A 71,626-nucleotide genomic window follows, 5' to 3' on the forward strand; every position below is an offset into this window, starting at 1 on the left:
ACTGCCCTCAGTCCCTGATGAACTTGCAGCGGTGAATATCTACAATGGGAACATAACCAGCAATTGGAGGGCTTTCCAAACATTCATTTTAGGGAATCCTAGAACAGTTTGGGTTGGAAGGGACCTTAAAAGACCATGTCGTTCCAATCCTCCTGCCATGGGCAGGCACATCCTCCACGAGATCGCGTTGCTCCAAGCCCCATCCAACCTGGCCTTGAAGGCATCCAGGGACGGGCATCCACAGCTTCTCTCGGGGCGACCTGTGCCAAGGCCTCACCACCCTCACAGTGAAGAATTTCATCCTAATCTCAAATCTAAACCTACCCTCTGCTCGCTGTGGTTGGTTTCTGTTTAGGATGGAAACTACCTAGAGTAGACAAACTCGCTAAGTACCCACTTCACCTTTCCCAGTACCCCTCAGCATCTCTCCCTCTGCATTCAATTCCTTCTTTACAGCCCCAGAGCTCCTGTGCATTCCTAATCCTCCCCTCGAAGCGCTCCCTCCTCCTGGCACCCACTCCAGCTCGGAAATCCCCAGCCACATGGTTTAACCATGGCTTGCCGGAATTAGCAGTTCACCCCCTAGAACCACCCCTCTCCCACCGCAGCCTCCTGGAGCGTCCCCCCTCCCTTGAGACCAAACAGTGGTGTGTCTAGAAGCTTTTCCCCTCGGTTTTTTCCCTGCAGGCTGTCGGGGGGAGTCGCTGCCCCGAGCGCGCCGCCATCCCTTTTGTCCACAGGCCAGCCTGGATCAAAGGGTGGCTGAAACCCGTGGGATTATTAAACCCATTATGCGTTCATTACTGGTAATCCGCTGCTGGTTTTGCCAGCGGTCGTGCTTCCAGCGGGAAAACCTGCGGGGCTCCGGCTCGGGCGGGTAAGAGGATACCCGTCAGGACCAGGGGACATAGTGTTAAGCTGCGCCAGAGGAGGTTTGGGTTGGACATCAGGAGGGATTTCCTAGCAGAAAGGGCGATTCCACGTTGGAATGGGCTGCCCAGGGAGGTGACGGAGCCACCGTTCCTGGAGGTGTTGAAGGAAAGGCTGTGACCGTGGCACTCGGTGCCATGGTCTGTCTGACATGCTGGTGTTGGATCACAGGTTGGACTCGATGATCTCAGGGATCTCTTCCAACCTAATGCATTTCGCGATTCAGGGAGACGAGGCTGATGCCGCCGGCGGCTCAGGACCCACCGCCCGCCCGTCTGCCTGCTCACTCCATCGCGCTCGGGTAGGCTGAGCCAGTACCGCCCCGGGACCGGGATTCGGACCGGGATTTAGACCGGGACAAGGATCCCAAGCGCCTCTCGCGCCGCTCTCATCCCTCAGGGCGAGGGGTGGGGCCGATGACGTCACCGCCCCTCGCGCCGGTCCCGCGCAGGCGCGGCGCGGCGCGGGACCCGGGGCGGAGGGTGATGTAATACCCGTAACGGCCCCGCTCCCACATCCGGGTACCCGCCGGGGTGCGCTGTTTCCCCCCTCCTCCTCTCCCTCCCTTTTTTTTTTTTCTTCCCATCCCGAAAAACCTCCGTTTGTCCCTTTTTTTTTCTTTTGGGGAGGGGGGAGGAGGGAGAGCAAGCGTTTCTTTTTTTTTTTTTTTTTTTTGAAGGGTGCGACAACGAGGAGGGAAAGGCGCGCGGCGCGCGCTCCCGCCTCCTCCTCCTCCCCCATTCCCCTCCCTCCTGCGGCGCGCGCGCCTGCGCAGAGGGGCGGAGGCGGCGGCGGCAGCGGCGCAGCGCGAGAGCGTCCGTGTGTCCGTCCGTCCGTGTGTCCGTGTGTCCGTCCGTCCGTCCGCGGCCGGCGCTCCGCGGGGGCGCTGCGCGGGTGGGCGCGGGGGCAGCTCGGGCCGGGGAGGGACGGGGACCCGGGGACGGAGGGGGCCGGCGGCGGCGGCGGCGGGGCGAGATGAGCGTTGGGCTCCCCCTGGGCACAGAGCCGCCCTGTGAATGAGCTGAGGCGAGGCCGCCAGCCGGGTGCCCCCCTCCTCCTCCTCCTCCTCCTTCTCCTCCTCCTCCTCCTTGTCCCCGTCCTTCACCGCCGGGAGCGGGAGCGCGGCCCTGCCCGCGGAGCCGGCGCAGACCCCGCGGCCGGGGCGGTGAGTGTTCGCTGCGCCGTGAGGGGGCGGCGGGGCCCGTAAACAACCGGGGGTGGCTGCGCGGGGAGAGGGAGGGGGGTGCGTGAGGAGCCCGGCGGCACAGCCGGGATGGAACGGGAATGGGAATGGCAGCGGGAACGGGCGTGCGGGTGCGATCCCGCTGGGATAACGCCGCTGCCGGGACCCCCCCGCGCAGCCCCTGCATTGCAGCGCCCGCTGAGGGCGGGGGTGTCCCCGCAGCCCCCCCCGCCCCGGGCACCGGGAGAGGAGGGCGAGCAGCGCGGGCTGGGCCTGGCTCAGGTAGAAAACCAGCAGCTTTCCCTTTCTCCCTGCCCCCCTCCCTCCTCCTTCCTTCGCCCAGAGTTCATTAAATAAAAGGCTATAAACAGCCTGCTCTCCCATCGCCACCCAAACGCTCGGGGCACGGCACTGGGGAAGGAGAAAAAAAAAAAACCACACCACCACGCATCTATTTATAAAGCACCCCACCCTGGCGAGGGTCGGAGCATCAAGCGCTCCCCGAATAGTGACACTGTGATGCAGCGGGGCGGCTTCCCCTCGCCAACGCCTTTCGGGCGTTTTAAAGTTCGGGAGAGATTTCGGTGCCTTTGAAAACAGATGTCGTTGAGCAAAGGTTGCGCTGTGACGGTCTGCGATCTGTCACGGCCTGCGTGGTAAAAGTCCGTGGAACCAAGCGCTTTCCCCCCCCCACCTTCCCGCATGAGAAAGTTGTGCTGGTTTAATTGGGCTTGCGTGTGAAATGCCAGAGGTTCTGAGCATACGTCTAAAGCTTTTTGTTGCATTAGGTTGTGTGCTAGTAGCTGTGATACAGCTTTAAGACTGGCTGGAGGTTAATAGTTTTTCACGGGAATTGATTTTGCAGGCGTCTGTTCGATACGTATTTGTATTTATTTAGCGCGATTGAAATATTTTAGCGTTGCCCACGCGGGTGGGAAAATTTTCGTCGTTGCAAAACTAATGTTTAAGTTTACAGTAATACTTGGGAAGAACCAGATTTTTTTTTTTTTTGAACTGTACCTTCCATTAAATGAGAAAGTGCTGTTCAGTGAGGGCCTGTCTAGAAACCTTAAGGTTTAAGGACCTGTGTGTCACCCAAAGGAATTTTTTGTTTTTATTTACTTTTAAGCAGAAGGTGGTTTTAGACCACGGAGAGCAGTAGCTAGGAGGAAGGTAGGTGGTACGTTTTCCTCAGACTGTGATGTTTAGAATCAGAGTAAACAGAATGAATTTATAAAGTAGGAGTTCTAACTCTTGTGATTCTAGGAAATGACTTTCCAAATATGAGCCCGTGAAGCACTTTCCTGAGCTGTTCCAACAGTTAGGTGGCTGAAGCAGGATTTGTGAAGTGCCGGTGAAATTAAGGCTGGTTGGCTGATGTTACTCAGGACCCTGTGTGAGTTGCCAAATGACCAAGAATTGTGCAATTTCTACCCACATTTCTTCTGTGATACCTTCCCTTGTGTTACTATTCATAGGTTTTTTTCTGTGAATGGCATCAGAGACACAGGATGGGTGTGAGAAACATGGGTCAGGGAAGTTTTACACTTCCCATGCCCAATCACAGTATCAATCACAAGGAAGGTGCTGAAGGACAACAGTTTTGGTAGTTGTTACCAGCGTTTTTGCCTGGGGTAGGGACAGCTGCTTGTAAAGTTATTTTTCCAGGCCTTTCTGGGTCTACCTTTTGTATATGAGACTGGGCTAAGAGTAAAAAGACTTGCTGATGCATCATACCAGTTATTAATATTTTTCTCACAGAGATCTCTGATAAAAACCTCGGGTAAATGTGGAGAGAGCTGGTCTGTCTTCTCTCTGTTTGGCATAGCCATGTTTTTGTCCTGTAAAGGCAAGGCCTAGTTCTGGTTTACAGGTTTATTCCTCTGGTTGGTGGTTGTCTGGCAAATCTCTCCCCTTGAGGTACAGCAGAAAACTATTCCTGTTTTCCAAGTATTTCCTTAATTGTCTGTAGGTAAGCTTGAGTTACTTCTGTTGAACCAGAGGAGGAAAGATGGAAATGCCAAATGACTGGTGAAGTTTGCAGGTCTAAACAAGCACAACTCAGAACAATCTGAATTAAAGCAGATTACTAAATTATTTTTTTTTCCTATAAAATCGAGCTGGTTGCTTCTTATCTGGAGTGCAGCTTATGTGGTGGAGTTGAGTCATTCTTGCTGAGACAGCATTTTGAGTACTGTCGTTAAAATGCTTAGAAATTTAACTCTGTCACAGTATAATTTGCAAACTTATGTAACTGGTATGTTTTTGAATGCAGCTGTCAATAAGAGATCTTATTGCACTTTTCCTTTTTAGTGAAACTGTGGAACATAAAGCAGCTGCTTTCATGAGATGACCTAAATATATAAGTCATTTAACACCAGCGTGTTTCTCACTAGAATATTGACATTGCTATTGACTTAAAAATTAAGTGTTCAGGTCCGTTCTGATGTAAAATATACTTACATAATTGGCTAAGCTGAACTGCATTGCAATCAAGTGATGGAGTGATGCAGGTTGTGTTATTAAATAAGCAAATTTTGGAATGGAAAGTACTGTAAAATAATTGAATTTGTTTTGTCTCTGCAAACCAGGGGCATTTTTAAGACTTGACTAGTACCAGTGTTTGAAGTCAAGACAGTAGTGGCTTATCACAGGTAAACCTGAGCCAAACAGCATTTATTCCTGCTAATGCATGTGGCCCTTGGTGACTTTTGCTCCTCTTTTTTCATAGATTATTCTTGACTTTTACTTTAAAAAACAAAAATTGACTTATCATCCATTTCTTTCTAAATAATGCAACTTGTAGTCTCATTTGGTTTTTTTGAATATTAAGCTTCTTTTGGATACTGCTTTGTTGCTGAATTTTTACTGATCTCTGTAGTTTTAGTCACGTGACCCAAATTTCAGTTTAAAATACTAGAATAAGAAATAAACCTCTGTAAAATTTCACATGCTTAACTCCAGTGCTCTTCATTGAATGAATGGCAAAGTGTCAAGTATGTGTGTACAATTTGTAATCCCTGAAAAAATGCTGGTGTTCTTGGGATTTTAGAAGGTCCATGGAATGTACATAGATTTACATTTTATGGCATTTTATATACCTTCTGTTAGCCAGAGGCTAAAAAGTATTGTTTAAGGAGAATTCATGTGTTTGAGCCATGATGTGATGTGGATCACAGTCGAGGTAACATTATCTACTTGTAGCTTCTTGTATTGCTGTCTGTGAAGGAACAATTTTGCATTTATTAAGATTTAATATTGCCAGACTAAATCATTTGACTCTTAAGACGAGGAAGAATGTTTAGACCAAGAAAACTGTAATCAGGGCAGGAGGAGAAAGCAAGTGTGATACCATGGGAGTGAGCAGGCTGATTTTTGTTCCTGGGTAGAGGTAGTAACCCCTGAGTGTTACTGGTGTTAAACCACTCCTGTAAGGTCAGCTTTCTCGTATTTCTGTCTGCTAAGCTCTGCTCTGTGTTAAACCACAAATTTAAGTTACAGAATTCTATCAAGTCTCTATCTTATTTATATTTGTTTATTTCTGTTTGTGTTTAAACACATATACTGGTAAAATTCACTGATGGATGTTTCAGCTTGCTGCTGGTGTCTACAAAACAGAGTGTGTTTACAAACACGTGCAACAGTTGCTCAGATGTTTTTTTAACAGCTCTTCTCAAAAAGTGTTTAGATGTGACTAAAACAACAGAATAGAAACTTTCTTCATTGACAGATAGTTCCAGGGAACTACACTTCTACTGTTTAGAGTGTAAACTTTGTATCAGGATGTATTTATATATATCAAAAGAGCATCTAAGTGATACAAAGAAAAAGCCTAAACTGGCTAACAATGTTTCAATATTGAAATGTGGAGAAATGCAGGAAAGAGTACATTATTCTCTTCATTGCTAACAGGTTATTTCTCAGCTCAGGTAAGAATATTTTAGTAGGTAGAAAACTCTCTAAAGTCTTCGAAGATAATAGTTTACAAACCCAACAAACTCAAATGTAACATGGCTTGTATTTTGATAGCTGCAGTTTAAATAAAGCAAAGCACTTCAGTGTGCTTATGCTGCTACTCCACGTGCAACTGAATTATGTGGGACTGTTCAGATGTTGCTCTCGTGCCTAAATGCCTGGCTGGACTGTGACCTAGAGCATGAAACGTGTTCTCATGGTTGGGACCTCAGCTGTAACTTGAAGGATTTTCTGTCTCTATGTGTGCAATTCATTTTAACTGCCAGCTGTACTTGTGCTCTGGAATTTGGATGGTGGTCTGTATTCTTGACCATATATCATAGCTATTTGTCCATAACACTCTGTGGTATTTCTTACCTAGAAATACTCTAAAATGGCAGTAGAGAACTGTAAACTATGCCCATGCTCTTTGTGCTTGGAGGTGAGCTCAAGCAATTCTCCAGCTCTTAAGAAGTAAATCCCAGTCTTTGAAAGGGGTGCAGGATGTGCAAAAATGTGGGCAGGTAAGCACTTAGCATTAAATTGTAGGAAAACTTAATGAAGAAATAATCAGTTTCTATCAGTCAGTAATCTTCTGGCTCCCCCAGTCAATTCTAGTGAGTATTTCTCCAGTGAGAACCGTTCTGAGGCTGCAGCACGAGGCCCTGGGATCTTGGGCAGTGCTGGAAATTAACATTGCTTATATTTTGAAGAACAAGTGAATTGACAGTGACCTCATTCAGTGATCAGAATGTTTAGAGCAGTGATGAACTCTTGGACTGAGCAGAGCACCTTTACTGCCTTGTTCATAGGGGGCAAATCATCTCTGCACTGATAGAAGTGAACTTGGTAATCACTGTGCCCCTCAGAGGAAAACCTGTCCTAAAAGGTCCTGTCTGCATAAAAGGCTAAAACAATAGGGTTTGGGGTTTTTTTTATTTTGGTATCTCACTTTTATGTTTTTATGCAGTCTTGGGGAGAAAATCTACTTTATTTCAGCAGTCATCCTCTAACTTTGTTCTTTGATGGGATGGGAATGCTGGGGACGTGAGGGCAAAACAGTTTTGTAAATAGAAGCTCTGTGTATGTACAAATGAACAAACTCCAGCATTTCCTAAGCTTTGAGGATTTGACTTCCAGATCTTAATGTGCTCCTGGCATGGTTTTGATGTCATTTCCTTGCAAGCAGAGCCAGGTTACAGCTGTACACTTCGGAACATTTCCTATTTTATTGCCATTTTATCCCGTGTGTAGTCATCAGGTTTTAAGCCTCTCCTATAGCTGCTTTTCCTGTAGCCTCACCAGAATAGTGTTAATATTGCTGAGATTAGAACCCCATTAATATTTTCATGTAAAGTGAAAGCGCCGGGAAATCACATGTGTATTATTTAATAATATTAAGTACTTGACTAAATGGGAGATTTTGTGGCCTTCATACAAACATCATCTTCTAATCATCGGGTACATACATACTGGTTTCATTTTCTCTAAATAGTTTATTTTATTCCCAAGCACTGTATGTATAAACTTTATTTTCACTTGGGTCTCATTCTTCCATATTGATAAAGAAATGGGTCATCAGACAAATCACAAACAGGTGGCTGATACTTCTTGTTGAAGTTAGGAAGATCTGAGGTTTGAAAGCTGTAAATAATTATCTTTTAAAAGGAGTAGTGATCTTGGTAAGAAACTGGAGACACAGAGGGGAAAAATTAAAGAGCAGGTAGTGGGATGAGTCCATGTGTTCAGTTTTCTTGAAGTATGTAGGACTGTGTTAACTTAATTTTCAAGATGTTTGTGGTGAGGTTATCAGTGAAACAGTATGACAGAAGGATGGAGGGGGTTTATAAGAATCTGTGCACATTACTACAGGCAACAACACCAGCTGTAAAAAGCGTGGCAGTTTCCTGAACTGAAAGTGACTGTGAGTAATTTTTGTTTCCATATTTCAGGAATAGTTCACTTGATGTAATTGCTGTGTTGTTGTTTTTTAAATTGTAGTTATTCCAACCTCCCTTTGTTTTTGGAGTCTCAGCAAATAATCCCATTGGGACCTTTTTCCATGGAGCATCTTTTTCCTGGTTTATTTTAACACTTCAGCTAAAACACAAAGACAAATTGGCAGTAGCTTGACTTCACTCCAGTGACATTTGAACATCCTGAGCATTCCTGGCTATTCCAATAAGCCATCTTGGTCTTGAGGCTGTTCAACCAATATTTTCACTTTCCTCTTTTGGGTGCTGGCAGGACAGGCTGCAACTCCGATTCTGTCTCGATTTTTCTGACTAGGTTTAGCTGAACTTGATAAAAAAAAGCAAATGCTTTTTGTTTGGTTGGGTTTGGTTTTTGCTTTCTGACACAGAAATAGTACTGGAGTGATGTGATTCTTCCGCTAACTAAAGCATTCCTCTGTGAGTCTTAAACTTTGGGGTTTTTTAATGGCAGGTATTGTGTGATTGATAGTACAGTGAACAAAGGTGCTGAGACTGTAAATGAGAGATCAAAAAATGAAATTTAAAGAACAGGGGCATTTTAGCTATTATTTGAAGCTTCTGATATGGTCAGGTCTGTTAAATTCTTGGACTTCAAGTGGCTTGTACTCAAGTAAGAATTTTCAATTACGTCTACAGTGTCCAGGAGTGGGGTAATGATCTGTCATGATGAGAGATGACAGTGGCAGAGCATTCGTGGTATTACAAATACTGAAAAAAAATTGTAAATCAACTTTCATAACTTACTACAGCTCCATTCTTCTGGGTTGTCTTTTTCTGTTTCCTTTTCACCCGTGTTTTCCTTGTGGTGAAACCACTGCTGTGCGTGGTTCTGTTGGAATGGCTGCATAGCCCTGACATGAGCAGTTTGCTTGGAATCCTTAAAATCCATTTGTTTGCCTTGCTCTTTCAAAAAATTTGACTCTTACTGCATCTCATTGATATATAAAATGGAGCAAGGCCTTTCTTTCTCCTGACTCCTGTCTACGTAGACTGCGGCTTCCTTGGATCTTCCAGTTCTTTTTTTGCAGTTGCTTCAGTGGGGCTTTGAATTTTGGCTGGAGTCTGCAGGAGTGTCTGTCCTGTTAACAAAGTGGTTGTCTAAGCTCAGTGGCTGAAATGGGATGTCTTTTGTTTATCTTCCAGCACTTTTAAGTAAGAAATCTTTGGAAAATGAAGTATAACCAGAAAGGTGCTGAACTAAGCACCAGCATGGGCATGTTTTTTGCTTATTAATGCTTTCAAGCAAGGACCTTGGTGTTTTCATTCTCATACTGTTCAGACAGCAGCATATGAATTTATGCAGAGCTACCTCATTGATTTTCATAGTACTTGTTTGTGCTATTTTGGTTGTCTACATAGTTTTTCATGGTGATTGGGCTGCTCATGCTCTGGTACTGCTGCCTAGTGTGTTTTCTTTATGCATTCCCACCTGTAATTTATGGCATGAATATTTAGAAAGAAGTAAGAATTCTATTTGGGCCAGGAAATACTCCCTTAATCGTGTTCTGAGGGTGCCAGTCATGTTAGGATCCCGAGGAGTGACTGCTGCTTGTGGATGCACGTTGTAACTCCTCTCAGAATCAATGTAGTGATTTTTTTTTTCTTCTTTTTTTTTTTCATTCCCAGCAGTGGTCCCTGTGATTCTGGAAAGAAATTATTTTCTTTAGTAACTGACCATATTGCAAAATTAACTCCATAAAGAAACCTTGAACTACATCACCGTCTTCCAAATTTCTACAGGAACAATTTGTTAGAGGTGAATTATCTTTTTCAGTGTCCAGGGCTTCCTTTTTCAGAAATCAGATTACACATGTCTCTGCTGGAGAGAGTTTGAACCTCAGCCAAAATACATTCATATTGAGAAACTTCTAGTTTAACCTTGGAACAGGTTTAGTTGTCTGCAGGAAAGGTAGGTAGGAGCAGAAAACGATGTTTTAAGAAGAAGCTGAAACATGTTGTCGGAGGGAGGGTGTTAACTCAGAAATGGTTACCTTCTGTGTTCCAGAAGGCTTTAATAATCCTCTCCTAAATCCTACCTGCCCTGCCACACACACCACGTGGGATAAAATATTTTGCTGCTTAGTACAGGGAGGCATTTGGAAAGGCTGTCAGCTCCTGAGGAAGGAGAAAGGGATTTTGAGCAGAAGAGAAGTTATGTTTAGAAAACAAAAGAACTTGCAAAACAGCCCAGCTCGGTGAAATGGCAGTGCCTTCGACCAGCTATTGAAGGGTCAGAGCTCGGAGGTGTTTGTAGCAGAGGTGCAGGGATTTAGTGTTTTCTGCTGTGCTATGTGGTTCTAATTGCAATCACTGTTGCATTTTAATTACCTGGAGAGAGGGAGGGTAAGTTGAGAAAGTTTGGAACAGTTCATACTTTCCCTCATACACACAGAGCCATTAATTTGCTTACTCTGGGTTAGTTTGGGGTTTTTTTTCCTGCCCTGTCTTTCACTTGCATTCATGTGTAGATGTTCTTGCCTGTCCGAAGGCCTGTTTCTGAGAGCTTTGATATTTCTCTTTACTTTCTTTAAACTAAGGTTTCCAGCTGTCTGCCTTTTCCTGTTCCCTTTGTCTGCCACATGATACAGCTCCTACATCTCTTCCAAACTAAGAAATTGTTAATGTTATTAAAAGTATGGGTAGTTTCTTGTGTTCTTCCCTTTGCAGTTATCTTACTGCAGTGTAACACAGACTACAGTTGCATCCCCAAGAAGTAAGTGTTCTGGTGAGGAAATTGTGTTAGTCCATGTTTATTCAAATAGCCCTACTTCTGTATTTTATTTTTTTTTACATATTTTTCATAGAAAATTCCTGTCTCCTAGTTGGCCATGTATTCCTGTGTCTGAAAGTACACATTCAGAAACATCAACTGTAATTTTTTAGTATTTTACTGATGTTTTCAGCTGCCAGAACCCAGTCATATAGCCTCCAATAGTTTTTAAATAGTTTTATTGGCAAGAAGCTTTTTCATGACTTCATTCAGCCCATGACTGTGGTGTAATTATGTCTCCTCATCTGCGTGTTCTGTTTTATTTTAGTCATTCTTCCGATCCCTGGGATGATCTCTGACATGTTGTTTGTTAAAATTAATTGATTTGGGGCATCCAGGCCGTTCTGACAGTTTTTCATTCAACAGGCTCTAACTCCTGAAAATGTTTCCACGTTTGCACAATTCCATGCTGGCTGGCTACTGCACCCAGCCTGCTGAAGGCAGAGGGGAAAATTCTGTGGATCAGGCTGGAGCTGAAGTTGAACAAATGCCCTTTTTCTATTCAGTAGCAGTTCTGTATAATTTGGTGACTTGTTCTGTGTCCTGCAGTTCAAGGAAAGGTTGTAATCTTCCTTTATGGTGCTCATTACAACACACGGGTTGTAATGTCACTGAGAGAATTGTTCCAGGAAATCAGAGTATGGGGGTATTTCTCAGCTTAGTTAGAACAAGTGCCTGTGCCTTCAGTGTGGTTCATATAAGCAGCTTATCCTGGTGGAAGGAATACAACTTGCACATTGTTTTAAGAGGATTATTAATTTACATATTGTTAAAGTACAGGTTTCAGATGGGGGTGGTTAGTTTTCTTGGACAAAACGATCAAATCCTTGTCCAAATTCCTTGGAAAAATAAGTTGTATTTTTATAGAGGAATGTGGAGCTATGTTAACTGTCCTTTGTGAACAGTGTAGGACTTGAACCTTCAAGCAAATGAATAGGCAAATAGCAAAACAGTAAAATTTCTTTTCCAGTGTATCAGAAGGCATTACAGTTGTGCTGCCTGGATAGCACAATTTGAGGAACAAATGAAGGGGCAAAGAGATTTCATGCATTCCAGTGATGTATCTGTGGTTGTCCCTGGTTGTCCATGGTCTGGTATACTAATTACCCTCCTTTTCTTTGCCACTCTGTTCTCCAGTTGTGTCTATTTTCAAGGAGTTTTAGCTACTGACTCTTTGGCATGCTCCATTCATTATTTCAGTTTTGTTTCTAATGCAACAGTCCTTTGAATTTTGGCACTCTTGTGCTTTACCCAAGGTCTTGTTACTTGTGTTGATTTTTATAGGCCCTGTGCAGTATTCTTGCTTTTCCTGTGGTCTGCAAACTGCAACTTGAGTTCTCCGTGCACTTGTTGTAGATGCTGTCCTTCAGTTTGACCTCCACAAAATCAGGGTTTCAGAACTCGGGGTTTAAATACCCTCACAGGTGTGTCTCCTGCATATTTGTTTCTGTTCACAGGGGTCCGTTTTCACTTCTAGCTTTGTTCAGAAGCCTCTCTGTTCTTTGGAGCCAAAATCTAGAAACTTTGACTGCAGAAAACTCTGCTTTTTTAGGACCTAAAACTAATGGAAGTCCCTGATATGGAGAAGGTGAACAAAGAATCATGTTAGATTAAAATTGAAGTTTGCTTGGCTAATTGTTGTGGCATTCGCTGTGCTAGATGTGTTAGTTGCCATTTCTGAAGAAAATGTTGCACCTCATCTTTTTATGAGACACCACCCTTATAGTATTGTTCAGAATGGTCCTTCTCCAAGAAAATAACAGTGGATGGTGTGTCTTTGCCACTAAACTTCATGATTCAAGTGCATTTTCTCTTACTTTGCCATTAATAGGAGTAGGAAGAATGTCTATCTCTTCTAGCACGTGTGCATCATTCAAGCATCCCAAAGGTTGAGGCTTCCAGAGTACAGGACTGGTTCTGTCTCCTGCTGCAAGACCAGTTTTCTAATATGATGGTACAAATGTGTGTTCTGGGTTAAGAAGGGGAAGGGTAGTAAAATTATTTTGGAGAATGAAGGTCTTAAAATGAGGACTCCTCTTAAGAAAGATGACTAAAGAAATATAAAGAGTGGCTAAGTTAGGCCGTGTTCAGGATCTGTTGCTTTATTTGTTGCACGTGGTGCATGCAGTGTGTTCTGGGTCTGACGTCTCTGTCGTGTTTTTACATAACAAAGTCGTGCTGTAACTTGGGCACTTGCACTGCTATAGGTTAATCAGATTTGCATACAGAGTTAAACTCTTAACCAAAGGTGTCATTCCAACTTAATCACTTTAGTGCACAAAGCACCTCATCAAAGAATGAAAAACTGTACCGGTAATTTAGGTAGACACTGGTGTGTGAAAGATATTTCCATAGATAAGGACTCAAAAACAAATCTAAAAAGTATTTTTAGTAGGAAGGAGGAAGGGCTTTCTTACATCAGTCTTTGTGTGTGTTTGTGTGTCTGTCCCTTCTTTTAAAACTAAGATTATTTTTTTAACCACAAATAAGGGTTGGGGGGGAAAAGTAGCAGGTAGCCTCCAGCTCCTAAGAATTCAGAGATTGGTTATACTTGACTCAAATTTTTCTGAATGAGAATTAAAATTCTAGGAAAAACCTAAAAGCCTGGCATGTTCATTCTTTCCACAGCTAAGTGATGCTTTCCATTTGGATACAGTGAGGATTTTGAAAGCTCGGCCTCCCCCTTTCCTGCAGGTTTAGACTGTAGTTCTGGTGGAAGTATGATTGGCTGGAGTGTGGCAGGGAAGAGAAGTGCACTCTGTTATTGTAGTTTCAGCAGGGGATCACTTCATGCCCTGGGCTGGGGATAATTTCTAAAGGGGTTGTTGCATGACCACACTGTGGTTTTCCTTCTGCCTGGTTGTATTCACATCCATGGTGGGAACTCACACCCTTGAAGGGTCCTGGGTGAACATCTCACCTGCAAGGCTGAATTTAGAAGAGCCCCAGCTTTCAGGTTACCTTCTGGGGGAGGGATAAGACAACGTGGTTTTTAGATGGAGAGTGGACTGGTTAACTTTGGAAGTGTGCTGGCAGTTCTGTAGGAGTTGTTAAAACTTCATGTGGCCTGTGTGTGTGTATTTTTATTGGGGTTTACATGATAAACTACTGAGCAGGACAAACTGCTTACAAAGCACAACCCTGGATGTTGTGTACATAGTAAGGTGAGAGATCAGAAGGAGCACTGCCAATTTTGATGAGTCCAAATTTTGACAGTGCTTGTGGTCAGTTTAACTGTATCCTGTTCTTAATCTTTTCTCTCTTGTTTTAAACACAGCAATAATGTCAAATACTTCACAAAAATGTGGTATTTATCAGGGCAGTTTCTGCTTCTTGAGCTCTAAAGATGAAAGAACTGAATATCTGCATTCTGTTTTATGATCTCCTTGACATTAAAACAGTTGAGGTGTTAAATGAATAAAAAGTATTATTCTGCAAAATAATTCCCCCTGTGATTTATGGTAGCATTCTGTAATTATTTTGATCACTCTGACTTCAGTAGAGTTGCATGTGAAGACAGAAAAGTCTTAAGCTGTATTTTTTTCCTAGCAACTGCAGTAATGTGAACCTCTCCTGCATGCGCTGGGCCACAAGACACGCTCAGTGCACGCTCTGTTTTGTTGGTTGGTTACAGTTTGCTTGGGCATCCATATCTTGTGTTTGCTTGAGAAGAGACAGAACTTCAGAGCAGGGTTTGGGGTGAGAGGAAGCAGAGGTGTGTAGTGCTGCTGCTGCCATCTCCATACCGCTGAAGTTTGTGTGTTTTTGTTAGCAAAGCATGTCGAGCCAGAGAGTGTATAACCAGTCCCCGTGCCTCACATTTGAATCGCTGTTGTGGTGAGATCAAATATAAACATTTCTTGACTGTTTATTCTAACACAGATGTTTTAGAAAGGTTGACAGTGGCTGGAACAGACTATGTGAAGAGCTTTGTTGGATATATGGTGTCACTTATAGCTGGTGCTGTATTGCATTAGAAAGTGATGTTATCAAAAAGTGATGTGGTCTCTTACAAAACTGGTCAAATATATTCCACATGGAAGTTAAACATTTCTAAAGCCCCTGGTGTACTGATTTTTCTGCTAGTGCAGCTGCTTAGTTGGGCCTCAGGTAAAATGTGTTTCAGAGTCTCTTCTCACAGTTAATTTTTGCCCACTGTCTTCAAATAGAAAAGCTCATAGTCTTGTTCCATTACCTTGCATTGTATAACAGTGATTTGCAGACTCTTTGATGCTTCCCAGGGCACAATTTGCAAGTATGTAAAATGTGTGACCTATTTTGTATGGTTTTTTAATAATGAATGCACAAATAACCTGATGTGGATTAGAAGGGTGGGTTGGATGGTTAGGGTGTGAAAGCCATGAAGATAAACCAGTCAGTTGACGCTGCCTGCAAACATAACTCTTATTCTCTTAAGCTCAAATATTTGCTGCATCACATCCCAGTGAGGAGGTGGAGGAGGAGAGGGTGTGCAGTGTATTGGTCTGGCTTGAATCTTGATTCACACATGAATTTACAATACATGTGATTTTATATCCAAACAGATTTCCTCAGACTTGTCAGGGGCAGTTGTCTTTCAGTGAAGCATGAATACATTAAGGTTTTAAGTAAATCTGCAGCACAGACATCTGAGAAGCTTGCTGCGTAATTTAACCGAAAATCTAAGGATGAGCTTTCACAAGATGGCTGAGCCAAACTAATGTCTTACTGCTGCCTAAAGGGACAGCTGCTCTGTTCCTTCCCAGTCCTGCTCTTAGATTATCCAGTGTTGCTTTTTCTTTTATGCAGACTCTGGCATCATCTCGGTCATTGAGACAATTTATCTGTTTCAAAAAAACCAAACAAACAAACAACCAAAACAAAACCAAACCCCCTGAACCTGCCCCCCTCCCTAAAAGAAAACTTAATCAGTTTGCTTTCATTTCCCCATCACTGTGAGGAAAGCAGAGTTCGAGCAGGAATTTGTGGCCAGCAGGTAGGGATCTAGGGAATGCCACTGTTCTGGAAACATTGAACTCTTTCATGGCTCAGTAATCACAGGGAACAGCTATTCAGATGTGTGCCAGTGAACAACTCCTCTTTGAAACTGATTTCATACATACTTATATTAGAGGCTTTTGTCAGAACCATGAATGATAGTGGAATATAAATTTTTCAAGTAAAACAGCTGAAAATACAAAAATACGAGAAGTGCATTTCAGCTAGTAGTAGTGCCCTTGTTTATGAAAGCAATGCAGATTTGACTCAAGACACAGAAAAATCTTAGCTTTATAGCTCTGTTTTTTTGTCATTTCAACATCATTTGTGCCATTATTTAATAGCTTCCGGTAGGATTTTCAAACAAGGAAGTATCTTAATAATCTGGTGTTTGTTTTTTTTTTTTTCTCCTTCCTTGCAGAACTGAAGGAAGGTCACCATGGGAGCATTTTTAGACAAGCCAAAGATGGAGAAGCATAATGCCCAGGGGCAAGGGAACGGGCTCCGTTACGGCCTGAGCAGCATGCAGGGCTGGCGCGTGGAAATGGAGGACGCACACACGGCTGTGATCGGTTTGCCAAACGGACTTGATGGATGGTCGTTTTTTGCTGTATATGATGGGCACGCTGGATCACAGGTTGCCAAGTACTGCTGTGAGCATTTATTAGATCACATCACGAGCAACCAGGATTTTAAAGGGCCAGATGGGCCACCATCTGTGGAAAGTGTAAAGAACGGCATCAGAACAGGTTTTCTGCAAATTGATGAACACATGAGAGTCATCTCGGAGAAGAAACATGGCGCAGACAGAAGTGGGTCAACAGCTGTGGGTGTCATGATTTCCCCCCAACACACATACTTCATCAACTGTGGAGACTCGAGAGGGTTGCTTTGTCGAAACAGGAAGGTTCACTTCTTCACACAGGATCACAAACCGAGCAATCCGCTGGAGAAGGAGCGCATACAGAATGCAGGTGGCTCCGTAATGATTCAGCGTGTGAACGGCTCCCTTGCTGTTTCAAGGGCACTTGGGGACTTTGATTACAAATGTGTCCATGGGAAAGGTCCTACAGAACAGCTGGTCTCACCTGAGCCTGAAGTTTATGAAATTGAGAGATCAGAAGAAGACGATCAGTTCATCATCCTGGCGTGCGACGGTATCTGGGATGTTATGGGAAATGAAGAGCTGTGTGACTTTGTAAGATCCAGACTTGAAGTCACTGATGACCTTGAGAAAGTTTGCAATGAGATAGTTGACACCTGCTTGTACAAGGTAGCCAGACTTGAGAGAAGCTGAGTTTACTGTGATTTGACTATTAGAAGTTTATGAAGAAGTTAAGAATGTTTTGATTCCAGCCTATAAGTGTCCATTGGTTTGTGTTGACATGACTTTGACAGTAATGACCGTGTCTCCCACAGAAATTGTGATAGAGGGGCAATGAACACAGAACAGAAACAATATGTCTTTCTGGTGGTTTTGGTTAATTAGAGTTTATAATCATGTACAGATACATTGTGATTGATGGAAAACTAGGAGCTGATGAGAATTTATGGGCAAGACAATAACTGCCCTTTTCTGTTTCATAACATACTTTACAAAACCTTAGCTCTTAAGACTTAATCAGGCTAGAGGTCATTTTTTCCATTCCTAATCTTCTCCTCCTTTCTTTGACATACAGTAGTAATATTACTGATATAATTACACCAAGATAAATGCAGAATGAATGAACCTTGACTTCGTATTTTGCAGTTTAAAGTTCCTTCTTAACTATATGAGATCTGTCTTCCTATGTTAGTGTTTATTTTGGTTTAATTACTGTATTTCTTATTCAGTGTTGTGTGATACAGCTCTGAAACCAGCTCAAGTAGAAGATGGGACCTTTTGGTTTAACACGTCTGTGTGATTTTGTCAGCAATAACTTTTACTTTGTATTTATAAGTTGCAGGGTGATGCGGTTGCAGAAGAGGTTCCAAACACTGAGTTTCATAGCTTGATACTTAATTTCCGAATGCAAGCTAGAAGTCAGAATGTAAAAAACCAATGCTTTTGATTCTAAAGAGACAAGACAGCATCTCTGCTTTTGCCACATGGCTAACAGGGTCATTGTTTCCTGTTTGGAAGAATGTAATTGCTTTCCAACACTTTGGCAGATTGATAATGCTTATGTTTTTGTTTGCAATTTTTGTTTGATAATCCTGAAAACAAATTCCAGGAAAGGAACAGTGGCTTGTGGATGCTGTAAGCTTTGCAGGAGCCAGCTGTCAGCACCTCCCCATACCCCCAGACACTCTTGTTCTGAACACTGGCTTGTTCTTGATTTTGCTGACATCAGTGGATTTAGTTATCATTAAAAGTTAACGTATGGATGCATGTTTTGTAGACCAGAGCACAGGGGTATTGAAAGTAAACTAAACAATTTACTTTGCATAAGCAGAATGTGGTTGTATTTTAACATATTCAAGTATTGGGGTTCTGTTTGGTTGGGTTTTAAATGTTTCCATTTCAAAGAATGTTTTTGTAGAGACCCGGGCACCTCCCTGCCAGTCTTCCAACAAATTCTCTCACTTGTAACTTTACTTGTTTCAAAAGAAAAGAGAGGGTGGAACCTAATAGTTGTGATTTTAGGTGGAAGCACTGTCTTAATTCAGCACTTTCCTGCCTAGTGCTTTTAAGCAGTAATGGTTCTGTTCACTCATGTAATATTCAGCTGTTTTCCCCAACAATTGGATAGTACTTGAAATAAGATGGAACACAACTTTGTAATTACACATCACTCATGACTGATGCCAGTTTTTAGAAGACCGTGGGCTGTCTATAATTGGCTCCATGTAGTCTTCAGACCACAAAAGAGAAAAGAACGAAGTGACTTAACAGTTGTACCGAATGAACGGGCATGGAATTCTGTAAGGGGAAATTAATTGCTAAGGATAATATTAATCCATAGTAGTAAAAGTTGGATTCTAATACCGTATGATTTGTGAATTTCTATGTGTAAAATGCTTTGATGTGTATTTAACCTGGTGTGTGTATACATTTCTCAAATAATTTTTTCTTTTCCACCAGGGAAGTCGAGACAACATGAGTGTGATATTGATCTGTTTTCCGAATGCACCAAAGGTATCGCCAGAGGCGGTGAAAAGAGAGGCAGAGTTGGACAAGTACCTGGAAAGCAGAGTAGAAGGTGGATCATTTAAAAAAAAATAAGTAACTTTGTTTCTAAACAGATCCCTGGCCCCCTTCCCCTTCCAACAACTAAACCCTTAACACATACAGGCTTCTTAATAGACCTTCAAGTGCCATTGGCCATCCTGTGTACGTCTGAAAAAGGCACTCATACATGTCCTGAAAAAGCTCTGCTATGAAAGTGCAGCAGCCTATAACCCAGAAAACTATTCAGGATGGCAGAGAATGCATTTGTGCCCAGAGTTCTTCCTGAGTCTGTTGACAGCACTAACTACAGACCAGTGAATCCTGGTTCCTGTTACATGGAGTTAAATGTAATAATCAAAATATCTTGCAAAGTGTCTATGAAGATGGTAATTTGAGTGCCATTTTTCCATATAATTAAGTACAAATCAGTTAGCTGTAATATTTTATTACCAGTTATAGTAGAGTTACAACTTGATTACTGTAATCTTTAAGCTAATATATTTACTTATTTGAAAGCTGATCTTTAAGCATTCATGACAAACGAGCTGGGAACTCATCTTACTCTGATAGCAACTTCAAAATTTTTCTTTTAAATTGTACTTCTGGAGTTCTATAAACTGAAACTGCCAATCTTGGGCTTTTCGGATCACATAAAATGATACTTGAAATCAATTTGATTTAAAGGATTTCTGGTTAAAACTGCATTTATAGTGCCTTTTGGTATTTAAAACCAACCACAGCTTGGAGTGTGTTTCTGAAACATAAGACACGCTGTATGCATTATTTGCATAGGTTAAGTCTATTTTTGCAGTGGACTCCTCTAGACCTACATGTTACAAGTCTAGTTTTGTGTGTGTACTCCCAAGAATCCTTAATAGCACACAGGGCACAACAGGCAGACTTCTTCACAACTATGGTAGCAGTGATTATTAGTAAGTTATAGGAGTATATTATGCACTTTTCCCCTCCTTAACTTGCATGAAGATAACACAGTGCAGCTTCAGAAATCTCACAGAGAACTTGCCTACGTGGGAATTGTGGGTTCAGACAAATTAATGTGCAATTTTAAACCACTTACAACCTGTGTAGGTGCTCCTTCAGAAAGTACCACGTTTCTCAAAGGCCTCATTCACAAGGTCTTGGCAAACTGCATCTGTTCTGCCCCTCAACAAATGTCCAGGCAGACATTTCTGTGCTTTAATCTTAACACTTGCCTGAGAGGAGAAGTTGGTGCACAGAGAGCGATGGTGTGAATCTCCCTGACAGCGTGGCGGGAGTACGAGCGCACGGTCACGCTGCGTGAGGGAAGTGTCAGATGGCTTCGTGCCTTGCCAAGCAGGGAGCAGGTTTGCACCAGGCATTTGGAGAGCTTGCTCTGTGTGTGTGTGCCCACCCACGGATTTGGTGGAGAACAAGTGTGCTGTACATTCACACATTAATTTACAGCGTGGTAACACTCCTAATTTGGGCAAGTGTTGCCTTCTTATCTTAGATATTTTGTCTGAGTTCAGACAAACCCATGACCTAGAATATGGAAATATGTTCTAGTCAAGGCTGCATCTTCAGGTGGCCTCATTGTACCCCAGGAGTATTACAGTGAGGAAGGCTGGCATTTTTGTACAGCTGCTTCATTTTACAAAGGAGGAACCTAAACACTGGACCTGCACGTGGTTATGGTACATACAATGAGTTTGGCTGCTGGTACTTCACAGTTATACAAATACAAAATTTCAGGAATGAGCAAAGTGTGATAATTGCATAGAGGCAGAAGGATTCTGTATGTAGTTAGTAAAGCACTTTAATACTAATTTAATGGAATGATGTCTGAACACCTTGAGGAAATATATTGTACTTGCCCTCAAGGGTTTTGCTTCTTTTTGAGAGTTCTCCTCAATCTTTTGCCTATAGTTGCACAAAGATATTATTTAAATTAATAAATAAATACGTAGTAAACACTACTCACCCCAGCAGCGATTTGTATCAGCTGTGGGCAGAGTTTGGCCTTTTAGGTCTTACTCATGAGGGAAGTTGAAAGGCTGAACTAAAACAGAACTTCAAGAACAGGATTTGATTAATTTGGTTACGTTTAACTTAATTCCTGTGCAGTTAAGTTGTTTCTGAAGGAAATGGATAATGCCTTATTGAGTAGTAAGGTAGGACTGCTACAGCATCTGAAACTTTATACACTACAATGAATAACCTTGCTCTTATCTTAGAATACTATAAGAATAGCAGTGCTTAACTTTAAAAGCCTAATTTTTGGCTGAAGCAACTAGAAAATATAAAGAGTACTTTTAGAATGATCTTACTGATCTGTAATAGCAATTTAAAGTTAAAATTTCTTAAAATGGAAAGTTGGTCAAAATGCATATTATCTGTTTTTATGCACTTCAGTACTCAGTGAAGTCCAACAAGTAATGGGAGTCGATGCTTACTAATGTGCATCTTTTTCTGGTTGTATTTCTATTCCCTCAGCCCAGAATATACCCTTATACTGTTAAAAAGTAGTGCAAATTTTAAGACTGAATAGGGCTTAGTACTGATGGTCATCTTGAATAAGGAGAGACAATTCAGATTTTAGAAAGCATAGGAAGTTTTCTAATTTACCATGTCACTTAGCACTCTCCTTCTACTACTTCTGATGTGTTTGTGGTCCAGATTCATAGCTGCAATAAATAATGGAAGAAGCAGCAAGTGTGGAGAAGCATCCTTGTGCCATTACTTGCAATAAATCAATGTTACCCCTAAAATATCCTGTGAACTTCATGGTAGAAGTAATCAGTCGTTCCAAAATGTGTTGCTATTATTTGCACTAATATGTGTTATTGATGTGTTGACTCTAAAAAGAAACTTGTCTAAGCTTTTTTTCTGTTATCTCTTTTTTTTTTTTAACATAAAACCATTCCGTAATAGATAATCCTTATAATATTTATACCTATATAGAGATAAATAATTTTAAGCTAGCTGTTACATGTTCCTTCCCTTATTTTCACAAAAACAAAGCTCTGGCTTTTTCTTAAACTTTGTGTGGAATTCCCATTTTTGAATCCTTTATTTTAGGGTTTCAAGTACATTTTTCCAGCACTTGATGCCATGAAAATGTGTAGAAGGTTTAAAAGTAAATTAAAGACTGGTGGGAGGGTTGAAGGTGTATTGAAACAAGATAATTCCAATAAATTAAACACAGCTAGCAGACCGACTCCATTTGTTGTGTCTTCAGTGTTCATTCAGTCTGTATCTATAGTTTTATCAAAGTATAAATGTATTCATTTAGTGGAGACTGTATGTTAAATGTACTGCAGTTACAGGTTGTGAAACTGTGTAGCATAGGTCAACTATAAATTCCTTATTTTTGTACAGCAGAACTTTAGCACTAGCACAATGTAGCATATACTAGATGTTCAAAATTGCACAATAAAGGAACTTGGCAAACCAAATCTGAGATCTTGGCTTCTTATTCAGATTTAAGAGTCTTAGATTACTTATTTACTAAACGTTAGAGGGTAAAACAAATTTTGGCTTTAGATTTACAGGAAATGGCAAATTTTTGAGGGGTCTCTGGTGTGTGGTGTCATGTATTTAAATTGTAGGTTTTGAAGTAAACAGCTTAAAAGCTTTGTGCTGCAAAGTCTGATGCTGGTTGAGGACTAGACAGTGTTTCCACTATACCTTGCAAATAATTTACACAGCCTGACTGTAGAATAGAGCTGATAATTTTTATAAACACACACAGCCCTGAAAAACTATTACACAAACAAAAAGTAATTCACAACTGTTGGTTTTAATTATTTCTTAACTAAAAGGGACTGGATACATGTTGGTTTTAAAGGATTTCAATGTGCTTTATCTCACAAATTATAAAATGGAAACTTGGTATGTTCTTCTGGAATTATTTAGGGCAAAAACTGAACACTAGAGTATTTTTCAGAAGCGGTACTGAGTGAATTCCAACTACTTTCCAACTGTGTAAATGCTTTATTACATGAAGAATAGTGTGCCTGTACCTATGTGTCATGCATAGATGTGCACATATGTACACACTATTGTATGCATGTTGCAGTATTCACTTGAAGATCAACAGCACCAGGTCTTAATAATTCATGTATTTTGCAATTTCTGAGAGCTCCTGTTTACAGAGAAACCGAGGAGGTGCATTTCTTGCTTGTTCTTTAAGTTTCCTAAAACTCCTGTTTAAAGAGCAGCTCTTCAGGGGTGGTGTGGTCTGAAATCAATTCAAATAAAATTGTGTGCTTATGGCTTGAGGAAAAAAGAAATAAAGCAAACACCCCCCCCCTCCAAAAAAAAAAAAAAAAGAATAAAGTAGAAAGTTAAAGAATTAATTTCTTGGCAAACGAGACTGTGGCTATAGTACAGATTCTCTTCACCCAGAAGCTAGAATGGATCAGCTTTTAAGTATCTGCTCAATATTTAAATATCCCCTGAGCTGAGGACGGAACTGTCAATTAGATGTGGTGTCCCTGGCTATTAATTTGTATGTAATAATTCCTAAAATTTACATATTGATGTGATGCAGTGAGGTACAAGGATTTGCTGATACACATACAGCCATGGGGGGTTATTTTTAATATGACTAACGTTTTATTTCTTGAAAATATTATGCTTTCTGTGATGGCAATAATATTTTATGTTGTGTTGCAGCCATAAAGCTGATGTTAATATCTGCCTCATGCCCTGGGCATTTTGTTGGGGAGATATTACATCTTCTATCTAGTGTATAGCAGGAAAGCCATTAAAGAGGGTTTTTTTCCCCACTGTTACTAGGTAGCTGTGTATTTCCCAAACCAGTGTGCATGTTAATAACAGCAGTGTATCATTGTCAAATCTGTTACAGGTTCTTTTCCTTAGGGAACCAAAGTTAACAATTACCATGTTGAGTTACGGTCTGTCATTTCTTTTTTTTTTTTTTTTTAATTACTATTATTTTTTAATGTTAAGCTGCCTTCTTATAAAACTGAGTGTTTCAATCTTTTAAAGTTAAATTTGGACTGCACTTACAAAAAAAGTACTTCTGATTCCCAGAGATCATAAAGAAGCAGGGTGAAGGAGTGCCAGACTTAGTCCACGTGATGCGTACGTTAGCAACTGAGAGCATCCCAAACCTCCCGCCCGGGGGGGAGTTGGCAAGCAAGTGAGTTCACATCAGTGTACATGTGGTTTTTGATTTAAATCCCAACTTAACTGCAAGGCCACTCTTAAAAGTGGGGGGTGGAGGGAGAGGGGGAAGGGAGGGAACAAGGGTACAGGACAAAAGGTGATGATCTGTTCTCTAATTTTTATTACTCAGTTGTTCTGAGTGAAAAGAACAGGCATAAGAACGGAGTTAACTATGAATCACTGCGAAAATTAAATGTCAAACTGTAGTTTTGGGAAGCAATGAGGGTTTTTTAAGGGTGGCCTGAGTGTTTTTCTTTGGTAATTAACTGGGGTTTCTGGGGGGAGGTTACATTTGAACATGCAAAAATAATGCACTGAATTTAGTAATTACTTTGATATGTACTGCTGCACTTTGACAAGGAGTGATATGCATAAGATGTTTTGCTTGGCAGCTTTCTTTTCTTGTCTGTAGCTAAAGCCATGTTGTAATTGCTTAAAAATTTGCTTTTGTTTCTCTCTGCTTGTGACAAATCTGAAAGCAAGATAGAAGTCTATCCAAAAAAAAGTGGGAAGTTAAGTTTACAGCTTTCTATAGGCTGGCTTTGTCCTTGAAGAGTTCAGTGGTGATGCTCTGTGGCTTCTCAAATGTTCAGTCTTTCAGGAAGCAATGTCCTTAGCTTGTTTGCACCCTTTGAACCAAGTGCTTTTTGGTTCAAAAGATTGTTCACGAGCCTGTGCTGTGTTAAAGTGAATTGGGCACATTTGGTACAGACTTATTTTTAACCTTTCAGAGTATGATTTTTATATTGTTAACACCAAAATGTGAAGACTTCAGGCATGTAATTGAATAAATGATAAATGAATAAATTGAATAATTATAAAGTAACTGTAAAGATGGCTTCTACAAAACAAAATTGTTCTTCTATGAACTGTTTGACTTGGAAAAAAGAGATGGCAGTTTAAGGTAAAATAGCGTCTATTTGGGATGTGTTGCTGTAGTCTCAAAGTATCAGTCAGTTACTCATGAAATACAGCATGCAGATGGATCTTTCTGCATCTCCTTTGGTTAGTGGTAGCATCATGGTTGTGAAGAAATGCTGAAGTGACAGACTTCTGTGGGATTTTGTGTCTTAGTGATGCTGGTTTGAATAGGGACTGATAGAAATGTGGATTTGATTGGGTGTTTGTGTAACTTAAAGCACCGTTGCCAATTTGGAAGGAATATAATGCTTTCCAAGAAACCTGCCTTTATTTAGAATCAAAGATACCTATTTCTTGAGAGATAAGGGAAACTTTCCAGTTCATACATGCAACGTACTTTGTGTGTAATTGCTTTATTTTATTGCTTTAAATCCAGCCTCCTCTTCCTATAATCATTCACTGCATTCACTGTGATGTTTATTCATGGTAGTTCCTGACTTTTCAGTGTTATGGGATGATTACAAAGCCTGTCATCTGCTTTTTTTTCTTCTCATGCACTCCTTTGTGATTGCTCTGCATGCATTCATCAGCAGTTTAAAGGTGGTTCTTTGAAGTTTGTTTTGTATCACAGTTTCAGTCTCCTGCTACGTCGTCATACTTGGATTTGCAGAAGGGAATTTGGACGAAAGTTGCTTTTAAAGTCCAGCTTATAATTCTTGTTTTTTACTCCCTGTTTTCCTTCCTGCTCTCCCTCCAAAGTTGTTTCCTTATACACTGGGAAAGGCAAAGGCTTCCTCTTCCTTCAGCTTCACATTGGATTATTTTTTTCTTTGTTTTTTTACTACCAGTTTTCAAGAAAACCTTTTCACCCTGTGTTCAATAAATAAAAGTCATGTTACTCATTTACATGCTGGTTGCAAATTTTCTATTAATATTTATCCACCTATTCCTTATCAATTTTCTATCAGTATTAGAAAAGCCAAGAATCCCAGGGATGAAGGTTAATTTCAAGCTCTTAAGTATGCTAAGCATGGGATTTTTTAAAAGGAGGAAACTGTCAAGATGATTGAAATAATTTTTTAATATGTTTTACCAGACAAAATTTGCTTCAGTCTGAAGATAGAATACACAAAGCTGCTATTTGCAGTTTAATTTTGGAGAAAAGTCGCTGAAGAGTATTGGACCTATCATTGTAGAAGAGTATTCTGTGAATTTACAGCCTTTTAAAGTTTACATTTTAAATTAAAACTGTACTTAGGGAATTTGCCTTTAGAGAAAAAGAGGGACACAATGTTAAAATCTTGTGGGGTTTCTGTTTTTTGCTCTAGACGGAGTGTGATTGAAGCCGTTTATAACAGACTGAACCCCTACAGGAATGATGATGCTGTGAGTATCCTTTCTCTTACATTACCTTTACCCCCACCCCAGTTATTTTAGCTGCTTCGTAAAGGAACATTGCTAGTTTCTGTTAAAGACCCCTTCCCCAGGGGAGAAATAGCAATGTTGTGCTCTTGGGACTGTGTTTCGTGGTGGTTTTCTGCTGCCTTCTGCTGATCATAGTCTCAAAACTCCAGTGTGTTTGACTCATTTGTCCTCTGGAACTTCGTTATTTCAGTCCTGCCTGGGTTTCCAAATGCTGCCAAATGGTCGAGAGAGTCATGGGGATTTTTCCCCTCTTTATGGGCAACATTTTCCCCCAAACATCTAAGAAGATAAGGGCTATACTTAAAGGGTTAAACAGATGTGTAATTATCAGCTTTAAGAATATATTAGCTTACCAAGTGGACTGCATAAACACTTCTATTCTTAAGCATAAAGTATCTTACAGCGAGAAAACAGTTTGGGTTCTTCTATGTCAGTGATGAGAGTGACATAAAGCTACTGTCAGTGGGGGGAAAACCCCACAAACAGAAAACCTCTACGATGTGAACTGTGATCCCAGTTGCAATTTGATCACCAGAAACAACGTTCTGGTCACCAGAAGTGCTGTATGTCATGAATTAGTTAAACTGATCCTTTACCTGTCAGCAAAAATTGCTTAAATGTGACGTAAGCGAGATGCATCCAGACAATAAAGAGTTGGGCATTCATTGATTCGTCTGTCCTTGTTCTATTTTTAGCATAAAAATTCCTAAGTAGTGGCTGAGAGAGGATGCTTTGCCTTCAAAATACATTCTGTACCGTGTTGCTGTCCTACAAATGTACAGTACACAAACGTTGTGATGATGTTCGTGACTTGGATACCGAAATTTGCATATGGAATAGTTGGCAAGCAGCTCGTGCGTTTTTACTCATACTGCTTTTATTCCTCATCCTTGCACATGAAACAACCATTTTGGTCTTTCATATAATTGTTCTCCTTTGCTACTTCTGGTCTCGAAGGAAAAACTGGAGGTGGTACTTTTGCAAAGGGTAATTTCGGTTTGTGTTGTTTTTACTACACCTCCGTGCCAACTGTTCCCTCTCTATGGTTTGTAATGGATTCTGTGTGCGAGTTTGAGTGAAGGGTGCAGAACTTCAGTGCTAAGAAATTATCATGTATGGCATTGCTAAAGACTTAATTAGCCTCTTTTCTCTCCAAGGAGCAGTAAGGCAGTGCTTTAAAGACGAGTAATATTTCTGCCTCCTGCAGTCTTAATAATGACAGGGAAGTGTAGCTGTGGAAGCACCAGGATACGCTGTTGTTAAAGGCCATGGTGGGCCCTTAATTACTTAAGGAAAGGGGAGCAGATAATGCTGAAACAACCAAACCAAAGGTGGTTGCACAGGAGCAGTTTGATGCCTGGGCTGCTGATTTAGCTGTTGCTTCAGCTACAGAGCTGTGGTCCCAGTCAGTCGTGGTTAACCTGTGTACACCCCCTGAGGGGGCAGGGAGAGAAAGCTGAATATAGAGCAGTCTGAGCAAGGGAAAAGGAACGTGACACAAAGGCAACTGGATTAAAAAAACACCTAGTAAAGTTAAACGTTGGTTAAACCAGGGATTGGTTAAACATTTTCCAGGGTTGCGGTAGTTACACAGAATTCACTCTTGCCCGTGGGCCTAAATGGACCAAATTTTAGAGACCCTGGAACAGGTTGTCCGGGGAGGTAGTGGATGCCCCAGCCCTGCCAGTGTTCAAAGCCAGGCTGGATAAGGCCCTGAGCAATCTGGTCTAGTGGGAGGTGTCCCTGTCTGTGGCAGGGTGGGTTGGGACCAGGTGATCTTTAAGGTCCATTCCAACTCCTTAACATTCTGTGGTTCTCCGATGACACACAGGTGTTGGGTGGGTGGCCATATGGTTATGATTTGGAGCATGACATGGCTCTACTTCCTTTTTGTTGTTGTTTTGGTTATATACATTAATTTTTTCCCCTTGTGGTTTTATTACTATCCAAAATTAGGGTTTCCTGCGGTTGTCCAAGCTACACATCTCTAACCTTAAATTTTAAGTGCTGAAATAGCTCTGAGTTCTAGCAGAGTGTCAGTTAAGTCTCTATGCTCCTCTGCAGTGAGAGAGGTGAGAACACAAAAGATGACAGTGGTGGTAACACGTCACGAGGCACATCCTGCTCTTTTGTCACACCTGTTTACTGAGTGTATCCATTTTGTATGACTTCTAACTACCCTGGAAATGCTTCTTAGTAATGTTCCTGGGATATTATTTTGAGGCTTGATACAACACTTGGTCAGATTTTTAAATGTCTTGGTTCCAATGCTTCATTTATTAAGAATATATGGATTTTAGATACTTCTTAAATGCTCTTTCTGAAAGGGGAGAGAAAACAAGACTCATGAAATGATTTAAGTCTTCACCCTTTTCAGTCTGGATTATCCAGAAGCTGCAACAATGGGCACTCCAGACTTTAAAGGGTTCCTTCTTTTTTCTTTAAGGACTCTGCCTCAACTGATGATATGTGGTAAAACTGCTCATCTAGCTGTGGAGTTCACGTTTCATCCTGCAAATGAAAGTGCAGCCCAACCTCAGTGACCCTTCTTAACATCCATCCTCAACCTTAATTAAAGAAGGGAATATGATGTGTTGGTGAGAGTGACTACAGCAGTACGACACCTAGCCCAGGAACTGATCTTTTTTGTAAAACAGACTTCTGTAAACGTGATTTCAAACCATAATTCATGTTGTAAATCAGACTCCAGCAATTTATGTTGTATGATTTTGTTTTTGTAAAGTGCAATTGTCTTTGTACAAAATGCTCATATTTAATTATGAACCGCTTTAAATCACTATAAAGGTTAGAAGAAATGTTTTGGCTTGTGTGATGCAACAATATATATCCCTTTTAAATTCATGTTGTGGTTTTGGATTGCAAGGAGCAGCAGCCTAGCCAGCTAGGTGCTCAGGAGGTGCACAAAACTGTAAAGATAACGTTTTGGTTTATATGAAAGCTGAACTCGTGGGCAACGTACCAGAAATTACAGTGTGTGAATTTTGCTTGGCAATGGGAAAAAATAACTTAAAAGTAGTGCACATTCTTCAACAAATGTATATCATTGTCTTGGATGCACTCCTGCTCTCACGTGGAGTCGAAGGGATTTGTGATTTTTGAGTTCAGTGGGAGTTCAATCACGCCCTGTTAATGGTATCCTGTTCATACCAATCTTGGGATCAGAATGCCGTGATTCCTCGCACCTCTTTGTCCATTAACCCTCACCTGAAACTGCTAATCACTGAGCACGAACAGGCAGCTTTCTACGTGCAGTAGGAGTCTGCAGCATTTTTACAATCCTGATTGGCTGGGTCTGCTGCTGTTCCAAGTAAAATACTCTGAATTCCATTTTATCAATAAAGCTTGATTTAACAAACAAGACATTTACCCATAAATGTGTAATTCCTTTTTTCCTGCCTTTTAAAATGTCAGTGCCATTGTAAATGATATTTTACTTGTGGAAGAATATTTTTATTAATTGGTAGCCCATTTTTAAAATGGGAAGGATTTTGATTATTGCCCAAGACATAGCCATATGCTAGAGGATGATGTGGGATTAATCCGTTACCCTATTTTTTACAAGTGTGGGTTTTTTCAGGCTTTTTTGGTGGTGTTTTGTTTGTGGTTTTTTTTTCCCCCCTCCTCCCTACTGAAGATGTGCATTGGTTTGAATTTGCCTACTGTTTGATAAAAATACATTTGTCAAAGCCTGACAATCTTTAACATTTTATGGTGTGTGTTTTTAATTGACCCACTTACTTAGAATGAGAGACTAGTGGTTAAACAGTACTTGTGATTTGAGGTATAGCATGTTGACAATATTTAACTGTTCGTTGTTTAAAATTCTAATTTAAAATTTTATAAGGTAATAAACTAATTTGATTTAAGCTTAGCTTTCTCCCATTGAGCATACGAAAATTAAGTTTTCAAGTCAGTCGTGTTTGCAAAACTGCTGTTTTGTGCACCTTGTATTGTCTTTTTGGTTGAGAATATTGTATTTAATATGTAGTTTACTCATTTAGTAGGCAGATTCCCCAAAAGGAAAATCAGTAAAACAAGTAGATTGTAACATTTTACTGCAGTTAGACAGAATCAAAACTTGGTGTATAATTACTTTTTGATAGGAAAACGTAGTACAATGCATTTTGCTATATTTGTCTTTCCCTAACTTTGACATATACATATTTGTATATATAGCCTTAAAACTAATGCAGAGTTAGGGAACACTGAACAGTGAAAAAAGTAACTTACAGTGTCTTGGAACTAAGTATAGTATATACCAGCAAACTTTTCTTTTATCCCTCTTGTCTATGTGGGGTGCTTAAACGTAACTTCATTGTATTCAGTTTGTAATCTGTTCAAGCATGAATGAAGAAAACATAAGCACTATTTGTATTTATAAATTTATAGCAATTTTTGCTTAAAGAACCAGTTCCTTACCTACCTATGAATAAATGCTTAAAATGTCTAATTTTGTTGTAGAGTGCACAACTATAATAATGTTAAGTTATAGCTTCACAGGCACCTAATTAACAAGCATATTTAATAATACGTGGCATATTAGTGCGAAAAGCTAAACTTAATTTAGGACTAGGCAGAGAAAGTTCTGTCCTTTTTTCATAGAGACTAAAGTTTAGTTTTGGAAACTGCAAAACCTTGAACTGGACTGTGGAACCTTTGAGTTTTAAACTTATACGAATCGGAAGCAAAACTGTGGTGTGAAAAGCCATACTTACTTCAAACCACAATCACTTAAACTGTCTCAGTGACAAAGGAGACATTTGAAGCCTCTCCTGGCGAGGTCTCCTAAAGGTTAGAAAGGAGATAATTCTGCTGTTGCTACAGGCGATGTGAGTAGGTTTGAGGGTAGTGGAAGAAAGCCCGTTTCAGGCCTTTCTCTCTCCCGCCTACGTTCAGCGTTTCGGTGAGGTCAGAGCACTGAATTCTTATGTATGCATAAACACTGCCATTTTAGATACAGATTTTGATTACAGAGTATACGAGTTGGGTATATAAAGCATCCTAGAGAAGAGGCAAGCTGTACTTTTCACTGCTCTGAAAAGGAAAAAAAAAAAAAAACACGGCACTTTTGCACCTTTGTGCATCTCCTTCTTGCACCAGAAACTTTTTTTTAAATGCTAAAAACATTAGCACCTCAGGGGCAAGGCAGCAATTTTTATTTTGAAGTATTGTGTGCTATTTATTTCCCTCTTGGAAAAAGATTCCTGTATGATGGAAATGAAAATTGTGTGATGTTAAAAGATGTATTTTTAAATACATGTTCAAATAGGATGGTCCCAATTTGCTTGTTTTTAAAAGGAAATGACATTTGTAAAGCTACTTTGCTTCGTATGCCATGCAACTTTGTTTTCCTTCTACATTTGACAGCTTCACTGGCTTCAGTTTCTGTGAGTTTTGTTGTAGTCAGATTAAATGTTTCACTGATCGTTCTGGGAGAATACCTGTACTGCTTTATAGACAACTGTTTCAAATAATTCTCACTAATTCAGCATTGAAATATGTTCAAGACAGAAGCTTCTAAAATGTGTTTTAAACGAATGTTGGATGAACTGAATGCCATGACATTGATCAGGGTCCTAGATTTGCAAGGCTTTGTAAATCCCTTTTATCAACAGAGTCCCTGGTGGGGCAGAAATCAGCAGGTCCCATTGAGTTATAAAGCTTTGAGAGCTTTTCAGCTGGGCTTGCTCTCACCTGGCCTGGGAGCAGCACCACCACCAAGACCTTGAGGCACAGCCATCATTCAGTTAAACCTTGAGCAAAACTCAGAATCGGAGAGAGAAATTCCATCTGCCTGTCACTGAGCTGCACTAATCCTTGGCTGTGTTGTGCTAGCGAGGTGCCTGCTGAATACTGAGCAGCCGATGAGCAATGGTAGCACTTACCTTGAGAGGTCGTGCAGGTGCCAAAGCTGATCTTTTTAACATTTCCTTGTAATGAACTGACTTTAATGTCCATTATTTATTGCGAAGCTGGTGCTGTCTCAACTCAGTATAGGTCTGAGCCATTTTGCTCAGCTCAAGAATAGGAAACTTAACAAAACTAGGGAACAGTTTTCACTTCAGTTGATTCCCTCATAAGAATCCCATCTTATTTTGATACAGTGGGATAGGATGGACTTCCTATTGCATTCCATTTCTAGTAATTTATGAACTAAGGATATGGTTTCATGATAAACTTATGTCAAATGTTGCTCCAAGTTTGTCCCTACTGCCTTTTTTTTGTGCCAGTACTTGCCTTTATGTGGGCACGGAGTTAGGACAAAGAAAAGCCCTGTCCTCTTCAGCTGGGTAAGTTGATAATCCAGCTGTGGGGTGCTGGTGCTAGGGCACGATGGAGAGTGGGGAGACAGGACTGGGAGCAAGGAATGTTCGCACCACCCGTCCTGCCACGGTTTGGGAAGCCACACCCAGATAAATGATGGCCTCTGTAGGGAGTATCGAAGCCTTTGCAGGTCTTTCCCCGCTCTGTACTTAAGAGAGACATTTAGCTTTGGTAAACATTCTTTTTCTTAAAACTGGAATCGTCAAACTTTGGCCTGAATGTCTTGTGTGTGAGTTCCGTGCTGACAGACCTTGTGTTTGTGTTCTCTAGGGGTGTGTGGCTCTGTCCTGTGGGAGAGACAGCACGGCTGCCACAATTAGGTTAATGATATGGTTGTTACAGGTTACCTTATTTCAGTGTACATCAGGATTTCATCATGCTGAGATGTTCACCTTCATCTCTACCTGCACCTTCTTGAATTGCTTTTATGCACAAATAACTTGGTGTATTTGAATTCCTTGATATTTAAACTTGGCCGTGTCTGAAAGGGGCAAACCTTTAGGAAAAGAGTGCCCTTTTCCTCGTCCTTCGGCAAAGACAGTATTTAACACAAACCTGATGTACCTTGCATAGGTTCAGAAACAGCAAACCTGTAGAGCTACAGAGCTGTACCTGACATTCTTCTGTAGAAAATGAATTGTTACTCTGTGCCAAGATTCAGAAGACGTGAAGAATAATGTCTCCTAGATAACGAGTGTGGCTCCTTGTTCCTACCACTATCTGTGATCACACCTGAGCCTTTATAGACCAGCTCAGGGTGTGAACTCTGTTTGACTGGAGAGGGTTTTTAACTCTTGACGTGGTAAAAAAAAGGCTCCAGACATGAATTTCTAGGATTCTGTAGCACATAAAATGAATGTGATTCCTGCCATAAACTGTTAAAAAAGGAGCAAAATTTAGAAGTACCACTCTGAGGCTAAATAATTTAGACTGACCTGTCTGAAATACTGAACAGAGAGTCTAATCTTTTGGTGAGCTCTTTCTGTGGGGTGCTTGCACCGTCTGCAGGTCTCTGCAGACCCGAGTGTGCCCATCTTGAAACACTGTAGCCTTATTTTGCTTAGTAACATTGCTTTATAAACGAGGAGCAGTCACCTGGGCCGTGGCACGTGTTCACAGGAGTTCAGGAAGCTGTAGGGAAACTTGAAGCTTGTATTTATTCTTATGGACCACTAAATGCATCCAAGTAGAAAAAAAACCCAAAAAACAGATGTGCTGGAAGTTGAGTTTACATTCTCTCCCCCTAAAAACTTGTTTCCAGAAAAATGACAAATATTTCTACTATTTCACTTATTTCACAATACTTCACTTAATACGTGAAAAAAATGTCCTGAGCTTTAATCTCCTGATTGTGTCAGTTGTTGACCTGTAACGACTTAGGCTTTATGTATATTCCTTGCTTCATCTGTGTTTTTATTTGATGTTCCTTTTGAGTAGCAGTAAACCAGATCTTTTTTTTTTCCCCCCCTCATATAGACCCTTCTTTGCTTCCAAGCTGAGGGAACAGGAGTGATAATGATGTCCTAGGAAAGGGTTTTGGGAGAGGCTTGCTTTAAGTGCAGTGACCACAAAACCCCTAACTTTTGCCACCACAGAAGTTGAGAAAGTGGGCTTAACTTTAAAAACGCCTTTTACAGAATTAATCATTCTCTTCTGAAAGTGTCAGAACTTCCATGGAGGTGGGATGACAGGTCAGATTTCTAGACTGTGTGTTGGTTTATGCCTAGCCAGATTTTTACATGTAGCTTGTACTGACTCCTGCCCAAATGCTTTTTAAAGTATCACTAGGGATCTGCTTTGTTCTTTTTTTTTTTCCCCCAGAATAGGAAGAATAAACCCAATGGTCCTTACTGCTGTGTAAGCAGCCACTTGTTTGCAGGGGTGGGTGCTGCTGTGTCAGGTAGTGCCATTTTCCTTCAGGAACACGAGATCTGCACTTCTCAGCGTGCTCCAGAACATCGAGCCACAGCTGAAATCCCTTTTTGCTTCCACTGGCTGTTGGCTGTGAAGAGCTGGTGGGAGCACAGGAGTTTTACAGCCAAATTGGACAGTACTCTCCGTGAGTGTTGTGAGGAGGCCTCCAGAGTTGAAGGAGATGTCATTGTTGTATAGTTTTAGAAATAACTTTAAAGACAAAGGAGGGAACATGTTGGGTCATAAAACATTATGCTCTTCTATCAGTTCCTGTAGATTAAGGTCCAGAGTTTATTTTCACCTGTATAAGTGAATTCCACCCATTCTGAGCAGTGCAAATACTGGGTGGCCAGTTTCATTTTTTGGGGGATTTGAGATTGGAGGCACAATGTCTCTGTTCACACTGCAGGGGAAAATTAGACTAAAATAGGCTTGGGAAAATCAGGCACGAACTGAGCTTTACATTTTGCTGACATTGATGGAGCTTTGCTCACAACATACAAAGTTTGCACATGGGTTGTTGGAGCCTTAAGTGTCCCACTTCTCTAGGAATAAAAAACAAATGTAATCTTTATCCAGTTTAGGTTTTGAAAAAGCTTTTCGGAGCCAAAGGGAAGAAGACGGTGATGTTAAAGCAAAATGTTAGATTATTTGGAGATAATTTCATTTAGTCTTTAAGCATCTAAGATTTTTTGTTTCTTTTAACACCTCAGAAGAGCACAGTTTAGGAGGTTTGACAAAATGCTTTTAGCTGTAAATAAGTAAAAGGATGAAACCCAAAATTAGTTACCTGGGATGGAAGAACAACGAGACCCTAAAAATGTAGGAATAAATGTGCTGAATTTGCATGGCATTATTTCCATGTCCAGTGGTGGACCTACTGAAAGGTTGGAACTGGATGATCTTTAAGGTCCCTTCCAACCCAGACCATTCTATGAACCATTCTATGAAAGGATCTTTAACAATGCTGACAGAGGAACCTTTTATCATTGCTGAGTGATGCCAGACTGACAAGTCTGCTGCAGTTGGAAATTTCCAGCCTCTGAAATTGGGAAGTGGGCATTACACACCAGATCCCCAGTACAGGAGATGCTGCAGTACCTGTTACCCCACATTCTGTGGGTTAATGCCCTGCAGCCTTTGGGTGCTGGGAGTTGGGACTTCCCAGCCTGTTATTGCTGATGGTGTGATTTGCAATGACCTTGGGTGCCAGGAGTTAAGTTGTATTTAAGAACCAGATCTAACTCTTTGGTGCCAGGAATCTAGTTTTTGGAGTAAGTGCTGAATTATGCAAATGTTCTTGGCCAATGGTGGCGGGTAGTTCAGTGCTCAGAAAACTAAATTACTTGTGATGAAGAGTTAGTATGAGACAAAAGCCAAGGTTCTTCTAAGCCAGGGAGTGCTGGATGTCTGAAAAGTGTGAGATTTGAGTTCCAGGACCTTCTTATTTTATAAATCTTTATAAGCAGACATTTTGGTTTCTAGCATCTGTCTTGTTACTAAGACCATGTACAAACATGCTGAATTAGAGAGTTTTCACCTGTCTTCTCACAGAATTGACTCCACATCGTATCATAAAGAGTCTCGTTTGTAGTGACATGCTGTGCCTGTCTTTTTAGAAAATTCATGACCTCTTTATATCTATTTTGTGGAAAGTGTAACTTTTTTCATTGATGACCTGTATAAATGTGTGTTACGAATGGAGAGATTTAAGCTTGAAAAGCATGTTTGCAGATTACACAGCTTCATTATGGAATTTATAAATTTAACAGAGTAATATACAAGAGCATAACTATTTTCCTTAAGTAGAATGTATAACAATATATAATAAATTATTCTCCACGTAGTTCACCCACTATTTACAGTTTTACACAATTCAAACTGTGTGTTTACAGAAAGTTCAATAAATGTATATTTTGTACTATGTACAGATTCCTGGTCCCAAAGAAAATGTGTGAACTTAGTTTCTAACTTAACTTTTGAGATTGTACTTTTTTCTTTTCTTCTTCTTCTTTTTCTTTATTATTTGTTTTTTTGGTTTGGAATCAGTCGAACAAACTGCGTTTCGCCTGTCGATGGTGGAGGCTTGCATTGGAGTAAACGGGAATTGGAAATATTTCTAATCTACAAAAGTGATTCCACTAAATAAAACAGGCAATGACATCGTGTGTGTGTATTTGAGTGCAATGCTACCAACCATTCCCACATTTATGGTCCCTGGTTTACAAACTTACCAGGCCTCCTTCTATTTTCTGGTTCAAGGGAGTTAGATTAAAACAGAATGTCGAGGGCCTGTTTTGATCACTCTTAGTCACAATAATAAAAGTCCCCATTTTCACTTTTTTTTCCCCTTACATGTTGAAATTCCAACATAAAGCAGCGTGTGCTTGGCTTCAGCCCTGGCGTTCCCCACCTGGTCTGGGGTTTTCCAGAGAACTAGGGATTGATTAGGATGCCCAACTTCTGGAAAACCACGTCACACAGGAGCAAAATATGTTTGTAACTTCTGCCCTGATTCAGATTCAGTACTATAAAATATAAGCTAGACCTTTGTAATGTAATTTCTAAGAATTTAAGGATTCTGAAGGCTAAAATAAATATTTATACTGGTTTTAGCCTATATGATTTGGAGAGAAAATGAGCCTGTATCAGCCAGTGAGGCTCACAATTGTCTCCCATGGAAATCTTTATAGACAGCAGAGAGCTGGAAGGATTCTGGCATGGACTAAATAAATTAAACCTGGGGAGGGGCCAGGAGGGGATTCTGTCACCTGCGACCTGGAGCCAACTTGTCTTTTAAAAGATCTTAAAGATTCAGGCCTATCCCTATCAGGATTAAAAATCAGAACTACTGAATTGTCCAGCAAAATAAAGGAATATTTTCTGTGGAGTAAAAAACTGGAATGACTATGATAGGATTGACTATTAGCCTTGGTTCACATTAATGGAGCAAACACGGGAGACAAAGTATATCCCTTTCTAGCTGAGCATTTATTAAAAGAATGTTTTATCCCATCCCACTGCAAATTTACATTTTAATGTATTTTTCCCCGAAGCCAAAGAATAATACACCTCTGAATTGCATTTCTGATTCATTTAATAATTTTTTAATCTTGACATGATAATAAATTTGAATGTCATCAGAGCAGTTAAGATAGAAACACTAAGCTAACTGCAGATGTTCATTGTGGCTGAATTTAATCAGCCTGCATTTATGTGAGTTATTTTAAAAGAAGCAGAACCCTGAATCCCAGTTAAATCATTTAACTCATTTCACTTTTAGTTTTCAGCAATTTTTAAGAATGTGAGAGATTATTCCAATATGTTCTGAAGGAACAAAGGTGAATTTGGCAGAGTTGCAAGAAGAATTGTTTACAGTTCCTGAAGGTTTGACTTGATGGTCTTAAGAGGTCTTTTCCAACTTTGATGATTTTATGACAGAAATAACTATGACAATTATCCCTGCAAATACACATACACAGGAGAGGCTCTGGGAATTGAGTGAACTTGGTGCTTGGCTCTCATTTGTGAGCTTGCAGGACTGGAAGTTCATCAATATAACAAGAACTCATACATTGATGAAGTTAATTTGCACTCACCAATTTTCGTGCAAGCTTTCCGTTGTTTTTACTGGAAGTGGGAGAGTTTAAAACTCCCTGCAGCCTCTCAAAGGTCCTACTGAGCAGCCACAGCTGTGGGAGAGATTTATTTTCTCTTCCCAATTAGGAACTTTTTCTGGGATGCGTGCTCCACTTAAAGAAGATATTTGCTAGAGGTTTTTAATCTTATTAAGCAGGACTGAAAACTTTGTGACCTGCCACTTCGACTTGTCCTGAATTAAGGGTTTGCTGAGCAGACATTTGAAACGGGGAGTTTATTTGTTCAGTAAAGCACATATGAAGTCAATACAATTAGCTCTATGAGTTTTCTTGCCTTTACTTCAGTAGAAGTGTTTGTGACACTGTCCAGTGTCCTGCTGAGTGTCTTTAGGAAGCATCATCTTGCTGAAGCTGCATCCTGGCTCTTCCCCTTCACTCTGAAATAGGAGGTCAGAGTTTGCTGCTGGCTCATGAACACCAAATGTAACTCTGTGGGAACAGTCACCTTCCTCTGAAATATCAATCCTGTCCCATAAACTATCAGAAGGTAACAAAATAATTCAGGGTCCATTACAGGCATGCAATACAAAATAATTTAAAAAGGCTTTTAAGGAAACAAAAGATTTTCTGGTCTGTTTTTAAAATAACCTGTGGAGTCCCTAGACTAAGATCAGGACAGGAGGATTAGGATATTTGGACAAACCTGTCCTTTCCCCCCACCCCTTAATTTCCTGCTTATCCAAATTATCTTCTCCAAAATGCAAGAAATCTTTTGAAATATTTCTTTAGAAAAGTAGTTTATTTTTGTGGTGCTCACTCCTGTCATGGATACAGCAGTCTGTTACCTGAAGAATGTGAAGTGACACCATCAACTTAAATCAGTCTTAATCCTGAAAGTGTTTTACTTCCTGCTATAAGTATCCTGAAGTGCACACCCCAGAGTGCTTTTGGATCTTTTTCTTTGCTGTTGTTGCAATGTTTTGTGTGTTTGGGGGATTTTAATGCTCACCTTCAGCTGTCTTAGAAGACTATATGGAACTAAAATAGGAAAGTAAGTGAAGTCATCCCCCAGGTGGCTGTTGTTGACTCCCAGTAATGAACTGGAGACTGGTGGGATGTCACAATTCAGTTTCAGGGAGAAAAAAAAAAGCAGAAGGCTTTCAGTGAAAATATCAATTAAATGTACTGCATGAGTTGAAATAATTTAATATTTAATAATTTAAATATTAAAATATTTAATTACGGAAGTATATTAACTTGGTGCTTTTACACTTTTAAAGCTTACAGGGGTTTCAGTATTGAAAACTTTGTTGTTCTGTTAGGAAACATTGATAGGTGCCTGCCTAATAGGCTGAACCTTGCCCTGTTTCAGATGTTAAGCTGAGGGTCTCAGTACCTGCATTTGAAAACCTCAGTGAGTTCAGTGCTAGAATAAACCTGCTCCAGGCCACAGCGCAGCTTCCCTTATCTAATACCTAATACAAAGCTTTCATATTAAAATTTGATAAGGGGCTGTCCTCACCTTATCACCTGGTTTCTAGGTAAACTACAACCTTTAGCCCGATTCTGTATTCCCTGTACACAGAGATCAGTTGGGTCTTGCCCTGAGCCTCGCTCTTGCTTTACAAGCAGCAGAGCACATTCCTTGTGCCACCTCTCCCACACACCCAATCCCTTTGATTTTTCTTCCTTATCCATCTCTTTTGGGTCTGAAGCTGCTGGAGTGTTCCGTAGAAGTCTGAAAATCCTCGGAGTATTGGGAATTGTTTTACTCCCTCTTGCATCTTCTCTGTAGATTCTCTATGTTAATTAGGAATATTAACACACTTGTATTCTACGCTGCCCTACCCAGCTACAACCTCCTTCCAGGGCGTTGTAGAGAGTGGTAAGGTCCTCCCTGAGCCTCTTTCTCTCCAGGCTAAACCCTCTAGCGGGGTTTGAGGCTCTTGTGTGCCCTGCCAAAAAGCTGAACGCTTCCTACAGGCAGCGAATTCCCGCTGTGGTGCGAACACCTCGGCTCAGCTTTTCTGGCCGTGCATAGACAGACGTTCTGTCCCACTTCCACTCGGTAGATCCCACGTTGGCAGAGCCCTGCAGCATGTGCTGAACATCCAGTCCCAGCTGAAGCCAGGGAGCTCCTTGCGTGCTTCAGAGTAAGCCCCTTCATATGTTCTTGTGGCAGGGAACTCGCAATTCATTTCCTCTGCTGTTGCTGTGGGGGTTTTTTTTCTGAAAGAAGAAAGAGAAACAACAGAAGACACAGTCATACAGTCTGCGTTAGCTGAGGCAAAGAAAATTAATGGAGCTACTTCTGACCCTTTTTTGATTTTTTTTTTTTAATTTCAGTGTTGCTTGACTTCAAAAGTTATTTGCATCATTTCCTGGAAAATGTGCTTAGTCTAGTGGACTGGTGCTGCTGTATCGTGTTCTCAGTGTTTCAAGAGTGTATGTTTTTAAGTGATGCAATCCCTGTGCTCCCATTTACAAGTTTTGTGGAAGCAGTGGTCTCCAACTGGGTTCCCAATTCACTGAATCATCGACTCATTTATGCTGGAAAAGACCTCCAAGATCATCAAGTCCAACCATTCCCCCACCACTAACCCATGTCCCTGAGAGCCGTATCTACACTTCTTTAAATACCCCCTGAGTTGGTGACTCCACCACTTCCCTGGACAGGCTATGCCAGTGCTTGACATGAAAAAATTTTCCCTAATATCCAATCTAAACATCTCCTGGTGCAACCTGAGGCCATTTCCTCTTGATCTGTCACTTGTTACCTGGGAGAAGAGCCCAACCCTCCCCTGGCTCCACCCTCCTGTCAGGGAGTTGCAGAGAGCGAGAAGGTCCCTCCAGAGCCTCCTTTTCTCCAGGCTGAGCGCCCCCAGCTCCCTCAGCTGCTCCTCATGAGATCTGTGCTCCAGACCCTTCCCCAGCTCTGTTCCCTTCTCTGCACACGCTCCAGCCCCTCAATGTTCTTCTTGGAGTGAGGGGCCCCAAAACTGACTCCAGGATTTGAGGTGTGGCCTCACCAGTGCCCAGCACAGGGGGATGGTCCATGCTGGCCACACTATTACTGATACAATTCCTTCATCTTTATCAGCTTAAAAATGTTTCTATATGGTTAGCATTGCCTTCTGTGCTTTAAGCACTGATGGAGTGAGCAGACTCAATGCATGTCACTGCACCAAAAGCTGTACTTAGTTCTCCTCAGAAAACAGCTCTCAGAAGCAGAGTCTCTCCCAGGAGTAACACAGCAAGACTCAATTTCCTACGTCTGCTGGGAGCATCACGAGTATTAGTGTTGCCACTTCTTTGCTACCCAAATCTCAATGGTTCTCTCCTGTGCCTGCATGCTCTGCTCCCTGGGACCAAACCCCCATCATTCTTGTGTGTTGGTTACAGCCTTCCCCATCTGAACATGACAGCTATAACTGCACAGGAGTTAAAAATCCTTAAGTGCAAAAAAAAGGAGACGCTGGCAATTGGATATACCAGCTAAAACTCACCCCCTTTCAGCAGTCCCAGTTCTCCTGTACTTGCAGCTAGAGAAAACCTTAAGACAAAGGCGCAGGGCAGCCCAAGCCTGCAGGCCAGCTGTCTCTTTTGACATATATTTCATCAGGCAGTTGTAGTTCCTGAATTACACACGTTCTTTGTCTATTACATCCTGACCCCTGGCACAGCTGGTGATGTTTTTCCGAAGGGGAGGAGGAAAACTGGGGTTCATCTGTTTTGATCTCGTGGAAGTCAAATCTTTACGTATAAAGAAAGCCAATCTTTTCCTCCCCTGGTCTGAAGAGGAGCAGCTGGGAGGGACCTGTTTCTGTCCTTGCCACCACGAGGATCTTGGGCCGGGAATCCTCGTGTGTACGAGCTCAGAGAAGATGTGGCTGTTTTCCTTTGCCATGCAGATACAGGGTCATTGACTCCATTCAGCTGAAGGCCTTCTGTAATCGATTTTCAAAACAGTCTGAGGTCGTTGCATACTGTGCCCTACGGCATCCCAAGGATTTGTATATTGTGTGCTTTGACCTGATTCTTTTTCCCCCTCTCTCCCGGCATCCTGAGGTGGATCTGCCATGCTTTGTTGTCCCTGGCAAGCGTCTGGAGGAGGGGGGTTGAGGTGATTTGATTTGATTTTTTAATTAACGCCTAGAAATCTACATGAGGCATCAGCTTTTGGCTTTCCACAGCCCAACCTTTGGTGTTATTGCCCCGAAGTACAGCCCTGATGGGGCCTTTGTGTGATGTTTGGACCTGTTCTGGCAGAACATTTCACAAAAAAATATTTATAAAGCCACAAGACTTTATAAAGCCACAAGACCAGACCGTGAGTCTCTAAGACGTAGATAAAATATAAATTTTGAGTCATGTTCCCTAATTCATTGCAAGGTACAGAAATACAGGCATTGTTTTGTGTAGATCCTTGGCCTCAGCCAATTAAGTGAGCCTTCAGGAGAACTTTCTTCTTCATTACACTCAGATCAGAATGTTTTGGTTTAATTTGATACCTGCATGAGTTAAAATGTTTATCCACATCTGCCCATGCATTTGGCTGGTGCTGCACAGACAGACAAATAGAAGATACTGACCCAGTACTCCTCATGGCAGAAGTTTGGAAACAAAAGAAGTTCACAAAACTCAAGTGTAAGGAAAATTTGCAGTGAAAAGAACCTTAGAACAGCAGAAGATAAGTGTTATATCTCTACGTTAAATGTTAATTAGCTAGATTAATATTTGCACATACTGCATGCTTATAGTTAATATTTGATCAAAGTATGAAAATAGGATAACTACTTTTTTTAATATAGTTTGGCAAACCAGCTTAGTCCTGTATAAATATCAAATACCCTCTGTGTTTAAATGGAGTCACTGCCGTCAAAAACAGACATAAAAAGTCTCAAGACATTACCCAAGCAAATCCACTCCTATGTTCCAGTCTCATTTAGGAGCACAATCTCTAATTGCAAAAGTGCTTTTGAAAACTGTATTAGGAATTTTCTCCACTAGCAAATCAGCGATTTTCTTTGCAGAAGCAAACAATGGAGAAGTGACCTAAATACACACAATTATGCAGGAAATTTTGCTTTGGGGCACAAAATGGAATTGTAGGCTTGGTACGAAAGTTAATTTGAATTTCAGACCACGTCCCAACTGTTGCAGCAGGGAGAGTCAAAGGAAACTATATTTGAGGGATTTTTCCAGCCAGCTGTGAACACTGGATTTTCCTGCAGTAATCTCCTGTTTATAAACGAGACTTGTAAGTACTTGTGAAACAGGCTGTCACTACTGAAGTTTTCTCACTCTCTTTCCTCCTGTGCTCCAAATAATTGTCTGCCTGTTCTCAGGGAGACGTCCTAGAATAGGATGGCCTCGTTCTCCTGGTTAGTGGTGAATGCTGGATCTGGGATGCTGCCACCAAGTCTGGCTGCAGCAGAGCTGAGCAGCAGAAAATCTGGCCAGCATGAAGAAGAGGTCCAGACATCTCAGCAGTAGAAAACTGGACAAAAATTTCAGGGTCAAAATGCTGCACTTGTCTTCTCTTTCTCTTTGCAGACAGGGTATGGTTTGCAGAACAAAAAGCAGCAAAGAGAGAAACAAGTTAATGGAAACCAAAACAAACCCATGTAATGAATGGGAAGAGGCCAGAACTGTCTGTTCATCTCAGCTGATTATAATGCAGAATGATGAAAAAAAAAAGCAGAGGAAATGAAACAGAAAATCAAAATAGAAAAACTAACAGAAAGTTTATGGAAAAACAAATACAATTAATAAGAAGTTAATAGAAAATCAAATTGAATAAAAAGAAAATCAATAAACAGTCCAAAGCTTGTGGTCTCCTATTTATCTACAGGCAAAATCTGTATTCTCTGATCAAAAACTTGCATTTTTCACTGTGCTGTTGTTGCAATATGGTAAACCTACACCTGTGATCTGAAATGCTTCTTACTGAGCAAATTCCTTCACCAAGAGATGTCAAAGGGTTTCCACAGGAATGATGTTTCTAATTCTGCTGTTAGGCTATAAAAATCCTCTTCTGGGAGAGCCAGGCAGTGCAAGGCAGTGGGGTGTGACAAGCAGACAGGCTGTTGTCATGTCTGGGATCCAGGTGAGCCCAAAAACTCCAAAAATGCTGCAGCGCAGCCTCTTACCCATTTTTGTGCTCCTCTTTTCAGCAGCTGAGGAAAACCTCTAAGGGTAGTTGTGGGGTGGCCTGAGCAAACCATGGAGAAAGGGGCAAAAGCCCCATTAGGGCTTCCTATGGGATAGAATCCTCATGCCACTGGTGAGCCTGTTTCCTACAGTTGCTTGGGATTAAGTCCAATTTGGAGATAGGCAGGTTTTATTACTTTTTTATGCTCTTCCTTCCCAGTTTAGAATAACTTGTCCATGGGAGAAATACCTACAACATCAAACATCAGTCAAACTTGTTTCAAATGTCCAAGAACAGAAGTGTTGCTCGGTTATTTTCCAGTGTTCCCAGTTTTAACTCACCCACACCAGTCCCAGTGAGTGCACAGATGGTCCTGGGCATGGCCAGGTGTCCTGGGAGCTCTACAGGTAACTGCAGGTTTATAGGAAGAAGGTGGAGGAAACAGGCAGGAGGGACAGACCTCCCTTTGCCCCAGAGGGAAGCCAAACTGGGAAGACTCTCATATTGTGATCTGCACCTTGGCACTGTGCATGTGCTCATGCCTTAATTTCTTTAGGAATAATTATACTTGGCTCCACTTATGTCTTACAGTTCATACAGATGGAGAATGTAAAAAAAAAAAAAAAAAAAGAAGGGTGATGTAATGTCTCTGTTGAAAACATCTGCCCACTTCCTCCCCCAGCCCGCGGGTCAGAGGAAGCCATGGAATAAAAGGACATTCCTCCTGCCTCTGTCTGATTTCTGCCTTGATAGGGCTGGGACCAATGTTGCTTCAATTAATTTATTTTCTTTTATAGCACATGTTTCAGAGCACTTCCAAAGCTGGATTCCCTAATCTTTGGTAGATCAGCATGAGTCAGAAGCATCTGCAGGAAGAGCAGGAAGGTGCCTGAGCAGCGTATCCCAGAGCAAGCAGCGGGCACGCTGGTGCCAGAGAGAGCTCTGGCACTGGTAACCCAGGCAGCAGCAGGAGGGGCTTCAGCAGAGGGTTGTGCTGAGCTCAGCAAAGCTGTCACCAGCTGCAGTGCTGCTCTCCCACTCTGCTGTGAGCTGCTGCTTTAGGGATGCTCGGAGAAAGCGACTTCAGCACTGCTGCCCTCCCCTGAATCGTAGAATCATGGAATCATTGGATGGTTTGGGTTGGAAGGGACCCTCAAGCTCATCCAGTTTCAATCCCCTGCCATGGACAGGGACCCCTTCCACCAGACCAGGTTGCTCCAAGCCCCATCCAGTCCGGCCTTGAACACTTCCAGAGATGGGGCATCCACAGCTCCTCTGGGCAACTTGTTCCAGTGCCTCACCACCCTCAGAGTAGAGAACTTCTTCCTAAAATCTAATCTAAACCTACTCTCTTTCAAGCTTAAGGCCTTTGGGATTTTTGTTGGGATTTTTCTGGGAGGGAAAGGAAAGGAGACACCTTGGATTTAGATGCAGAGGAATTGTGCTTGCCAGCAGCCTTGCTTGCAGTGGCTTGGGCAGGTTGGGTGGGGCCCTGAGCAACCTCCTCTAGTGGAAGGTGTCCCTGCCCACGGCAGTGGGATTGTAGATGATCTTTATGGCCCCTTCCAACCCAAACCATTCTATGATTCTATGTGTGCTACACAGCCAGGGCTAAGGGGGGAGCACTCAGACTCCCTTCATCCCCTGATTCATCCATGCCTGGACTTGCTGCATCAAACCAAATCAAAGGGCAGGAGCTGCAAACCTAAATCATCATATTTCTCACTTACCCCTCATTATTGTTGGCCCTTGTAATTTGTTTTTAGAGCAGAGCCCAGGGGCACCAGTCATGGATCAGCCCTGGCTGGGGAGAGTTCCTGGCCACAAAGGGACAGGTCCTGCCCCGTGTGGGTGCAACAGGCAGATTCCAGGAGCTTCAGCAAAACAAAGAGGACCATCACTGGTGCCATGAAACCTGTGTTTTCACAGCATTTCTGTTACTGCACCTGATCCCAAATGCTGCCATCAGCGAAGTCTGGGGCAGCTCCAAGCCCAAAGGGCCAGACCACACAGTGTGAGTCAACCAGAGACGGGGCAGCCTCCTGTTAGTGGCTGGGAAGGGAGGGGTGAGCTCTGCCCGAGCTGAGCACCCTCCATCGGCACCGAGTACCCTACCAGATAAAATATTTCGTTAATGTAAACTTTAAATAGGACTGGCAGTGTTTACCCAAAGTAGCAGCACGCAGCAGCATCGTCGCAGGCAGCTGTGAGCTGCTGCAGGTGTAGCTGTGTGCCAGGACTCGGGGGTTTTACACACCCCGAGCCCGCTGTCGCTCACCAGAGACCCCGCAGTCAGCTCGGCACGGTCACCTGGGGTCAGAGGCAGGGAGCACTAATACCCTTTGTTTCCCCCAGTAAATTCTATTTCCCTTCCCATTGTGCCGAGCCGCCTGTCAGTGTAACGTTACACCCGGGGCAGGAGGCTTGGACAAAGGAACTTCGGTGGAGGCCGGCAAATTACAATCCTTTACTTGTGAATGGGGGCGTCACCAGAGATGGGCTGAAGCAAAGCACCTGGGGTCAATAATTACACTCGAAACGGGGGGGAAGGGCTGAAGGCAAGAGAAAGGCCAGGTGATTGTTGTGGATGGCAATGGAAGGACTTTTCATGCGGGAGGAACAAATGCCCTGCTCAGGAGTCTGCTGGTGATGGAATGAATAATCTTTTCTCTTTTCCTGCTCATTCTTTCCTGGATTTTGGGGGGTTTTGTTCATTCTCTGCTACCTCCCCCTTTTGTTCTCGTTCCCAGAGCAACACCTGGAGGTAGGGGCTGCCTCAGGAAAGGAACCCCAGGGTGCCTTATTCCAACTGAGATTGTATTTCAAATAACCTGTGTCTTAGTTTTTTCCAAGACCCCATTGATCTGCAGGCTACCTTTTAAAGGACTGAAGCAGGAATTTGCTTTACCAGCCATCCAAGCTGGATTTCCTGGACCTGCAGCAAGTCTGTGGCACTAAACTGAACTGCAGGAATCAAACCAGCTCATATGGGTGAAATTTGAAATAGAGAAACAGGTTTTATTGCGAGAGTAACACTGTGCTCTTTTGAGGAGGAAAAGAGGATGGGATTTCCAGGGTTCTCTGCATAAACACTGGGGTTTGGTAATGTGTGAACGGACAAGCAAATGTTCATCCCAGTTCTATCCCTTGTCCCCACACAGGTGGGAAGAAACACAGAGTCATGGAATAGTTTGGGTCGGAAGGTACAGAGGCCCTGGCACAGGTTGTCCAGAGAAGCTGTGGATGCCCCATCCCTGGAAGCGTCCAAGGCCAAGTTGGATAGGGCTTGGAGCAACGTGGTCTAGTGGAAGGTGTCCCTGCCCATGGGTTGGAACTGGATGGTCTCTTTCAATCCAAACCAGTCTGTGATTCTCTCAGCCAGTTCCAAGCCCCCTGCCATGGACAGGGACACCTTCCACGAGACCATCTTGCTCAGAGCCCCATCCAACCTGGCCTTGAACATTTCCATGGATGGGGCTTCCACAGCTTCTCTGAGCAGCCTGTGCCAGAGCCTCACCAACCTCATAGTCAAGAATTTCTTCCCAATATCTAATCTAACCTTGCCCCTGTCAGTTTGAAGCCATTTCCCTTTGTGCTCTCCATCCATTCCCTTTTAAACAGTCCCTCTCCAAATCTCTTGGAGCCCTTTTAGATACTGGAAAGGGCTCTAAGGTCTCTGAGAAACCCTCTCTTCTCTAGACAGAGCAACCCAAACTCTCTCAGCCTGTCTCCATGGCAGAGGTGCTCCAGCCCTTGGATCACCTTTGTGGCCTCCCCTGGACTCCCACTCCTTGTGGGACTTGTGCTGCAATGAGCTGCCCCTCTTCTTTCCAAATGTTGTTTTCAGCCATGCTAATTCAATTATACAGAAACAAAAACTATTTGATTCTTGGACAACAATCCTGCATCTCCAGAAGAGGTCCTAAAGAGTTATTAGGACACTTCCATGCTACTTCTAAGCACAATAATACAGGGAAAGACACCCTAAGGCCAAATGCACAAAGTTTTGGTTGACTTCCCAGTGGTGGAGTAGTGAAAGGCCTGGTAAACAAGTCTCTTTGCTTGGGCTTGGGGAAACCTGCTGTGTGTTGCTGCTTTTCCAGGTGAATTTTTTGACCCTGAAATGAACATGATAGAACAGGCATTGTGGAGATAAGACTAATGATGGGAGGTAACTCAGCCCTTTAGGACAGATTATTTATAACCCCTTAAACCAGAGAAATGTAAACTCTGAAATAAAACTCTTAATTTCTGTCTTGCCTTCTTTTCTTCATGTGCCTTGTTTACTACACTTTATTATAAACCACCAGAATAACAACTGTCAGTGCACATTTTCCCACTGTGTGATTTTTTTTTTTTAATTCATCCCTTTATCTATTATAGTTCTTAGCTCTCCCTTCCCCTCTCCCCCAGTAATCACCATAACTCGAGGGGAAAGAGTCAGGATTCTGGCAAAACCTGTTTCAGATTAAACAAGTGAAATCCTGCCCCCACTGACACCACCACCACGCTCATCTGGGCCGGAGCTTCACCAAGTACAGAGTTTGCAGAGCTATTTTTGTTGATTACTTTGGAGAGGGCACCAGCGAAGAGAAGAATTTGGAGGAAAAGGATTCAGTGAAGGGAAACCTGTTGCCCCAGAGCAGGTGCAGGAGCACACACAGGTTGAGGATGGCACGTCCAAGACCGGAGTCAGCAACAGGAGAGCTGCTAAACGAGAGCGGATCAGCTGCTTCGCCACCAGCAGCTGCCTTATCCATCGTGACACGTCCACCTCCAAAAAGCAGGCTTAAAAAAAAAAAAAAAAAATGGTTTCAAAAAGAAAAAAACAAGCCCCCTTTAAAAGCATTTGGTGGCTTTTCGTGTTTTAAGAAATCCTGGGAAAGCAGAGGGGCTGGGGAAACCTGGGCGTTTCCACTCCCCCGATGTTGCTGGGCTCTTGTCACGCTCTGTTTCTTCGCGTAGCCACTACAAGTGGCTAATGCGGCCGCACAGCGCCGAGCAGGGGCTCTTCCCTGGGGCCGGGGATCTCATGTCATGGGGGGGTACGATCCAATTCGCGTTCAGATGGATACATTAAACCTTTTTGCTCCGTGCCTTGTCGGGAGCAGCCGATCCGCCTGCTCCGAGCGGCGCGGAGAATGCCCCAGCACAGAACAGCAGTTTGGTGTGCTCGGTGGTACAGAAGAGATTGTCGCTAAACCTTTCAGGCATTGTTGTCAAGGTCAATAATAGTGATCTGTTTTAGCACGACGCGGGGGGGTGGGTGGTTAAAAAGGGAAATTCTGTCAAGATATGACCTTTAAAAGACCTCGTCTTTGGAGAAGCAAAACAGCAACAAAAAAAAAAAAGGTTGGGAAGGATGTTATTTTTGTTACCTTTGGGCTTATCTGAGTTGGGAGTAATTAGAAGGAGTTAGCAAGAGAAGAGCTCGAGAAATTACTGGGTTAGGAGTGAGATGAGCCAACCATTAAGGCAACCAGTGCACTAATTTGGTGAGTTCACATAATGATGTTTAAAATTCATTTTTCCAGCTGTCATTTTTAGCAATATTCATACAATCATAGCCTCGTTAAAGTTGGAAAAAAACCCTTTAAAATCATTGAGCTCAGCTGTTAACCCAGCACCACCCTTTTCACCACCAAACCACGTCCCCAAGTGCCACATCGAACGCCTTTTGAACAATTCCAGGAGTGGTGGTTCCATCACTGCCCTGATTAGCTTGTTCCAATGTCTGACCACCCTTCCAGTGAAAAAATTGTTCCTGATACCTAATCTAAACCTTCCCTGGTGCAAGTTGAGGTCTTTTACTCCCAACCTGTCACTTGTTACCTTTCCCTCAGTAGGTTACAGGGGTGGCACATCCAACTGCCCTTACCCTTCCCTCCTGTCCCTGTTACCCTTGGCTTCTGTTCTGCAGGTTTCAAACCAACCAGCTGGTCTTCACAGCAAGGACTGTGCCTGTCCCTGCACAGCCCCTGGGTCTCAAAGGGGGTCTTTGCACACCGTGGCTGACCTGAAGCATTTGCTGGGGTCATGCATGTTGGACAAAGTCTTCAGCAGAGGCAGTGGCAGGGGTCCTGTCAGACTCACCGTGTGTGCTGAAAGCAGTGAGGCTGTTTTAATCTCAGCCTCAACTCACTGCTGAAAAAGCTCCTGGTACTGGTACAGACACAAGAACACAAGAACCCTTCTGTCCCTGAAATGGGGCACTAGGGCAAAAATGTTTCTCCAGTTTTCTGCTAAGTGTAAGCAGACTTCATTGTGCTCTTTTGTGATTTGAACTGATGGCCTTAGGGCTGTCCTGTGCAAGCAGGATGATGACCCTTGTGGCTCCCTTCCAATTCAGTACATTCTGTGGCTCTGTGATTCCATGAAGTATGGATCAGAACATGACTTTGCAACTCTTCTTTAGGTACACAGTTGTTTCATCACTGCTTGTCCTCCCTTTATCAGAATGATAACTGGGGGTGGGTGACATGCCTTAACCAATGACTCACCGCCCCAAGCGATTTAACTCACACCTAATCACATCACCCAGCACCTACAAACATTACCAACAAAAAAAGATCTGATGTACAAAATCACCAGGCTGGCTGGCCTTGCCTGGGAAGAGCTATAGGTAAAAGAGGAACAAGCGTGTGGAACAGGCAGTTTTTCCAGCCGGCATAAATAAGTCGTTGCCTACTTTGCTTCAGGGAGCTAATTTTTCATGTGCCACCAACACTGGCTTTTTCGCTTGACTTGATCTGTATTGTGGCATATGCAGCAAGCCGGTCCCTTCCTCCCTGTTACGTTTATTTTAGGCCAGTAGAAATACATCCCCGGAAATCTGGAGAGGAGAGAGTCTAAAGGTCCTCCGTGCATTGTCTTAAAAAGCTGGGTTTGCATGGTGTGCTCAGAGCTGCCGTCCTGCAGCCTGCAAGGAAAATCCCACCAGTTCTGGGATTGAGTGTCTACCTCAATAACAGTCCATCCTGCTTGCCTTGGCTGTTCTTTTCCAGGTCTCATCCTCAGCACCAGCAGTGGCAATCCCAGGTCTCCTGTCTCTAGTTACCAGACAGGGGATTAAGGCAGCTGTTCCCAGAGGTTCAGCTGTAACAAGTTTCCCACAGAGGTAGCACATAATAACTTTAAACTGGCTTTAAATGTGAGCAGCATTAGGGCTTCAGAAGTGCTGGCAGGATCCATTCAGCAAGTGATGGAAGTTGCTTTCATCATCCCAGAGCAGAGTTACTTGGGAGCCTCTGCATCTGCATGGCATCTGCACACAAAACAAGGAAGTTTTGTCTGAACAGTTCCTCTTGTTCTGGCTGTCCCGAGGCCTCCATCAAATCTAATGTTAGATGGGGGGACGACTGATCATGTGACTCCCTTGGAGTGTGAAAGTTTAACTGTGTAAAAAGGAAAGTTTAACAGTTATTTTACCTGGAACTTATCACTTTCCTGACAGTTCTAGCACAGACGAGGGATGGCAACTGTTTGATTCCTGCTCAGATGGGAGGACCTTTAGGAGACCAAAGAAAGTGGAATTTTTCCTGTTGTATGAGGAGTAAAGATGTACTTTGAAAGAGTTCTCTTGAGTGAATTCCCTCCCACTTCCCCATCTTTTGGATAACTGTGAGATCCTGGGTGTGTAGGAATCAGTCTATTGAAGAATGTGTCATTTTGCACTTTGTTGGGCAGTATTGCATGACTGGGGACTTTCAGCAACACACTGGGTCAGAGATCCCTGTACCAGCCCTGAATCTCAGGCTGAAATGAATTTCCATTCTAAGTCCTTTGCTCTTGGTCACTTAAACATCTCTGAGAGAAGCCAAATTCAAACTCATTGCTACTGATGCTCCTCAGCTCTTCAACTTGGCCTTATCCCAGCAGCAAAATCCCTGGCCCAGGACTGTCCCATGTAACGTTCAGTTCCAGGCTGTCGTGTGAACTTCCTCTCCCTTACCTTTTGGAGCAGGGCAATGACAGCATTCAATTAGAAAGCATTTCTTGGGTCACTGGGCTAAATTTTCCATTACAGGAACCCAAATTCAGTAATCCGTTTGACAGACAAAGACATACACAAGAAGTGCAAGGGCTATTAGTGTTTGTTGCATTATCTCCTGGAGTATAAATGGACAGATGTATAAATGGATGACTCATTCAGAGTGGTGAATAAGCACAAGATAGCAGTATTTCCATAGCCTGGGAAAGTCCAGACGATATGTGTGCTGTTTGGTGTCAGCTGAGATGAAAAACAGTGGGTTTAGCTAAAATACACCTGCACAGAAACATGGCTTTTCATAAAGCAGGCAAACACAGGCCTAACAGAAATATTCCATCAGCCCCATGCATCATACTTTCAGAAGAGAGACCATATGTACAATTACATGATAAAGTTTAACAGAATCTGTGAGCTCTGCCAGTGTCCTGAACCATGAAAGCTGCAGATATTTATAAATGTCAGCAAGATCTTCAGTGAAACCGTAACATTGGTATTTACTTCAGGACTTCATTACTATTTATTAATGTGTAAGACCGTAGATTTGAAAGTACAAATAGGTGGAGGACTTTTCTGTGGACAGCAAAAGCATGATTTGGAATATATGCGTCTGGGAGGCAAGTGGAATATCTGATGCATAGGAAACATTAAACAAAGGCTTTTTCTTGGAAATCTTTTTATACGCTCTAGTTCAGTTTATATTTCCACCATCACAAGCAGGGCCCGAGCATAGGCAAGGAGGAATTACATAACTTTTGTTTATATTTCCATTATTTTAGCTGATGTATTTAGAACAGCTTGATAAATTAATCATGACTCATGGTCCAATTCACAGAACCTCGTCGGCCAGTTTGTACTCCTGCGTTTGCAGAACCTAAAACAGGATTCACTTTAACTTGGGACACGTGGCAAACTGTCTGTCTGTCGAACCTCACCCGTTCACTGTAACACCCGCTCACAGAGTGCTATGAACCAGGAGCTCAGTGGCAAGAGCGGAATTACCTTGGGTTTATGCAAGATGAAAGATTTGCCTTGTCAGGGGAGCTGCTGGCTGACTGCTGTCTCCCTCCTCCCCCGTACATGCACATAAAAACCCAGGGTAACCACCGTGTCATTGAGAAAATTACACTTCAGGTTTGGTCACGCATGAACACATTTGGTTGTATTGATGTTTGGGGTTTTTTTTTACCAATGAGGTATCTTATGCATATTTCCTTAAATCAAAAGAAAAATTCCAGTAGGATTGATTTCAGATCCAAAATTATCCTTGCCTCTTTTTCTTCTGCTGCTCTTTACCCACGTGTTCCTAAAGGGATGCTCCCTTAACTTTCCTGGAATCTCTAACCTAGCCACTAGTGCAGATCAGTCCTTCAGATGATCTGTCCCCAGAAGTAAATAAGGTTCAGCTTCAAAAAGTGCAAAAGAACTTGTCATTTTTCTCTCCAGGTTTCCAGCTGCTTTAGCTCCTTCAGATTATCTCGCTGACCTCACTGTCAGTTCTCATGTATTCTCCACGGCCCTACGAGCAGTAGCAGCTCGTGACATTGCAGCGCAGTGTCACAGCTCTTCCCAGCTCCAAGGCTGTCCCCCCCCGCCCCCTTGCCAGATCCTGCCTGCCATCCTATCCCACAGTGCTGACTTCAGAAGGCTCCTGGAGCAGCAGAAAGCTGTGAGCAGCTGGGGACTGCCACACCATGGGTTCTTGTGTGGTCCCGCCCAGCTCTCGGCTGCAAGGGCCACGCCAAACTGTTAACCCTCCCCGTCAGCTTCGTATCACACGGCTCGACATCCTGTGGTGGGTGGTGCAGGTTTGTGATTATATTCACCTCTCAAAAGGGGTGAAAAGGTTGCACACAGAGCTCCTCTTATTTTGCAGTGGTCAGTAGGTTTCAGCAACGTGTTGATCCACACTGATCATCTCAAGGCAAGAGTTACCCATTGTTGTCACCAGAGACAACCCTCAGCCATCAAATTAGGACCACAGAATCGTAGAGTTTGGGCTGGAAGGGACCTTTAAGATCATCCAGTTCCAACCCCCAGCCATGGGCAGGGACACCTTCCACTAGCCCAGGTTGCTCCAAGCCCCGTCCAAGCTGACCTTGAACACTTCCAGGGATGGGGCATCCACAGCTTCTCTGGGCAACCTGTTCCAGGGCCTCACCACCCTCACAGTCAAAAAGTTCTTCCTAATTTCTAATCTAAACCTTCCCTCCTTTGGTTGAGGCCATTCTCTCTTGTCCTATCACTACATGCCCCTTAGAAAATTCCTTGTCCGCCCTCTTCCTGTCAGTACTGGAAGGATAGGATTTGTGTTCACCAACCAAATCCACACCTCCACTGGAGGATTTTAGGGAATCTCTAGACCTACACGGAAGATGTTGGATGTACGTGCAGAAACACACCACCACCAGCAGAGCTCCTGAGCTCCTGGTGTGCTAAATGGAAAGAACCAGGCAAAATGCAGTCAAATAATTAAGGAGTAGATTCCACCTTTGTGGTCAAACCAGTGTCTGAGGAACAGTGAGACAATACAAGAGATGCTTTAAGAACAACACACAGGGGACAGAGTGGTTGAGGTACTGGAACAGATTGCCCAGAGAAGCTGTGGATGCCCCATTTCTGGAAGAGTTAGAAACAAGGTTGGATTAGGTTCTGAGCACCATGGTCTAGTGGAAGGTGTCCCTGCCCATGGCAGGGGATTGGAACTGGAGAGTATTTAAAGTCCCTTCCAACCCAAACCATTCTATCACTCTATGGCACACAGCTCTGAACCCCAGAGCTCAGCAGGGCCCATAGGTAAAACAGGGAGAAATATTTATCTGTAAAAAGTCTTGATCAAAATAAATATCAAACAAACTAAATGAATAATCACTGGATCAACTATTTCAGAGAGTTGTGAATCATATAGATGCAATTAAGCTGTTTCTAAAAGCCATTTTTCCATTAACAATATTAAACGTTTTAATTTCTATGAGAATTTTTCATTTTAAGTTTCCTTAATTTTAAAGAAAATTATGTCAAGGAACTTTGAAGAAAACAAAGGTTTGCATTTCAGGTTAAACCTAAGATTTAACTAAAACTACAAATGACATTTGCAGCTTAAAGAAGCCATGACTCCTTTAACAAATGCAAGCTGCAATCTCAACGATTGGAGGGCATGGGAAGAGGATCAGGCCCTTGGGGTCTAATTCTCCTCTTAGCCAAGAGCAGCAACACAGGGGCTGAGTAGGAGCAGCTCCACCAGCTCCCCACAGGAGAGGTGTCTACAGCACCCAACCCCACAAGGTAGCACCTGGCACGTGGATGATGAAGCCAACCATGTTTAAGAAGGTGAAGGTGGAAGAGGGAGGTGTTTGGGGACAGGGGTTGTGCAGCAGCAGAAGGAAGAACTGATGCTCTAATCTGAAGGTAGAAGGAGATTGCAGACAAGATTTGGAGAACAAACCGCTGCAGAGGTCAAGGGACTAGTAGATTGTAATCATTTAAAGTATTCTTTATCATCCTATCCATCATCTGTTTTTATTATGACTCAGTTGGAACACTCACCAGGGCCTTGGGCAGAGGCACAACATCGAGTTTACAATATGGGTTATGTTTCTCTGCAGTCATTGGTAGTAAGGTTATTAATATCTGCTTATTTTCATCATGAATGGATAATAAAGCACTACAAACCCAAGTGTAGCTATTTCCTGAGGTCAGTTGTGTTTCTACGAGTGACAGGTGACTTTGTGCTGACCTTGGGCTTGGGCCAAACATTCAAAAGATGCATCCAAGAGGTAAACGATGGGAATGCTGCCTCAAAGCTTGTTCATAGCTGTCAGGTTTCCACCAAGGGACGAAGTCTCTTGTATCCTTTTTAAATTTTTAAGAATAAAATAAATGGAAAAATACTGTAATGTGGGCGTGCTGGCTTGTCTCAAATTGTATTGAGTGCAAATATCTTTAAATATGGAGTTGTAAATAGGGTCGTGGCACACAGTGGAGAGGCTGTGGAGTGTTTAACATGCTACTTTATTCAAATCAGCAAGTCCCATTAGAGTACATTACTGTAATGTCTGCTGTCAGAGCCTTCCCTCCTTGCTTCGTTGGGCCGCCGTGTGTCCCAGACACGCAGCTGCTGTTTGCATAAGGTATTAGGAACTCCCTCCCTCTCTCAGTGAAAGGTGCTATTGGCACCAATTATTTCCATTTCAGCTGTGCCGTGGTGAGAGCCAGCGAGTGCTCCCCGTGGCTCAGTCCCTGACAGCTCTGCAGTCCAGAGCGTAGGAGCTGAAACACCCCTGGGCTGCCTCTCCCAGTTGTTGTTACTGCAGTCTGGAGCCACGAAGGAGCATTTTGGTCTGTAGGTGTCGTGTCTAACCACAAGCAGAGGAAGTGCATCACTTGCTGAAGACGCTTCTGTGGCAGATCATAATCTAAAGCAAATTATATCTCTTTGACACACGGTGAGAACCAGGAGGTAAAACGGAGAAAAAACGAAAAACCGAGCTTGACCTTCACCTGTACTAAATATATCTGTGTTGCCAACCAAATGTAGACAGATTTTTTTGTAGTGATTAAGGTTTTGGGGTGGTTTTATTAACACTTGTTTTTCAAGAGAACAACTGAAAGCATCTTGAAATGCCTGAATTTTGAGGAAAAAGCCGCATCCCTGTGTTGCCTTACAAGCTAGGGGCTCAGAAAGCTGGCTTTGGTTCTCTGTTTCACCCAGGAAACACGTGCTCTTGGGTTGGACAAGGGGACAGGAGAGATGATGGTGTGCAAGGAAGGCAGAGAAAGGCACAACATTTGCCTCTGTGCCTTTGCAAGTGAGCAGATCTCAGTCTTCCACACCTTGCATTGGTGGCAGAGGGGGCTCAACTCACGCTGATAATCTGACCTCTCCTTTTTCCCTGCTTTCAAAACCATCTTCAGAAACTGCTTCCCTCATGGGAGATTTTAAGACTTACTTTCACGGGGGGTGTGTCTCTACAAGGCCACATATTTCCTGCTGTTCCACAGATCAGGGGTCTCTGAGCTGGAGTGTGAGCATTACAGAGCAAGGACCTTGTCATCTCTCAGGTCTGTAAAATACTATTTTGAATTTGCATCAAATAGCAGAAACAAAAAACATCAATAATAACTTCTAATAAAATGGCCTTAAAAGGCACAATTTAGAATTAAGATCCCTGTCCAGAGACTTTTGGAAGCCTGTATATAGAACTTAAGAGTACCAGTTACAGGGTTTTTTTAGGATATCTTAAATGACAATAGAAACAGTTTTAAATGTTCAATAAAAACAGTTTTAAATGTTTGGGTAGATGGAATAGATTTTATAGATTGCTTTATAGCAACTTTTCTGCCAGAAGGGTATTACAATAAATAAAAATATCTCCCCACAAATGAACCTGAAGCAAATATCATCTGAGGTTTTCCCCAGTGTTGAACAAAGTGACATGATTGTGCTTGCTTAAGTAATAATTTCTCAAAATAAAATACTGATACTTGTATTTGAAGTGGTTTGAATATCAGATTTCACCGTCAAGCTGATATCACTAAATGAGGTAGAAAAACATAATTTGTAAATAAAAATAGTGGGAAAAAACCTCATCAAATTTACATCGGTTTCAAATAATCCAGGGCATTCTCAGCCATTAATGTGTTGTCTCTTCCAAAGTGCATGTGCTGTTCTACCATAGCTGCATCCTGAAAGATCTCAGGTTTAGGGAAACTCACTCTTGAGTGCAAACCAGTGCGTTTTGCACAGTCAGTCATTTTGCACAGTTCTGTAGTAGGTGTGAACAGAGATTGATTTATCAATCCTATGGTCATCACTGCTCTTTCTGATACATGCTCCCTACATAGTTGGCACGTGTTGTATCCTGTTCATTAGGCACTGGGAAATAAAAAAGTGAACCTGCTGGAGTTAGTCCAGGCTGGGGACATGAAGATCCTGAGAGGGCTGGAGAGACAGGCTGAGAGAATTGGGATTGTTCAGCCTGGAGAAGGGAAGGCTTGAGGGAGCCCTCAGAGTCTCTTCCAGTGCCTAAAGGGGCTCCAAGAGAGCTGGAGAGGGACTTTGGAAAAGGGCCTGAAGTGACAGGACAAGGGGAAATGGCTTCAAACTGACAGAGGAGAGGGTTAGGTTGGATATTAGGAAGAAACTCTTGACTGTGAGGATGGTGAGGTCTTGGCACAGGCTGCCCAGACAAGCTGTGGCTGCCCCATCCCTGGAAGTGACTGAATAACTGAGATTAGGGTAGGCTGTTTTTACATCACAAAATTTTGTTACTTATCTTTCTGTGATTCATTCTGTGGCTTTTGAAGCTGAAATCTCTTTTGGCCCACTGTTACACATAATGCTGCTACTAAAGCAAAGGCAAGCAGCGCAGACGGGTTCCTATTAATAGCAGCTCGCCCACAGCATCCCGAGTGAAGCTCGGCGTGGCTTCATCGGAAGGGATTTCCAAGGGGGTGGTTGCAAGCTTCAGAACTCAACACAAGAGGGCTCCAGCTCCTTTTGTCAGGAGGGAAAAAAAAAAAAAATCCCAGCTGGTGAAAAGAGCACAGCGAGGCTGAGAGGAGCAGTGCTGGAGCGCGGCGACAAAGAGCAGCACGGAACCGCTGGCAGAAGATGCCTTGTCTGTGCCTGGCTCATCGCTCCCCGAGGGGATGGGAGCAGAGACACCTGGAACAATCGCAGCGTGAAAGCATCTGTAAGACTGAACGAAAGCGTGTGGTGTGCGAAAGCCTGAGGTTTCGTGCTCGAAACATCGACAGATCGGGGAGAGGTCAAGAGAAGTTCGCCCTGGCTGCTCCAGCTCTTGCGACCTGCAAAGCCTGACTCGGGCTCCATCTCCTCTCCAGACACCAGCCGTGAAACAGGCAGGCCCATGGCATGTGCTGCCATCTGCCCTTGTCCATGGGCAGGACTCAGCTCAGGAAGACACAGAATCCCTGTGTCAGCCTGGGGGTGCTGATCGACAGCAGCTGAATATGAGCAAGTGTGAGCCCAGGGGGGCAGGAAGGCCAATGGCACCTGGCCTGGATGAGGAATAGTGTGATCAGTGAGACCAGGGCAATGACTGTCCCCTTGTGCTGGGCACTGGTGAGGCCACACCTTGAATCCTGTGATCAGTTCTGGGCCCCTCACTCCCAGAAAAACATCGAGTTGCTGGAGCATGTGCAAAGAAGGGAGCAGAGCTGGGGAAGAGTCTGGAGCACAAGTCTGATGACGAACAGCTAAATGAGCTGGGGGGGCTCTGCCTGGAGAAAAGGAGTCTCGGGGGGGACCTCATCGCTCCCTACAACTCCCTGACAGGAGTGGGGAGCCAGGTGGGGGTCGATCTCTTCTCCCAGTAACAAGTGACAGATCAAGAGGAAATGGCCTTAAGTTGTGCCAGAGGAGTTTTACTTTGGATATTAGGGAAAACTTCTTCACAGAAAAGGTTACCAGTCGCTGAACCAGGCTGCCCTGGGGAGGTAGTGGAGTCACCACCCCTGGAGGGATTTAAAAGATGTGTAGATGTGGCACTTGGGGACATGGGTTAGTGATGGGCTTGGCAATGCTAGGGTAATGGTTGGACTCAATGATCTTAGAGGGCTCTTCCAACCAAAAAGGTTCTGCAGTTCTATGAGTCTCTATTTGCTAGAGTGGACTTCAGAGGAAGCAAGTAGGAAAGACATTGTCAGCCATCTCTGAAAATAGCCCACAACAGAAGGAAGGAAACGGATGTCAGTCATTTCTGGTGCTCATCTCTCATTTCCCCACGGAAAATTTTATTCCACAATCACTGCAAGGTAAATCTGCTTTCTGGGGGAGATGTTTAGAGTCTTTCATTGACTTTCTGTGCTATAAAGCATTTGAACTAAATGTTTTGATTTATACTAGTAATTCAGTTATTTCCCTTGTGATGGGTTCCTAGCCTGTGTGTCGAGGACAGCAGACATCCCATGGAAGTACTGCATTCCAGATAGGCAACTCAGTGCATCCAGGGTGGGGAAAAAACCATTTCTTTCAGTTGTTGCTGGCAGCTGACAAGTACCAGCAAAAGCTTTGGTTGGGCTGAAAACTGTAGTGAGCTGAAATGAAATCATACAGCACTTTATTTACAGACCATGAGAGTATGATCAGGCTGGATATGAATAGTGTTGATGATGATAATAATAATAAATTATAACTACCAGTACAACTACTACTACAATACCTAATATTCAAACTGGAACTATTCAAAATTGAAGCACTGCATGAAATATGGCCATGGTCTTCAAAGGGACTCATAGCTGGACTGATGCTCACAGAGAATTTGTAACGGCACAGATTTTAAATACTTTCTGAATATTCTCAGCCTGAATACTGAGAATACCTGAATACCCTACTTTCTGGATATTCTGGACTGGTAGCATCAGGAAAACCCCATTTCCACTTGTATTTGAAGGAGTTCTCTAAGTTGCCTTACATATCACCCCACTCTGTTCAGTGGTTTGCCTCCTTACAATCCCTGTTCAGCACACTCTCAGCACCAGCACTTGTCCCTGGAAGGTGAAGTCTCTGCCACCTTCTGCTGTCTCCGCTGCAGGAATCACCTTCCTGCATTTAACAGAGAGGTTTTCAAACTTCTCCCTGCAGCTCTGACCCCTTCAGGGTGCAGGCAGACACAGACAAGTGGTGGGAAGGGCTCTTGCTGAAGGAAGGGCATCTCACCCCAGATCATCCCCCTGACATGACTCGATGTACAAGTGAGTGTTGGCACGAGGCAGTGTATATTCTCGGGATCTTAACATGCTTTTTACGAGGAGGTAACCCCCGTGTCTCTGGTGGGAGGGATTATGTGCACTTAGCAAGTTGCTGGTATTATGACATGGACACGTACACACGAAGCTTGCATGGCTGAGTGTGTTATGTCAGGGGCCATCTCCTCAGCTGTGTAAAGCAACCGCAGAGCCACTTCACCATCACACCCATTAGCACTTCATTCCTTAAGAGCTTAATCTTGCAATCCCTCCTACCGCTAGTAGCCCTTACTCATGTGAGTAAGCAGATCTTCCCTTTCAGCCCTTGTAGCCTGTAAGCTGCTCCCTGTTCCTAGAAAATCCTCGGTGCCGGGAGGCTTTCCAGCCGTAGTGTTGTTGCTGTTGTGTTCTTTGCAGCTATAATATTTATTCCCTAAAAGCTGCCTCGTTCACTCTGACCTGGCTCTTCAGTGAAGGTGGTGGCACAGAGCCTGCTGGCTTCGGTCCTGCGGGCTCAGGGGCCTTATCTAAGGAGCTGCATCCTTAAAATGCTGAGCATCATTGTCAGGTCCAGGCAGAGGCTAAAGCATGGGCCAAAAGGGGAATCACACACACTGGCTCCACTGCCACTCTGAAAATCACTCCCATGCCAAATTCCTGGCACAGTCCAGGCTTACCTCTGGTCATCAATAATTTGTAGGATTTCACAGCACAAGATATGAACCTTCCCAATTTAGTGGTTCTGTGCAGCCCCAGCCACTTCAGCAGCACGTCTGTATAAACCACATGTTCCAACCCTCTGAAAATGCAGATTCCTGACGAAATTCAGCTTTAAAACATGCAGGTGTTGCAACACCTGTTGTCACTCAGTCAGCATATTACTGCAATTAACTTATTGTGTGGGTAGGAACGTGCATGACAACTCGAGGCATGGCTGTGAGCAACAAGTATCTCTTTTCTTTCTGGTGTCAGAATTAGGGGACAAAAAAGTTCCATGGGTGGTCCACAGGGAAGGGAGAAATCTTTTCCTTTCCTTTTCTTTTCCCTCCTCCACAAACAGGCAGTAAAGAATACACGACTTTCAGCAGGCAGAATGTCCCTATCACTTTTAATTGCACCTTTCAGCAAATTTACCAACTGCTCCTTTGCCATTTATTTGCCAGGGGCTGGAGTGTGAAAGGTGGTTATGCAAAGTGTGCTCTGGGAGGTGGGTGATATTCAACCCCGGGGCTTGTTTGATTACATTCTTACCCTGCCTGAGAGGGATGTTTTAGCCCTGGAATTAAAAATAAAGCCAGGAAGTCAAAGGAGATTTTTGTTTTCTTGATTCTTAGGGAAAGCAGCTGCCCACATTTGGTTGGATTTGAAGTGAATTGCGTGTTTTGTGTCACATGAAACACACGGTCACAGGTTCACAGATCTTGATGTTTAACTGACGCCTTCCCATCCGCACACCGCGTCTCCAGGAAGGTATCAGCACTGTTTGACAGATCTCACCAGTTTAATTCCCAGTGCCAATCCCTTTAGCTGTCCCCTAGAGCAGGATCCCCACTGGAACACGCTGCTGAACAACCTGGTGACCGTGGGAACAGACTTCTCTGCGCTCTGGTGTTTCAGAGTGTTCCCATGAACAGCGAATGTCTGTGTCCAAGCCCAGGCAGATTTTCATTGCACGTGGGGAGAGGAGCAGCTGGCCCAGTGGTCAACCAGCAGTGCTCTATGGTTGGCACAGATGTGGACTGGGAACAGAGATGGAGTTCCAGGAAGCTGGCTCACCCTTGGCTTTGCTGCAAGCTCCCTGTGGGGTTTTGCCCGCTGCACATGGATACCTCTGCTGTCTCTGAGCACCAGCTACCCTGGGCTTTCTCTGGGGCATTTTGTCTAATCACTTCTTCCAGAGTTAGATGTGGGCAGATGGGAGAGGTTCCTGCTTCCCCTTCTTGACCTACTTTGATGTTCATCCCATCACAGCAAGCAGAGGGGAATTGGCTCCATCTCCCAGTTCTGTAGCAGAAGCAGATCCAGAGCCCCACGGCTTGTCCTGGGTGGGGGACAGTGTAACACACTGGAGAGCCACCATTCTTGCCTTGCTCACAGCCTTCAGAGGAAGAAACACTGCTCAGAGCTGGCACAGACGTAATATTTGACCCTGTAAAACATTTAACCCTGTAAACCCTCACAGCTGAGGGTGGGGGTTGGACCTTCAAAGGTGCCTTCCAACCCAAACTGTTCCATGATTCTATGACATCCAGCCCTGTGGAACTGGAACCTGTTCATAGGGGTAGCTCAGGCCTGAAGTTTTTCCACATGTGGAAGGAAGTTGCCATTAACTTTTTAACACTTTTGAAGGGGAATTTGCTGTTTGCTGGAGTGCTGGATTAGCATCACCCTCAGTACTTGCACACCCAGTCTGAATGTGACCTGGACTACACCTAAAAAAGTTATGTAAGACAATACAAAAAGGCTGACAGGTTAAACTGACTTTTTTTACCACCAGAATCAGTGCTGAGCTCAGGCAAAGTCAAGGAGTGCTCTGGCAATCTGCAGTGCTTTTGGAACATCACTACCCTTACCTGAGAGAAAACTACATAAAAATCCTTCCCTGTCTTCTTTTCACATTCCTCCAATGTTGCAAAATACATCTTCCCCAGCCAGATTTTTGTATATACTGCAATTCCTTTTAAAAAATGGCAATTTTATAATATTTATAAATATGTGCTTATATTTTATACACAGCTACTTTTTAGTAGAGTTGTATTTTCAATACATTTTTTTTTTTTTCAGTTTCGTCTGTCCTGGATGTGTGCTCAAATGTGCCATTTCCTCCTGAGGATTGTAATTTTTGCACTGTGGGCGATGAAGCCTCAAAAGAATAGGGTTTTTCAAGGCAAAATATCCAGGGGACAATATCTGCTTTCATGAAGCTCTGGACATGCTGTTTGCCATTTCCTAATCTTATTCCTGGTTGGTTTTTTTGGTGGTTTGTTTGTTGTTTTGGTTTTTTTTTAATGCTGCTGGAGACTAACTTCTGGTGGTGAAGTCCTTGTACAGAAAAAAGTGAATATTTTAACCAATAGCCTGAAATCACACATTCTTTCATTGAAAACAGTTAATTAGGAATTGAGCTCCGAAGTTAATTTCACCCAGGTCACTCCCTGTTCTATTGGGTCCAGTGACCCTGTCTTAAGTAATCACGGCATTAACATACAAGGTTATAGCTTTCTTTTCAGTTGATGACATAATCTCTTTAATTGGTGTCAGGAGGCCTGCTTATGAAAGGACCATGGAAAACACCTATAGACTATAATTTTACTTTCCCCATTCACAGAGCAAATGAAACAAGCCTTAAGAATGTACTAGAGGCTCATTACATCTCCCAGCCTGTCAACACAAAGCCCCTCCGTTTCAGCCAAGGCATTAGGAGTGATCAATTCTGTTTACTTCTAACTTCAGCCCGTGAACTATTAACCTTTTCAGCAAAACTGGTGAATAGTAAATGTCAGATAATCCTCTCTGAGAAAGTTAAGAGGGTAGATAATGCATTTTAATTGATTAAAACTTGCACGGACAAAAGTTTAAAATATCAACAGGAGAATCCCTCGCCATTCCTATTTTTGGTGGGACGTGATCCAACTATTCCGGGTTGACCCCAGTGTCTACTTTAATTTTAGCTTTTCTGAGAGAAAAATTTCCTCAAAGCTATACCTGAAAATTATTATTCTGCTTAGAAGAAATTCTACTTTTTAGGAGAAAAGGTCCCCTTCACAGCTGGTCTGCATGGGCTACCCAGGGCAGGATTTAGACCAGTTGTTATTGTTGGAAATTTAAACAAACATCCCTGCAAACCGTATTAACAAAACTCCAGAAACAGGTGTAAATAGGTTTTTTTTATTATGTTCTTTTTATTAAATAGCACTGGGAGTTACTACTTGGCTTTTTTTTTTTTTTTTTTTTTTCAGGAGTTTGTACTCCTGCACATTCTGTGACTGATCCGACTCCTTCACAGGGTATTTTCTTTGTTAGCCCTATGAAATCTGTCAGCTTACTTTGAGTGACAGAGGGTTTTAAATTCTGTAGTAACCAACACTACAGTGTTTCTGGAGAAAACAAGATGTTTTTCACCCACACCACAATTATTCACATCTTCTCCTTTTTCTTTTTTTCTTTTTTTTTTCTTTTTTTTCATTGCATTCCTGTAAACCTTCTATTATTTCTGGGTTTTAGCATCTCTTTGAGGGGGTTCACATAACTCCCTTTACTACTGTTGCACATTAACTTCTGATTATTCCCAGCTTCTGTCCCTTAAGTTCGTATGTTGAGGTCCTCTCCAAAATTTTTGTACTATTTTTATTTTCTGATTTAAAATAATTTTTGATTTTGCTTAAGAAGGTGAAAAAACCCTGAAAATTATTTTATTGTTTTCAAACAAACAAACAAACAAACTTTGCTAAGAGGGAAAAGTTTAAAAATAAAAGTCTGGTTCTTTCTTGTTTGTGGGTGCACAACACACTCATGTCAGCCCTTCCCAATCCTTTAATTCTCACAGAATCACAGAATATTCTGGGTTGGAAGGGACCCACGAGGATCATCGAGTCCAACTCTGAAGTGAATGGCCCATAATTTTAACAGGCTGTGTTATATTCTGTGTTATATTATGGCTTACACTAATCCTCCTGAGCTTCAGAGCCGTGCCTACTGAAAGAAAGGAAACAAAGAACACAACTTGTTATTTGTTACAAAAAAAACAAAGCAAAAGACTGGCAAAAGCATTGATATGGAAGAGAAATTTTTAAACACGTTTCAGAAGATAAACTCAGCATTATCCATCTCTTACTAGCAAAGCTTTATTCCACTATTATCCTTGTTCTGTGAGGTGTTCCCAAAGGAAAGCCCTCACTGTTTGCCACTGGCTCTGCCATACCAAGCATAAAAAACCACCCCAAAATCTGGGTGTAAATTATCAGCTATGTCCACTGGCAGTTTTTTCCTCCAACTTCCTGTGGCTCAGAGCAGCCTGGTACAACAAGCCCTGGCCTGTTACAGTCTCCAAGTGATGCCATTCTGTGAACATCATGTTAGAAATCATACAATCACCTTTCCCATCTTCTCTTATTTGGGGCCCTGAGGTGTTTTTGCAGTGTTTTGTGTAGCTTTTTGGGGGAGTAATCCCTCTGCTGCCTTTCCTTGTGCACAGGCAGATGTCTGTTTTCCTTAATACTCTGGAGCATAAGATGGGGACAAACTTTTTAGCAGTACCTGTTGTGGTAGGACAAGGGGCAGCTGGTTTTAAACTGAAAGAGGATCATCTGAGATTAAATAGAAGGAAGAAGTTTTTACAGTGAGGATGGTAAAATACTGGCACAGGTTGCCCAGAGAAGCTGTGGCTGCCCCATCCCTGGCAGTGTTCAAGGTCGGGTTGGATGTAGCTTTGAGCGACCTGGTCTAGTGGAAGATGTTCCTGCCCATGGCAGTGGGGTTGGAACTAGGTGGCCTTTAAAGGCCCCTTCCAACCCAACTCGTTCTGTGATTCTATGAGGAGAAGGTGGTTCTGACATCCAGGAAGGAAAGTGCTGCTCCACCTGCACCCCCAGTGCTGTAGTCAGTGAAGTGATGGGTCTTCTGTCACTGCTTTGCTATTCCTGATGTTCCCTATATGTGCTGTGTTCTGGGACTCACTGGGCTCTCTCTCCTCTGCAGTCTCAGTGTTGGATGTAAGGATGTGATCCACACCAATCCACACCTCATTAGTCTTATTCCACAAGGAACTCCAGATAATTTTGGGCATTACCTCTGGTTTACCTGGAGTTGCACAGTTGCAAAGGCAACTGATTGATGCTGATAGAAAAGGTTGTAATGAGTTATTGCCATTATCTGCACATGTGGAGCTCCAGGGATGCTGATCCTTCACTGCCCTACAGATGGGACAAACGAACCGCTTCCATCCCGAAGAGCTGAGTGTGTCACCTGGGCTCAAACTCCTCTTCACTGGGCTTGTTTCCTTCTTCTGAGTTTGCTGTGGGCTTTTGTGGGAGCTGGATGGGGCTGTAGTTTCTCTATCATTACTTTCTCTCCTTCTGCTACCTTGTGGACTCGAGACCAAACAGTAAAACCCCCAGCACTCCTGGTCCAGCAGCTTCAGCCCTCCCCATGGTGGCAGCAGTGACTCTGTGAGAACCACTCACTCAGACTTCTGACATGAACCACAGCAGTCCATGTGTCAAAATTTAGGTCTTTTAAAATTCACCCCATTGTTTATTCTTCATATTGAGATAATCATTATGTCAGAGCACAGTGGTGACTTCATGGCAGAGGTAGAATGTCTGAGGGTGCACTCTGGGGGTCAGAGTAGGTTTAGATTAGATACCAGGAAGAAATTCTTGCCTGTGAGGGTGGTGAGGCACTGGCAAGAGTTGCCCAGAGAAGCTGTGGATGCCCCATCCCTGAGATTATTCCAGGCCAGGTTGGATGGGGCTTGGAGCAACCTTATCTAGTGGGAGACATCCCTGCCCGTGGCATGGGGGTTGTAACAAGGTGATCTTTAAAGTCTCTTCCAAGCCAGGCCATTCTGTGATCCTCGAGCTTGCTTGTAATTTATTGCATGGATTTGGTAATAAAACAGACAGTGGTACTTCTTAGTTAGCCAAATAATAACAAAACATTTTCTACCCTCCACACCCCAGCCTCCCTTCAGAAGAAGGCAGCTTCCCTCTGACACAGAAACACTCCACAATTTTCTGATTTGTCTTGTCTTTTTTTCTTTTTTTTCGAACTTGTTTAAGTCTTCAGGAGCCCGTCTTGCCCATTTAGCCACAAAATGCGTGTGCGTGCGTGCGTGCGCGTGTGTGCTTCCAGTGAAAAGAAGGGAAAAAACCCACAGGTTTGAGTTTGTACAATGTTTGCCCCTTTTCCCAGCAGGGATGGGTTTTGAGAGCCAGGAGACAAAAAGCGTGGCCTCAACAAGCTGAATTTAAAAAAGAACATCATTTTCGTTATGTAGTCAATCTCAATTACAAGCAAATGTTTTCTCTGTTGAGACTTTTCTCTTTTCAGAGCATTATGCAAGGCTCTTTTGTGGGTTGAGAGAAAGGATCAGTGGTCAATAGGGAGCAGAGTGTTGTGTACAGTGGATTTTTGTATCCTTTAGTCTACTACATAATGCGTTTTGTCAGGAGAACAGCCCAACATCCTGAGCAGATTTGCTGAATTAAAGAGCACAGCAGGGATAGGAAACTTGTTGCTAGGTGACTGACAACTGCTGCATGTCACTATCTCTGCGCCGGAGGTTACTCTTCCCTTTTCTTCCACCACTCAGTCTTGCCTTTTAATCTGCATCTATAATTAACTCCCTTAATACCGTGCAGCCATTTCTCCCCCTTTTGCTTCACACAGTTCCCTTGCTGTTATTTAACCTCGAACGGAGAGGATAAAACTGTTTAATTTCTGAGCTTCGCTGGGTGGGGAGAAGTTGGGAGGTTCGGGCGGCACGATGTCTCGTGTCGGCGCTGGGATGAGATGGTCCTTAAAAGGCATTTCAGAAGATGTATGCCCTTTGTTCAACTTAATGTTCAGTGAAACATTTCTGTGTTTGCCATCCTCTCTGAAGCCTGTTTGTTTCAATTCAACTTAATTGAAACGTGATTGCTTTTAACTGTTTTTAGGTTTGGTGACCTTCCAAGCTCTTTCACTTGTGTATTTTGCAAAATAGATTTTTCTTTATATGAGGCTCTTTCTTCAATGACTGGAAATCCAGGGCTGCATCTGGCCTAGATTTGTAATGGCAGAAGTCAACCAGTGTTTACCCTGCTTATTTTTGCTCCTATTTTTACCCTTATTTTTCACTTGCTCATCAAGCATTAGTCTCATTTGTGAAGCTCCATGTTTTTCTGAGGAAGGATCTGTGTTTGAGAATTACATCCTCGATTTACACTCTAGAAATATATTTATTTTAATTTCAGTTTTTATTCCAACAGCAAGTCCAAAATACAGGGTATCTGATGAATGTCCTAATTGCAGGAATGTGATTATTTGCTTGGGGGTTTATTTAAAAAATTTACAAGAAAATCCGTGCCAAGGCTTATTCTGGGCACTCTTTAAAATAGCGCTCTTTTTTTTTCTTCATTTTATGTGCATGTCTTTCTGGGGAAGCTGAATTTAGAAGTTCCAAGGAATTAAAACAACAAAGGCTCTTTTTTCTTCTGGCAGGTTTGTAATAAAGCTGCGATCATGGGAAGCGTGTACCTTAGACACTCTTTATGCTGAAAATTAGACAGCAATTTGAGAAGAATAGCCAAGCAGATGGGAGAAGTGCTCCTGGTGAAAATAGGTGGCAGTTGTTGCTTCTGGGGGACAGTCCCCTCCTTGCTCAGTAGAGTGCTGGACTTGAGCAATTTAAAAGCAAAGGGAAAAAAAGAAAACCCAAAGACTGTTAAGTAGCTGTTTCTACACAGAAACTCTTTCCTCACCAGTGAAAAACGTATTACTGACACCAGGAGCTGTAATTTATATCAGTCTCTATCAGCTTCTGTGAAACAGGTCACTGAGGGCAGCCTCAGTCACTGGGAGCAGGTGGCTTAATGAGCAATACCTGATTAATGTCCATGAGGAAGACACTTTTACAGGGGCATGGAGTGATAGGACAAGGGGGGATGGCTTTAGGTTGACAGAGGGCAGGGTTAGATCGGATACAAGGAAGAAATTCTTGGCTGTGAGGGTGGTGAGACCCTGGCACAGGTTGCCCAGAGAAGCTGTGGATGCCCCATTCCTGGATGTGTTCAAGGCCAGGCTGGATGGGGCTTGGAGCAACCTGGTCTAGTGGAAGGTTGCAGTAGTAATCTGGCCAGGGATGAAGTAGATCCAACCATCTAGATGATCCACTTAGATCATCTTGTTCCAACCCTCCTTAGTTAGTCTGACTTGAAATCTTCATGATTATTGGTTGATATTGAAAAGTTGGTAGTTAAACTACACTGTTAGTGACAGGGTCATGGCACCACCACAGCCTCAGGCTTGTGCTCTAAGCACAGAAGCAAGTTCTTACCTTTCTCTCCCCAGCTCCAAAGGTGATGGGCACACAAGTGTTATGGTAAAGTAGATGAAAGTGGAATGTTCCTGTGAAGTAACTAAAAGGCTGTCATTTTCCTGAGTGCAAGCTCTAACACCAGAGAAAGCAACTGCAGCATCACACAACCCATTCCCGTTTGCCTTTACCAACTCCTGCAGGAGTGCATTACTGCAGGAAAACAGGCTCTCCAGCAGGAAGAGGTAATACAGACCACCTCCTTCCTCATCTGATACCTTTCCTCCCCCACATCCTTGGCTTCCAAGCTTCCTCTTAGCTTTATCAGTTTTTAATGCACTCCTTGTTACAGACGCAGAATCTGCCTCTGCAAGGCTGAGCCCTTTGCAGACACCAATCCCTAGGCATGAGTGGGAGAAGAGGAGATGAAAGGAGATGGAAGGAGAGCAGAAAACATCATAGACAGGAGAAGGAGATGACAGGGAAATGCCTTGGTCCCTCATCTGACACTGTCCAGTCTCTGGACACAAGATCTGCCCCATATGGGGTTGTTGTCCCAAGCGTTACACATAACACTGTGACAAAATCTATGACCCTACTGGCTGTACCTGCTTTGCCATTGCAGAAGAAATGCATTGTATGGGGCAGGAAGGTCATGAGAGAGATGGAAGACGTCTCTCAAGGCCAAGTCTAGTGTCTAGTGCCTGGAGAAACTTCCAGGTTTCTTCAGAAAGGTTCTTACCATGCCATGTCATGCCTGTGAAGTACAAAGACATCATGAAGAGTGTAAAGACAGACTATACCATTAACTACTTCAAGGTGACACCTGCTCTCCTCCCTAGCAAAGATGAGATTCAGTTCCCTTCTCCAGTGAAGGCAATGAATTCCCTATTTGTATTCCACCTCTTTCTCTTCCCACCTTGCCATACAGTGGATCTTCTGCTGGGTTAATACCTTTATTTGTGGAGCTACTGGAGACAGATCACTTTTCCTGGCTATGGATTTGTTTTCTTACCCAGAAAAATGTGCAAAATACCCCCACATCATGTCTGAGATTAAAAAAGTTGGGAACTGTGTGGGGAACACAGCTGAGCATCAGTCATCACACCTACTTGGCACAAAAATGCAGGTGTCAGCAAGGGCTTCAAATACACTCCCAGGAACTCCTTTGCTAGGGAACACAAAGGAAATACTACTCCTAAAAGAGAATGTGACCCATACACCGCTGGAAAAGGCAGGAATCCTAAGGGTAGAGGGCAAAGTGTGGAGTTGTAGGTCTGGAACGAACAGCCCCTCAGCATGGGGAAGTCCTGCTCAGGGCTGTCCACTCAGTTGCTCTTCCTCAGTGCAGTTTTTTCACAGTTAAGAGAATAAATCCAGACTTAGACATGTAAATTGGAGAGTACAATATATGTTTCATATCCCAAACTATCCTTGACCCAGTAAAAGAAGCAGCAGCTCTGCATCTCAAGGGTAATC

At 42.8% G+C, this 71,626-nt stretch overlaps 1 protein-coding gene across 3 annotated transcripts; it reads left to right on the forward strand.

Moving 5' to 3' along the window:
• The first annotated feature begins 1,854 nt into the window (after window positions 1-1,854).
• Window positions 1,855-36,842, forward strand: PPM1A (protein phosphatase, Mg2+/Mn2+ dependent 1A). 3 transcript variants are annotated; one of them, XM_050336265.1, is made up of 6 exons: window positions 1,855-2,095; window positions 16,230-17,081; window positions 18,873-18,990; window positions 24,000-24,108; window positions 26,324-26,381; window positions 28,798-36,842. In XM_050336265.1, exons 2-6 carry the CDS (start codon window positions 16,248-16,250, stop codon window positions 28,840-28,842), a joined length of 1,164 nt encoding a protein of 387 aa, XP_050192222.1. In that variant the 5' UTR covers window positions 1,855-2,095; window positions 16,230-16,247; the 3' UTR covers window positions 28,843-36,842. The 3 variants fall into 3 exon arrangements, with proteins under 3 accessions (XP_050192222.1, XP_050192221.1, XP_050192224.1); XM_050336267.1 differs by having other exon boundaries at window positions 1,856-2,095; window positions 28,867-36,842; XM_050336264.1 differs by lacking the exon at window positions 28,798-36,842 and having other exon boundaries at window positions 26,324-27,085.
• Window positions 36,843-71,626: the final 34,784 nt, after the last annotated feature.

The sequence above is a fragment of the Myiozetetes cayanensis genome, unplaced genomic scaffold (assembly GCF_022539395.1).
Source record: "Myiozetetes cayanensis isolate MyiCay16 unplaced genomic scaffold, myiCay2020 scf6-25, whole genome shotgun sequence".
In the NCBI taxonomy this organism is placed as follows: domain Eukaryota; kingdom Metazoa; phylum Chordata; class Aves; order Passeriformes; family Tyrannidae; genus Myiozetetes; species Myiozetetes cayanensis.

Bases quoted from the DNA above. Each gene is read 5' to 3' on its own strand.
- PPM1A (XM_050336264.1), top strand. From the start codon at position 16,248: ATGGGAGCATTTTTAGACAAGCCAAAGATGGAGAAGCATAATGCCCAG. The intron at 18,991-23,999 runs GTGGATCATTTA...TCTGATTCCCAG, and splicing joins CCTGGAAAGCAGAGTAGAAG to AGATCATAAAGAAGCAGGGT. The intron at 24,109-26,323 runs GTGAGTTCACAT...TTTTTGCTCTAG, and splicing joins GGGGGGGAGTTGGCAAGCAA to ACGGAGTGTGATTGAAGCCG.